Here is a 72089-nt window from a genome sequence, read left to right as displayed (position 1 = left end):
TGGCCCGCACATAGTTCTCAAACGCACCTTTTTGCTGAGTCTCGCCATACTTTTATTTTATTTATTTTTATCATTTACGGGCTACCATAGATAGTCTTGTGACAGCTTCTGCCAGCATTTGTTATCAAGCTAGCCAACTGTGAAGTACCTGGGGAAGTATGAACATTAGTCACTTGGTTGAAACATATTCTGGAGTGGACAGAACATATATGCCATCACCCAGTTCCAATAACATTTCTCTCAAAACATGTGAAAAGATAGGTTGATAACGAGCATAGGCAATTTCAGGAAAAGTGGGAGACAGAATATTTTTTTGTCGAGCACAGGGGCACCCCTACGTGTCTCATATGCACAGAGAAAGTTGTGGTGTATAAGGAATACAACGTCTGACGTCTTTACTCAAGTAGACATGCTGAGGAGTATACAAAATACCAGGGAGATGAGGCAAAGAACCCCGGGTCGCCAGTCTTAAAAAATGTCTATTGAAGCAGCAAGATTTATTCAAGAAAGCAAGGAAAGAGAATGAAGTAGCAGTTGAAACTAGACAATTTCCACACGCGGAAATCGTGAGAGGGGCTCGGGGGTCGGGGGGGCATGTCGGTTCGACGTTACCAAAGACTTCATGGTCGGAGGGGAATTGTGTGTTCTGAACCCCCATTCACTTTATATGGACAATCTGTGTGTCAAAGTTTGGCAGCTCACAGACGTCACCGTTAGTAGTAGTAATAGAAGAAGTAGTAGTATTTTTAGTTGTAGTAGTATTTTTAGTAGTTGTATCAGTAGTAGTTGCCACAGCGACGGCGCTGCACTGCCACACACACAGAATGAAACTGACACAGAGCAGCAGGAACAGGCTGAGACTGGAGCAGAACAGGTCCTGAGAAACTGTAAATTAAAGGAAAACCGTAAAAGATAGGAGAAAACTGAAATGACCGTGAGCGTCAAAAGGACCTGGGGAACATACAGATGTAGGTTTTTTTCTCGTACTGTGAAAAATGACTGAGTTAGGGCAGTTTAAAAACAGTCAACTGACCAAGAAAAGAAGGAATCTTCTACAATGGAGAGTCAATGGGAGAAAGAAGGGATGAGCCTCCAAACTAGTGCCTGTCATTTCACTTTAAAAAGAGCTAGGTCTTTAAACATGGGTTCATATGAAGCCCAGGAACCATGGCTACGTTTTTGGAAAATATCATTCGCCTGCGATGTATGGTTTTGCCGGGAAGGCGATTTATTTACAGAATTTTCAGTTGAATTTTCACTGCTCTTCCACTCTAGCGTGATGACATCACACACTCTAACTCAGGAAATTTGGACAATTTTCACTCAACCCAGGGGTTTTTGAAGACTCACCTATTGAAAACCATAAACCCCATCCTCATAACAAGTACAGTCGTGCGGAGAGGACAAAAATGCCTGCGTTTCAAAGTTTCAATGAAGTCTGTCGGTCAAAGTATGGCGAAGTAATAGTGTCTGGAAAAAAGTGGTCTTTTCTGGCTGATTTTTTCCTCTCTCCATTAGTTGTAGTCATGTGTGACCTGATTGGCTGATGCTGATCACCTGACACCTGAGCTTCAACTGTCTGTGTTCTATACTCTGTGTGTGTGTGTGTGTGTGTGTGTGTGTGTGTGTGTGTGTATGAGAGAGAATCAGTTTGAATCAGTTTATTCTATCAGTAAAAGGAGGAGAAGTAGAAGGAGAAGTAGTAATAGAAGTAGTATTTTTAGTAGTAGTGGTAGTAGTAGTTGTAGTAGTAGTAGTGGTATTTTTAGTAATACTAGTAGTAGTATTTTTAGTAGTAGTAGTAGTAGAAGTAGTTTTCATAGTAGTAGTAGTATTTGTAGTAGTAGTAGTATTTTTATTAGTAGTAGTAGTAATAGTAGTCGTATTTTTAGTAATAGTAGTAGTACTTTCAGTAGTAGTGGTTGTATTTTTAGTAGTAGTAGTAGTTATCATAGTAGTAAAAGTAATAGTAGTAGTATCAGTACTGTCTCACACACCCAGCGTTGCTATGGACTCTCCAGGGTTGCTATGGGAGGAGAAACATGTCAGACTGATTGGGTTTATTGGACACACCTGGGACACAGAGCAGAGGGGCTGTTGCCGCAGCAACGGCGCTGCACTGACACACACAGAGTGAGAGAGACACACAGAGCAGCAGGAATAGACTGAGTGAGGCACTCAGAACAGGTCCCGGAAAACTGCTAATTATGGGAAAACCGTACAAGATAGGTGAAAACCGAAATGACCGTGAGCGTCAGAAGGACCTGGGGAACACACAGATGTAGGTTTTTTTCACGTACTATGAGAAATGACTGAGTTAGAGCAGTTTAAAAACAGTCAACTGACCAAGACAAGAAGGAATCCGCTACAATGGAGAGTTAATGGAGGAAAGAAGGGATGAGCCTCCAAACTAGTGCCTGTCATTTCACTTTAAAAAGAGCTAGGTCTTCAAACATGGGTTCATATGAAGCCCAGGAACCATGGCTACGTTTTTGGAAAATATCATTTGCCTGCGATGTATCGTTTGGCCGGGAGGGCGATTTATTCAGAGAATTTTCAGTTGAATTTTCTCTGCTCTCACACTCTAGTGTGATGACATCACCCACTCTAACTCAGGAAATTTTGAGAATTTTCACTCAACCCAGGGGTTTTTGAAGACTCACCTATTGAAAACCGTAAACCCCATCCTCATACAAAGTACATTCGTGCGGAGAGGACAAAAATGCCTGCGTTTTAAAGTTTAAATGAAGTCTGTAGGTGAAAGTATGGTGAAGTAGTAGTGTCTGGAAAAAAGTGGACTTTTCTGGCTGATTTTTTCGTCTCCCCATTCATTTCTATGGGACTTTTTTCGCATGTTTTTCGCGAATAACTCTGCGAAAAATTCATGAATTTCTACCTTGAGTCATTGCACACTATTCCCGATGAAACCGCACGTTTTAATGTATAATTTGCAGGGGTCTTTCCAGCGGTTCGGGCCGCATTAACGGACAAAATTTTGTCCGGAAGATGAAGATGAAGAAAAATAAACGAGCGGAAGAACAATAGGTGCTCGTGGCTTCGCCACGAGCACCTCTCTCCCATTGCTTTGCAATGGGGGAGAGGTGCTCGTGTCGATGCCCGAGCCCCTAACTAGCTACGTGGTGAGTGAGATGAATGCTAGGGCCGGAAAGCCATTCAAAGAAGGTGAGTTCATCAAAAAGTGCATGTTACTAGCTGCGAGTAAAGTAAAGAAACCATTTTTTGTGGAATACTTAAGCTTGACCCAGAATCTACCTCCAGTGGCACCCAGATAAGATGAGTTTGAGACCCCTGATTTAAAGTGATAATAAATGCCATGTTGATTCCTATTTCACTGTCCAGACTGAGGTCACATGCAAAAAAATCTTATCTGAGGTAGAACCCAAAAAAAGTTTGTCCATAGCTTTGGAGAGGTGGGGCTACGTCCAATGGTTTCTTCAGCTTTCGAGTGCAAAACAAGGAAGCTTTCTTTTATAGATTCACATGACATTAAAGTGCAGACAGTATGGCACTAGTATCTCACAGTTTTACACTAAAGGTTATCTTCAGACTGGCATCGCTGATGTAATTTGACTCCCAATTTGACTGAACAGTAGTTTCCCTAATCTGGACATGCAAGACATTCACTGTGGTTATGCAATATAATGGTACTTTACCGATCTGACCTTCTGACTGCAGTTATGGTCTATGTAAGGCAATAACAAGGGTCATTTTTCTAATTTGCTACAATGTTTTGACTGATGGAGACATAGGGGGACTGAAACAGCCTATTTTTTTTTTAACAATGTCATATTCCTGGAAGTAATGGCCACTTACAGAGCAATAAATCCCATCTGAGTCCTGTGTGTAAGTATGCTTCTGTCTATCGAATGTATGCAGGGTTCGTACACACTTTTCAAGGTCAAATTCAAGCACTTTAAACGGTCATTTTCACCATATTGCTGGGGTGAAATACGTATCTATAGGAATACATATACTCATGATTATGTTTTTCACTTTTTAATCACAGTGATGTACATTGTATTATGCAATAAACATCTAAAATTATGTTTCATAATAGCAAAAACTTTCAAAATTAAAGGCTTAACACAAAGTTTTATCCAAAAAAGGGGAAGCCACTTGGCGTTTTTCAGACACACTTGCACCAAGACAAAGACTAAGATAAAATTGCACCTGGGGTTGACCTGAGAACAACTGGGAATTTCCTTTTTTGAAACAAAGTTTTATTTTTCAAACTGTATCACCCCTCTGTAAGTAGCTTTGGCTTGAGTTAATATTTAAAAAAAAAAAAAAAAAAAAAAAAAAAAAAAAAAAAAAAAAAAAATCACATCCCAGAGTTACAATTAAGCCCTTTCAAGCACTTAAAGGGGTCATATTTTACTAAACCCACTTATTAGTCTTTGGTACATTTATTTGTGTATTTGGACCTTAATAGTTCATAAAGTTTGAATTTGAACCCTCCAGGTGCTGTAAAGCTATCTTTATATTCATTTGGGCAAAAACTGAGTGGATTTTGACAACCAGTTTTAATTCCTGCTTAATTTGTAATGTCAATAACTAGTTATGTCACGACATTTGAACATATAAGGTCGAGACTTCTGATGAACATTTCTCCGAGTACGACATAATTATTTGTCAGCAGCAGCGGTTGTAGTAAAAACTGGAAATATATCCAACCTTTGAGCCGATTACCGAAAATGTTCAGTTGTTGGTTGTATTAACGAACACAAGTGGTTGAACGGGACAGAGCAGCACAGTCAACAACCTGGAGGGGGCAGGGTGTGAAGTGGCTCATTTGCATTTAAAGGGCAGCGCTCAAAATTACCTTTCTGGTGTCATTACTCAGAAATATTGCTGAAGATGGACCTGTGAAGTTTAATTATTGAAGAATTCCGACCCGAGCATAGCATTTACAGTTTATGTAGACCAGAGGGGAATGTTTTAAAATGCATAATTCTATTTAAAAAAAAAAAGGAAGTGTCCCTCCTTTTAATTGAAATTCAGGCACTTTTTAGACCTTGAAAACACAACGCTGAAATTCAAGCCTTTTCAAGCATTTCAAGCACCTGTATGAACCCTGTGTATGAGGGGGTTTACCTGCTGGTGCAGCATCCTCATATCTGCCACCTCTCTCTGGTCGTCCTCATGTAGCCTCCTGAGCTCCTCACAGGCCTGCTTCAAGTGGTTGTGCTCTCTGACCAGCTGGATGTTGTCCTGCCTCACAGCCTCCAGCTCATCTTTAAGCTGGGCGTGCTCGCTCACCAGGCGGCTGTGTAGCGTGCTGAGGACATACACACAACAAATGCAGTCATACCGAGAGCGCTGCCAGACGTGATTAAAATCAGCATTACAGAAGTCGTAACGAGCGAAAAGTTTACTTCGTTGCAGTATTCTGAGAACCAATAGATGCTCAATAAACATTTACTTATTCATGACTTATTTACTTAAAGTTTCTTTTTTTATTATTTAACTGTGGATGCAATGATAATGAAATTCTAGGCTAGTGTCAATGTTTATTTTGAGCATTTTATTTTGGGTGTTTTTTACTCCCCTTGCTGTGACTGAAAAATATATGAATCTGAATTCTGAAAAAATAACTGAACCATTTAAAAGTCTCTTTGAATAAGCAACACTTTTCAATTTATAAGTCCCAAAAAGGGAGAGAGGAGCCGTATTCTTACACATTTCAAGCTCGAAGATGACATATTTATAGCACCGACGGCTCATAAATCTATCAAAACATATAGATAAATCCGTTCAGTGAGACTACATATTTTCTCGAATAAACCAGGCATAGTGTGACAAAGCTCGGTGCGATGTTGAGTCAAGTTTGACCTGCAATCTTAATCCCATATCCATCCCGTTTTATTACAATAGGCAACAAAACTGTTGACAATAACATTTCTGCTGATTAATCTATTCTTCAATCAGCTTATTGTTTCAGCTCTATGAAACGATAAACTGCCTCAGTGAAAAAGTGATTAACCGGGAACTAGACTGACACGAAAAACTAAGAGGACCAATAAAATCCTCTCCGATTACCGATAGCTAATGCCAGCCTTAGTTTAATTGACATATTGATCTAAATACAGTCCATGGGCATGGGATGAATGTGATATAAATGACTTCCTGTTGACAAAGGATGGGGTTTAAAGTGCAGAGGCAGACAGGACAGTAGTAAATAAGACTTTCACTGATGTGCAAACAGGGCCCAGAAGGAGAGGCTTAAACACGGCAATAATCCTTCATCTGTCTGTTTGTGGTGGGGCCAGATGTTGGTTCCCTACACTTTGGAAACAGTATGGCATCATTAAATCACACAAATGGACCAGCCTCCCCTTCACAGCTTATTTCACCGGACAACAAATGCTCTGTTCATAGCATTATCCTCATGGCACAGATGCCGTGCCATGCACCCAGAGTTCAAATGATGATTACAGCCTGTGCTCTGGCATGAACTCTCTGAGGAGGGCATTACTTATACATTACTTATAGAACATGTAATTCAGCCTCGGGACCCGACCTCCGATCTGAAAAGACATCTCCGCATTTACTGAGCGAGAAGACAACCCAAATGGTCTATTTAAAACAATCACAAAGATGAAATTAAATTGATCAAGGGCTCCAGGGATTTTTTTCATGGCTTAACTCATCAGCTTTTGGACTGCTGTAAAGGCTTCATCCCCATTGCTGTGGCAAAACTAAAATCTGTTCTATGCAATCTGCTGTGAATATGTCAGGAGGAACTGAATAGCAGCTAAAACCCTGCAGGCTGAGTGCGAACGCATATAGCACAAATGCGGCGTCTGTTAAAAAATTTACAAAGGCCCTTTAGATGGCTTTCCACTTACTGGTAGAAGTCTGCTTTCTTCACAGCCTCCTCGCACCTCTTCAGGGTGGTGCTGTGCTGGTTCTGCAGGGACTGCAGGTCTGCCATCGCCTTCATGCACTGCAGCTTCAGACGCTCATAGTCATGACCTGCTTTTGAGTTTGGTCTATGTCACAGACAGAGGGAGAGCAGAGACAACACGGTTATGCATCAGGTCTGCAGATGCCAATAAGGTGCAATTGAGACACTACTCATACTAGGGCTGAGTGAGATGTACTGAACTGCTTGAGTTTTTCTTTCAGAATGATGTGTAAAATGTGATTGATGTTAATGCTTTCTCTGGGGACCTTCCTTGCATTACATAAACTCTACATGTTTGTGTTTTCATTTGCTCGTTTATTTCCAGTCATCAGCGACCAATGGTGATTTATTTGATCAATTTTAGAGCAAGTACCCCTTATTTCAACAGATAATTCATATGCTTTTTTGATACCGTTGTAATAGCATCCTATCTGACTGTCACAGGTAACAACACAAGTGAAGAGAAGCATCATTAACCCATAAAGACCCATACAGCTACTGGCAACCAAAATCATCTACTGATATAAAATGTTTTATAACTTCTGCTCCACTAAACCTATTAAAACATGTAAATAATTGGTGTAAAATGCAGTTTGTCATCATTTCATGGTCATCAGATATGACCCATTTGGACATTCAGAGGCTCCGTAGTGAACATGGAAACATTGTCATCTTCTACAACACTGATTCACCAGGAAAACCAATGAATTGGATCAATGACAGTGGATGGAGACACTGGGTTTATGTTCAGTTAATGATAGATTCTACTGAAAAAGTTGCTTTTTCTCAACTGTAATCTTGATGTTTAATGAACATCTACATGGTCAGTAAATTAAATATAGGAAAATACATGATTTTCACTGAAAAAACACAAAATAGAGAAGATAGTATTATAATAAGTGGTGATAAATCACTTAAAAGGTTAAATATGGAGAAAAATTCATTTGGGAACCACCATAAAAGTAGCACTGGGTCTTTATGGGTTAAAGCATATGAAGCACTTCTACTGAGCCTTATAACACTAACTGTCATGTTTTTAGTTAGAAAAATTCAAGAAGCTTCAATACTTTCATGCTTCTTGATACCAAATTTCAGTACCTAAGAAGCAAATCTCTAACGGCTTTGATGCATTTTCAATCAGCTGTATATTGAGAGTCTGGTTGAGAGCAGCTCTAACTGTAAAGTGTCATGAGATTTGATTGAATATGGTATATGAATACAGAAAATGGGTTGAGGTCGATGTCTCGATGTTGGAGATCAGTACCTGCAGTCGTCGAAGGTGCTTCCGGGTGAGGACAGAGCCAGACGCTTGCGGAGTTCGTCCCTCTCTCGGGTCACGTGTCTTAGCTGGAACAGGACGGTCTCCATCTTCTCGTTCACCATGTGGCTGTCCATGTGGGCCGGCGGTGGGGAGGAGGCTTGACCAGGAGTACCTGTGGGAGTCAGCATGTCACTGGTGGCATGGGCTGATTTTAAAGCGCAAACGTTGGGGACGAGAGGAGTATTTATGTAAAGGGCTGGTATGTGCTGATATGTGCTGCTCGTGTGGTGCTCAACAACTTGGGATCAACGCTCCCTACCTTGTCAGATCTTTCATCAAACCAATACAGAATCGGACATGGGTAACACTTGGGTGGGAGAGTATGCGTTTTATGTTATGTACTATTATTTGTATGGGTATGTACTTTATGCAAAGTATGTTATAAATGCACTTATGTACCTTTTAATCTCTCTTTTTACCATCTTAATTTTGTAAATTTTGTCTTTTTTTGTCTACCACATGGACTGGACATGGAAATTAGCTAAAGAAATACAATCTGATACAGAGCATCACTACTTTAAGTATAATGTTTTCTGTACATACCCATTAACAAATGAATAAATTAAATGAAATATAGGCTACTGGATCTGACCAGGGGCAAATTAAAGCAAAAACATGCACAAACATAAACTGTATTAGTGATGTGTGGTTCAGCACATATATAGGTCCAATTGTGGTATAATTATTTAAGATAATAGTGATTATTTTACATTGTCTACTATCACCTATATAAAACAGCGTGAAACCAACATAAACATCATATTTTATCATTTTTTCCCAACACATAACATTCTATAAATTACAGTAAAATCTCACTTTTATATGAATGCTGCCACATGAAAAATTATGTCTGTTAAATAAAATAAAGGCAAATGAGTCTAACATTTCTTCATTTAGACACTTTTTCTGTCTCTAAAAAACAGAGCTCTACAAAATATCAAATCTTTTTTAATAGGGTTGAAACCAAAGTGCAAGGAACTCAACACCAAAGTGCATCCAGCGTCAGCATCTTAAGGTGTAATACTGCTGATGGCCACTAGGTGCTGGTCAGGCTCCCATCAACCAGCATTGAACTCCCTATTAAAACAGTATTAAGTGGCAAATGATGTTCTAGAGGAGACAATCTGGTCTCATTCATTTTAGATGGACCTTCTCATTAATTGTTGAGATGGTCCTTTTGTAAAATAGTGCCCCATTAAAAAGTTTTTAAGGTAAACAGAAGGCAGGTGATTGACAGGTGATATTGACAACTCGTTCACCTGCCAAATCAGCCTTTCCAAACTTCTGTTCATTGATTCAAACCTATTTTTCCTGACAGGCAGCTCAACTGTAGCTGTGGTTAATAAGTTATGCTGACAAGCCCGTCAAATGATTTTGCTATACAAATAATTGATGAAGATGTTCCCTGTCAGTAATCTAGAGTTCAACATTAGCTCACACACCCAATGCACTGCTCCAGGTCTGTCCTTTTGTCCATATATGGTCATGACATGTTATGGTGGATTTGTCCAAGTCTATACACTGACTGTATCAGCAACCAACCATTATTATCATTGTTGATTAATCTGTGGATCATTTTCTGTATGCATGAATAATTAGAGTCCTTGTTGCACTTCACTTTATTTAAATTCCTGGGTTCTGGCTTATTTTAACACAGTCTTAACTTATCATTTATTTATCTATTGTCTCTTGTGTTATATCATTATATCATAATGTTTTGTCATGCTTTTTACAGGTTTTATATTGGCATTTTTAGTGATATCTGATGACTTTTATTTATTTTAGTTGGGTTTTTTTTTATCCATTTATTTCTAGTCTGTTTTAACCATGATCAGTGAGAGCTGGTAGTACCTGTCCATGTTTTTTGTCTGTGCTGTTTTTAATCTGTCCCCTGTATGTGTTCTGTGGTTTGCTCCAAACTACAGAACAAATCTACCTATGGGTACTAATAAAGTCACCTTGAACCTTGAGTCTAACATGGCATCATCTATCCTCGAATATCTCAAAGACAGTCATTTTACCATCTACAGCCTTTTCACATTAAACTAGTACTACCTGAAAACTTCTAGCAATTAGTAATAATCCTGGTCGCCTATACCACATTCATAAAGTAAGTATTCAGCCCCAGTTACAAGAGGCTAGTAGAAGACATAACATCTGTTTCATGCAGCATACACACACATAGGACGAGCAAAGTCTGTTTATCAACTTGAATTTACTGATATTATTCCACAGTTTTGAAGGCAAGGTTCACCACCAAAATGCTCTTTACTGTTGCTGCATGCATGTCATCTATCTCTTCATCTTCTTAGATGGACTTATGTTTACTGTCAGTGATGTGACACCAGCCTCCTAAACTTGTACCGAAAACACTTAAAATTCTCATTTATCATCACCAGCACAGTGTCAAATGTTTTCAAGGAGGAAATATGCAAAAACATACAAATAAGTTACAAATCCCACCACTAGAATAGAATAAGTAATAGGTCCCATTATCGTAGGACTGCTGTGTTTGCTGAAATAGGGTAAAGAATTAGTGATGGAATTTTTACTTTACAAATTGCACACAGCGGATTCAGATTTAATATGACAGATGAGCTCCTTAAGTTAGTATGAATAACCAGAGGTTGTCAGGTGGGACTAGTAGTGTAAATAGAGCTTTCGACCACAAAATACCTACCAAATTTCAACACATATGTGATTATGTGGTAATTCTGTGGGTATGTGAAAGTTTAAGTGTGTGCACAAATGATTGTTTACTTGCACTCTCTTTTTTATGATTGTTTTTTTACTGTAGCTAAATTATAGACCTGTTGTGAAGCATACCAAGTCTGCCTTGTGCATGAAATGCGCTTTATAAATAAAGTTGAATTGAATTTTATTATTATTTATTTAATGTTTACTTCTCAGGGACAATACATACAGCATTGCCACCAAAAGGAAAATGTGATGCACATGAGGTGTCTAGCTTCAGCTAATTTGCAGTCTCTGTCCCTGGTCAGGCTTCTGGATACAATAAAATAATACACTTTATACAATAAAAATACAATGTGTCCAAGGAATAAATGCCATAAATCAATAAATCCAGTGACTCATATCAGACAACTGAACACAATGTAAAGATTAAAACACTAATAAATTAGACTAAATGGTGTGTAGCACCATGCAATTTGTCATTTTCAGCATTTTTGTTTCCTCTTTGCAGAATTATGGAGGCTGTGCTTGCAATTACACACATCACATTCACTCTGCTTGTCATTATTCTTGTAGTTATGAGGGTTTGTTATATAACATTCATGCAGCCACATTTAAGTTCATCTGACCAGTGTGAATTAGATCAAGTGGTTAATCTTATTGTCTTGTTTGACTTTTGTATGGTCACGTTTCCCGATTTAAGCACTCAAACCAAAACAAAATTAAATAAAGATCCTCTCCCCGTGTTATTGTTTAAGCATCGTCTATTTTTCTTGAACTCTGGATTAGTTTCAAACTCTCACTTGATGTATTTACCTTATTATACTCATTAACCTCGATATGTGAGCCTGTTTTTATTGTTTAGTCCCAACAGAAATCCCCCGCTGACACAAACCAACGTTTTCCTTTCAGAGGCACAGACTGGTCAAATCCTCTCGGCCTCAGAGAATGAGTAAATGAAACAGGTCTGTGTGCGAGTGTGTGTGTTTGGTAGTCGAGCATTTCTAAATCCTTCTCACATCTGTGTAATCACTTGCATGTGCTCAGAGTCTAAACAGGGAGGGACCGAATGACTGACTTTTACTTTAATACAGCGCGGTGTTACCTCCTCAGAACAGGGTCATTGTTCCGTTTCCCCAGGAGGGTAATGTATTTCTGACTTTACTGCATGTGACACCTGAAAGACCGCCGCGAGGTCCGCACTCACCTAAGCTGCTGAGAGAGCTGCTGCTTTCCGAGTCTGACGGCATGGTGGACAAGACGCTGTAAGTGGACCCTGCGAAGGCAAACAAAACATTAAAGTCAGCTCGGAGTGTACTCGAGCATGTCTGCATTATAGTCAGATGATCGTGCCCGGCATTGTATGGCACATCAAGGCTCTGCAGCTTGGGTTACATTCACTGAGAAAAGACCAGCTGGAGGGATAATAAGGTGGGACTTTCCCCAACTTAGGATGACAGGCCTGTGGGCTGACAGCACAGTGTGGCTAATTATCAGTTGGGCAGGGAGCTTGAATACAGACTAGCCAGGGCCCCAAAGAGGCTGCCTCTTTTATCTCCTCTGACAACATCACACAGTCCCCCCTGTGAAACCCCCTCTTTTATAGCCTACAGTGATTCATAATTAACTGTACAGAGAAAAAGCCTGAGCAAAGCATTAAAAAGGGCTCGCTCATACTGGCATAGAGGGGAAAAAAAAAAAAACAACAGGAATTTAGTCATTTTAGTGAAACCGCTACAATCAGCGGATACCTCTCCTGTGTTGCTTTGATACACACTTCAACCTTAGTGAGCTTCGACATGAAAATTCACACTGCGATTACATGCCCCCCGACTGTTTTTACTCACTTTGCGACACAGATTCTTGGCTGTTTATGGTCAGTTCTGTGTGGTCCGCACAAAAACACTCATAGTCAACAGTTTGTAAGGATGATGTAGAGATGAATGGTCGAAAGGAAAGCCCCCGTGTCTAGTCAGGAGGAGGAATAGGCTATTACACATAAACAAAGGCTTTTATTCTTTGATACATGTCACAAGTGAGAGGCTGTGCCCACACTGAGGCTGAGGTTATTTCACTTTTCCATATTTTGATGCAATGTAATAAACAACTATGAAAACCTTGACCTGGAATTGATGGATTCAGCTGCATTGGTATCTTCAAATGTAAGGTGCTTTGTGTTGATTATGTTTATATGCACAGAAATCCATGCCAACAGCTTAGTGGGAATATAATCTTTTGTAGAATAAGGATAAAAAAAGTGAATATTTTGTACATGTATACACAATCAAAACTCTGAATCACCCTGATTCTGAAAGGTGAGGATGTTTCAACAGATCATTTAGGACTGGATTCATCCGAGTGTGCCTCAAATGTTAACATAAGCTGCTTTTTCCTTTTTTGGATCATTATCATATGCATATTTTGCAGTTGTAAACATCAACTGTACATAAAACTGGTAGGCAGAGGAACCACAATATCGTTTTAAAGCCTGCAGTTAGTGATTTGGTCATTGCTATGTTGGCGTTGGACCCAAAAGTGACCGTATGTGGACAAAAGCAGCTGAACTGCGGGATTCCAAAGGATAAGTGATCTAATGCTAACCGCTAGCTTACTAACTTTGGTAAATACTAAACTTTATCAGCAGTGTGTAAGATGGTCAATGTAAAGTCTTCTTAGTGAAATCTAATAACCATAACTACCAACTACTGTCAGAAATGCATGCATTTTATAAAAAAAAAAAAAAAAAAAAACTCTGCAAGTCCAACTCAGCAGGAAATCAACCTAACAAGTGACCTGTCCATCAAAGCCTGACAACAGACATTGAAACTTCTACCTGACCTGAGATCATATTAATAGAGGAAAAATGTAAAGATAGACCACCAGATCACTCATTAGAGGCCCAAATACAAACAATGAGAGTAGTTTATTTCAATGTAAATTCATGGTAGAAAAGGTTTTTTTGGAGCTAATCCTAGAGGCCGTCAGTGGTATTACAACTTTAAGATACTTGTGCATTGGCATCATTTTGAAGCTGAGGTCCTTGTCCTTTGTAATGTTGAAAATATCACCCTAAATTTCAGTTTTTTGACCCAAACTTTTCAACTGATAAACAGTAAAATCAGTATTTTCTAGTGGTCAAACAGGAGTTCATTTTTACAGAGCTTGCTCTAACATGTGTCCATATAAACTATTAGAATGGGAGTTGGATTAGCCAATGTAATCTGTGTATCATTCTTTTTTTTCCATATTCAATTGAGAATCCACAATCGGAAAATGAAAAAAATTACTCCTTATTTCATTATTATTATTATTACAAATGAAAAAATGAGTCGTTTTTCATTCTTTCAATTGTAAGCACAAATCAAAAATTGGAAACAAGTAAATGGACCAAATGTCGGGTTTCATCTTCACATTTTTGATATCTCATTTGGTATGACCCTGACTTCTTTGTGTGTTGAGCTGGACAATCGTGGGTTTGCTAGTATTCTGCCTAATGCATTCTGCAGTCATGGACAATTTCGTGATATTCAGAGGCAGCAAATGCTTTACTCTCAAGGAGGACGACATGACAACTGAAAAAAATTGGCAGGATCTTCCAGGTATTGTTGTTTTGTCTAATACAGTGTGGCCATGCTAGCCAATCTAAGTAGAAGCCACTTTGCGTAAAACACAAAGAAGTCAGTAATTTCCGGGTCATACCAAATCGGATATCAAAAATGTCAAGATGAAACCCGACATTTGGTCCATTTGCTTATTTCCAATTTTTAATATGTGCTTGCAATCGAAAGAATGAAAAACAACTCGTTTTTTGATTTGTACATGAATAATGAAAAAACAAGTAATTTTTTCGTTTTCCGATTGTGGATTCTCAATTGAATATGAAAAGAACAAATGACACAAGGATTCAACGTGTCTACAAAAAGTAAGCATGCATAAGGCATACATATACACACACACCACATCCAGAAACTGTGAGATAAATGGACAAAAAACAGACAATTTCATCACAACTATCTTTTGTTAACATTCTGTAAACCAAAAACGCAAGCACATATTGACCCTGAAGCATAAATCTAAAAAGCCATAAGTACAACAAAACACTTGAATCTGAATGTATCCCAAGAAAAAGACCACTTTAATGATGCTTGAGATGTTTAACAGACTTGATCCGGTGTGCGTATTGACTGAGCTGTAACTTGGCAGAGGGGTGAGTAGCTTACAGTTCGGTTAAATCAGCAACTTCCACTCCTGACGTAAGGTCTATGGTCGTCGACTCGGCGCGGGAGCATGACAAACGATTGTATTTACCCTTGTCCTAGAACTTTAAATCAATCCTTGCCTGGAAAAGTTCCCACAAGCTAAAGGGGACTACGAGTTTGATTAAGACTGGAAGGAGCCCAGCGAACATGGCTCACCCCTCTTTTTCCCAGCAAAGGACTGAAAGAAATAAAAAGACTGATGTGCCTCAGGAACCGTGGCATCCCATGGATCAAGCTCTCTTTGTTCTCGCTCGAGCTTAAGTTTCCCATGACTCTGTTTGAGCAGAGAGTGTCTCAATGGGCAAGGTTCACTGTGTCACTGCTCACTCACTTTTCTGCTTCGTGGAAGTCATGTGACCTGGACCTCGCTACAGACTAAGCCTAACTTCTCAAGTATCTCATGGTGGTTGATTTTTTGGCTACGGACACAGCGGATTGGTGATTTTGGCAACGTTTACCACTGACGTACCTACTTTAAGTCTCTGTTGTAAGAAAGTTTAGTCAAAACAGGAGCAAAAGACATCTGAAATGGTCACAGCTGGTCCTCCGCTTCACTGATAATCAAAAGAAACAGTCTATGAATATTTAGGTCTTGCATTTAATTTCACATCTATGATCTCAGCTTAACATTTATGTATAGCCGGCGCATTCACAGCCATGGAAATTGTGATAAAACAAACCATGAATAAACAAGACTTAAAAAAAAAACTGAAATCCAAAACTTTCAGCACATATAAACTACAGAAAAGGTGACAGAGCATCTACAGTTAAATGTAAACTCATAAAACACTACAGACAACTTGGGGTGTGTATATATGATTTAGTATTAAAGTGATTGTAAACATCACAATGAAGAAATGGTTTAAAATAATTATATATTCGCATCATCCTTATAATTTCCAGGGTTCGGACACATTTTTCAAGGTCAAACTCAAGCACTTTTAAGGGTCATTTTCACATTTTTACATCATAGCACCTTATTGCTGCAGTAAAACATCTAAGATAAAGATTAAGAAGCTTTATTGTCATCATATTGGCACAAGGCATCACATGACAAAATTCATGGTGCTCTTCAGGTCAGTGCAAATCAAGCTCAACATAAAAGAAAACCTATGCTATATCTGAAATAAGGGTAGCAAAAAACAATAAAAAGCAGCAAAGACAAAATAAAAGTGGCTAGACAATAAAAAACACACACCTATCAACACTTAACATTGAGGCAGACATGTAAGTACAGCATAAATAAGAGCTTATTGGTGGTATATAGGTGAGCCAGGTAAAGAAATAGGAGGTATTGCACGTGAGGGAGGTAGCAGCAACCTACAGGAACTTTTTAATCACAATAATGTGCACTGTATTATGCTATAAACATCTAAAATTATGTTTTATAATAGCAAAAACTTTAGAAATTAAAGGAGAAGACAAAGTTTTATCCAAAAAAAAAGGGAAGCCACTTGGCGTTCTTCAGACACACTCGCCCCGAGACAAAGATTAAGATAAAAATGTACCTGGAGTCGACCTTAGCGCCCCCGGTAATTTTCTTTTTTGACATATAGTTTTATTTTTCCAAATGTATCACCTCTCTGTAAGTAGCTTTGGCTTGTCATCAAACCTGGCAGAGTTAATATTAAAAATCAATCAATCAATCGCATCAGAGTTATAATTGCAAGCACCACTTGAACTAAAATTCATGCACTTTCCAGACCTTGATAACACAACACTGAAATTCAAGCATTTTCAAGGATTTCAAGCACCTGTCCGAACCCCGAATTTCACTCTCCTTGATGTTTTCTTGTCACTAAGTAAACCATCTTAGTGATGTCACCACCATCAACTGCACTCACATCACATGAAAACATCGTCAACAGTAGGTGTAACTGAAAATTTCCAATAACTTCCAAAAGAGTTGCAAGAACTTTCATCACATTTACAAACCTGTTCATCAGAATGAGAGTAACTACATCTACATCTACATAATATTCTTTTCCTTTGCCAATACACTGACCTGTTTACATGGTGGAGAAAAATAAATATTCTGCTAATATTCCAGGTTAAATGCAACTGTGCAAACTCCAAAAATTATGTGGGTTTTTTTCAAAGTTTTCCAAGGATGGGAGACATTCCATTTAGTGAATTCAGCCTCCTGCTTTTGTTCCTTCACACACTTTTTGGAAAATGTCAACTTTTTGAAATTGAGGCTATTATCGGTCATAATGTTTACCAGTGGTCGGTTTCGACTTCTAAACAGAAATTCTTCGGATTCATCCATCTTTATCAGAGAGCATCTTTATCTTTGCATCAGTAGATGACAAACAGTACAATACACTAATTAGACTTTTTTTTTTTTTTTTTTTACAAATATGCTGTATACATGTCCAAGAATCCACATCAAAACATAATATTTGTATACCATGTCTTCATCAAAAAACGCTCCATCTGGTAAGAAGCCTACATCACTACATGAATCCTGACTTTACTGTTAGCACAAAATCTGTCAAATGTACAATGCTGTCATATTCTGAAAATAGGGGAGTAATAATATGCCTGTAAATTGACTTAATGAGAAAGTCTAATTCAAGCTCTGCTGACAGTTTAACTTGAGAGGAAGTCACACTTACAAGAGCATAAGGACCATGCCAGAAGTCATTTGCTAGAGTGTGTACTAAATATAGACAATACACGGTAAGAGATAGGCTGCCATTGTGGAAACAACTTACAAATTTTGACTCATTAGACAGATTTCTATTGTCATATCACCCAACACAAATGCAGAATATAATAAAATATTTACATCTGTACAGTTAACCAGCACAGCTTAGGGAATAGATGATAAAACAGTTATGATTATTACTGTAACATGACTATCACAATTTAACATTTTATTTTGTTCACTACATCAGCTAAAAACACACAAAATGTTTCAGTTATGTTGGTTTACATCATTTTACCCATGCATGTTTGTAACAGGTAATGCCATGACACTTATTATTATTACCTCCGCCAAGGAGGTTATGTTTTTGCCAGGGTTTGTTTGTTTGTTTGTCTGTCTGTTTGTTTGTTTGTCTGTCCGTTAGTGTGCAACATAACTCAAAAAGTTATGGACAGATTTGGATGAAATTTTCAGGGTTTGTTGGAAATGGGATGAGGAAGAAATGATTAAATTTTGGTGGTGATCGGGGGTGGGGGGGCCCATGGGGGGGGGGCACTGATCGTTAGTGTGCAACATAACTCAAAAAGTTATGGACAGATTTGGATGAAATTTTCAGGGTTTGTTGGAAATGGGATAAGGAAGAAATGATTACATTTTGGTGGTGATCGGGGGTGGGGGGGCCCACGGGGGGGCCACTGATCAGCCTTGGCGGAGGTCTGCGCTCTCCGAGTGCTTCTAGTTCTGAATGCTCTACCCCTTCATTTCTGAAAATAGCTAGAGAATAGCTCCTAACCATAAATAATAATTACAAAACCCCCAAAACTCTGCCTTTTTCATGAAAAGAATATATTCAAAAGCAAGAACTGAATCAATCTTTCCTTGCAAATGTAAAAGTACTATATGAAACCCAACTTGAAGGGGTTATATCTTGCTAAACCCACTTTTATTAGTCTTTAGTACATTTATTTGTGTATTTGGACCCTAATAGTTCAAAAAATTTGAATTTGCAAAGCCATCTTTATATTCATTCTGGAAAACAAATCAAGTGGATTTCTACAACCCGTTTCAATTCCTGCTTAATTTGTTACGTTTTATAACTAGTTACATTACAACATTTGCACACATAAAGGTCAAGACTTCTGACAAACATTTCTCTGAGTTTGTCAGCAGCAGCGGCTGTAGTAAAAACTGAAAATATGTCCAAACTTTGAGTCAGTTTCCTAAAATGTTCAGTTGTTGGTTGTATTAACAAACAAGTGGCTGAATGGGACAGTCAACAACCTGGAGGGGGTGGGGTATGAAGTGGCTCATTTGCATTTAAAGGGCCAGCACTAAAAATGACCTTTCTCCTGTCATTACTTAAAAATAAGGTTGAAGATGGGCCTGTGGAGTTGAATTAATGAAGAATTCAGACCCAAGCATAGCATTTACAGTTTATGTAAACCACAGGGAAATGTTTTAAAATCATAATTCCATTTAAAAAAAAAAAAAAAAGCAAAATATCACTTCTTTAAAAACACCAAATCAAACCTGTTGATTTTGCAAAAATAATCAAACTGTTTCTCTTACCCCTGTACTGTTCATGGCTGTAGTTCAAAGACAACCATTGTTTAGTGGTGACACAGCACAGAAAAGAGAACACATGAGCCTGATACACACCCTTATGATGCAGTTTACTGCCGTCACGTTATTGTTCTTTACGAGAAGGTGAGAACAATCTGTAAACAATAAGTGTCTGCTGTCAACCCTGCAGCTATGGTTATATAAAACTACAGAAAAGCTGTGTTTATTAATAAGCCTGAGGAAATCTACCATTCTCCCACCGCGGTGAGACTCTTGCAGCTCTGCGAATATTCCAGCTGACTGCATTCAGTATCTTAATGTTATGGTTGAGTTCTGTTGTGGTTTGGTAATGAAAATCTCATTCATTCACAATTTTCTAACACAACCTAGTCTCCCGTGCTCTGGGATTCTCAGTATTTTGAGTGTAAGTGGATCGGGCTGCTGACAGTGCATATTATTTCAAAACGTGGACTCTAACAAGCTTCTGTGTTCCTTGGGATTGGCTCTGCTTTTGGTTGTGCGCTGGAGAAACCTGTCTGCCCAGTAGCAAAAAAGCAGCTCAGCCCATTTGCGTCCTGTGCAACTACCAACGGGGAGCTGCTGCACACTGTGCCAGCTCTGAGCATGTTCACAAACTAAGGAAAAAAAAAAAAAAAAACTCTTGCAGCAGCAGAAAAAAAAAATCAGTACACTGTTTTAAAGTCCCTGCATGATTGTGAAATGCAGCGCAAAAATGAGAAAGCTTAGAAAGATGGAAGTCCCTGTGCAGCTTCAGGTCTCTTATAAATAATGAGGACAGAATAAATGCATAATTAACACCTCCCTATTCTGCTCACAGAGTATGACACGATAGCTGAAAGCGAATGAAGCAGCTAACAATGCTAATGTGTGCCACTGTGCATACATCGCTGCACCCAGATAATTACTTTTATATACATGGCTCATATTAATCATTTATTTAGTTCACTGCTAACAAGCTACCTTTTGCACCTGTGAACACATTCAACAGTGTACCCATACATCACTTCAGACCAGATGAGAGGTTAAAGAATTATTTCATTTCTATGGCATTGGTTCTGCATGTTAAAAAAAAGTCTGAAAAAGTGTTTTAAGTAGTACTTGTTGTCCACCCACATCTCAGTTATTGTTTTTTTAATATTACTTTGGGTGAAAGGCACGAGTAAGCATTGACGACTAAACTGACATAAACTATCAGGATTATTCAACTTCTAATAATTAAAATGCCCATCCCTGGTTTGGTATAACATGATTTTCAGATGCTTTATGGCTAAAAGTCTTCTTTTTTTTTTTTCACAATTTTTATTTATTTCTAATTTTCATCAGTATAATAAAATCAAATCTCTTCAGGTTGAAGAGCAAGAGAAAAAATAAAAGAACAGAAAACAAACAAATGAAAAGAACATCCTGTTTTAGTGTCAGAATGTGTTTACACACGTTTTTCCCTGAATGTCAGACATTTTCCCCAGTTTTTTTATAAAGAAAAGCTGAATGTCCTCTTTGAAGTGTTGTGGATGATACAGAATGTTAATGTAATGTTTTCCATGATTAAAACGTAGCTTTCTTTATGAAGTCTATAGAATCTATCAATATACAACAATAACAAAATGCAGTTCTCACAGGCTGCAATGTGTGAGATTTGTTGAAATATAATAATGTTCAATAAAATAAGCACCTTTCTAGGCAAAGACTTTGACAATGAATATATTACAACAAATGAATCAATTTCAACCACTAGAATGCCTTTATATAGAGCAAAACAGGAAGATTTCTCACAGTTATTCTCATGACTGCATTATTTTACCTGTTGTGCCTTAGACTGTAACCAATGTAATCCTTTTGAAAGTACTTCTTTTGGTGAGGATTACACATGCAGGCTAAAAAATATGTTGTAAATGTATTTCAGCCAGGCCCAAACAACAAAAAAGCATACTCTATGATTAGAATATTTTCACTTCTGTAAGAGGAACTGAAGGTGAAACATTGTTCTCTTTATAAGCAGACTCCTGCCAAAAACAGTAATTTTACATCCCAGAGCATGTGAGTTGCCTAAGGAGTAAATTTCATGAGCATGAAAAGACCTTTTATGTATTTTTAGTCATGATATTATGTAAACAGACAACCTGTGGTGAAAAGGTCTACTTTTATGTCGTAAAGCTGCTTTGACAGTAGAAAAATGCAAATAAACTGAAAAAAAAATTAGACAAAAGATTTGTACCATAATGTGAAACGGTATTAGATTTTTTGCTAAAATATGAGATTTCTATTCAAAATAGGTATCTTATAGTCACAATGTCACAAACCTGTATTCCTGTCTGCTTCTCCAAATAGGGAGTGTGTCAACCACTATGTACTACAGGTAATACAGTGACTATGACCAAGTACTTCATACAACACCACTTCATAATATCTGCACTTTTAACCTGTGGAGAGTTTCAGCAGGCTGTAAATACTTAACCCATAAAGACCTAAACAGCTATCAGCAACCAAAAGTATCTACTGATGTAAAATATTTCCCATCTGTTAATCCACTAATCCTATCAATACATGTAAATAATTGAGTTAAACTACAGATCCTCAGCTTCAAATCATCATCAAATATGACCCATTTGGATGTTCAGAGGCTCTGTAGTGAACCTGGAAACACAGTCATCTTCTACAACATTGATTCACCAGTAAAACCCATGGAGCCTGATCAATGACAGTGGATGAACACATTGGGTTTATGCTCTGTTGTTGATATCTTTGTTGAAAAAGTCAATTTTTTTCAGTTTTCTCTGTTTCTGTTATAATAACCCTCAATTTTAATCTGTGGTTTGTGATTTTTGTGATTTATTCTGAACATGCAATGAAATTTAACATATATGTGAAGAAGCAAAACATAAATAATACTGCAAAAATCAACCATCAAAACAATCAGACAGAAGAACAGTTTCATTTACATGTCCGAAAAGGGGTGGGAAGAAGTGCAATTTATTTAATCCCACCCCATCTCCATAAAATATTATTTCATGAACATCTACATGATTAGCAAATTGAATACAGGAAAATATCAGATTGTCACTAAATACAGAGGATAATATTATAGTAAATGATGACAAATGAATTTGGGAACTGCCATCAAAGTAGCAGTGGGTCTTTACGGGTTAAAATTGCTGCAAATCAAAAAGCCTTTTGAGGTTTTCTTGCATATTTTTGTACCAAAGTGATGAATATGAACGTGATCGGCACGCACAAAACCACTAACTCACTTGTGAATTCCAAGGATTTACTGCCTTTTTCCATTCTATCCTATTGAGCATTAATAGCTGTCATAATGAACTTCGAGGATGTGTTCTGAATAAATGGTTGCAGGCTCCCTTTTTGTACAAGTCTCTATATTCTGTCCCACTATATCCTCTTTAAATAAATGCCTGCAGTGTGTGCATTAACACTCATTTAATTCTTCACCCATCCGTTTGACTTTGACAGTGGGTTATTGATTTACACACACTCATGCTGTCACTACATTGACTGTTTGAGTCCTTGTAGATCCATTAAATGCTTTGACAAAGGGCTGGCAGGCGGGCTGTGCTTTTTAGTGGCATGGAAAAAGAAACAAGCACTGTAGTGTGTGAGTGTAAATAAGCATCAAGTCACATGATTGTGCAGCTCTCCCTCTTTATTCCTGCCCAAAGGAAAAGTCATCATGCCCTTCATCAAGTTGTCATATGGTCAATACTCCTAATGTTAGGCTAGATCATGCAGCTCTGGGCTGAATCGAAACCTGGTTGGATCAACCCTCCTGTATCCCGTCCACCAAGGGCCTTACTAAACACCAAGTGTGCCTTTTTGGCACACATCTGGAATAATGTCAAAAAAATTTTCATACAGTTTGTTTTTAATTCTTTTACACTTCTTTCTATTTCATCAACTTGAGCTGTAAATCAATATATCAAATACTCAATAATTGTCACATTTTTTAACCCTTTAAATACCATGTTTGTAATGTAAACAAACCATTTTTTTGGATGCAAAAAACACCAAAAATTATTCTTTTTTTTTCAATATACTACATAAAAAGTGGATCACATATTATTAGATTTTTTCATCCTGGCATATGTCAATGATTAACTCCAACACTGGTTGATTTGCATTATTATTTTTGGCGCTGGGTTAAATGTTAAAAAATACTAGCATCTGTCACCAAGTGTGCGTGAAATGCACACCTATAAATCAAACCATTAAATATTTAATATTGATTTATTTTTCTGCTCTAACTTGATTTTATTTCTTCAAATCCAGGTCAGCCCTAAACATACATATCAAATGGAACAAATAGTGCGTTTTAGGCACACTTGGGAGACAGATGCTAGTCTGGTAATTTTCTTTTGTTTACAATGTGCAAATTTTAGTTGGTGGCCACAATTTGAAAGATCATGCAAAAATGAACAACTTTTGAATTCTAACCTTATTTAAATTGTGAAAAATAATATGAAGTTTGCCCCTTTTCGGGCATGTAAATGGAATTATTGTGCTTTTCTTCTGACTAAGATTGTTATGATTCTTGATATTTGTATTATTATGTATGTTTTGCAAGTGCATATATGTTAAATTTCATTGCATGTTTGGAATAAATCACTAAATCACTAAGTTTTTAAGTGTGCCTAAAAGGCGCACCCGGATACCGGAGGGTTAAAATCAAAATAAAAACAGTGTGTGTATGTGTCACATGTAATCAGTGTATAAATTTGAGGTTTTTTACCAGTTGTGTGATCCACTGGTCCGGTTCCATTCAGCAGCACAGAATGCAGGTGAGGGTGCGTCTTCTCCAAAGCCGAGCAAAACTCCGCAAAATAGTCCCTGTCTTTCCTTATGAGTATTTTCAGGAGTAGATCTACTTTCTCCGAGTTGGAGGTGCAGTTGTGTCCCAGCTCGAAGCGTTCAGCCTGGCTCAGAGTCCCACAGTGAGCCAAAACATCCACAACTCGGTCTGCATCTGTTATCGACTCCACTAAGTTCTGGTAACATTTCTCCAACAACTCTTTATGCTTAGGTTCCATCTCCGTTTTGTTTTGTTTTTTCGCTTTAGCACAAATTCAAGCCGTTCCGTTAATCCCTGCCGAAAGTCAACTTCTCTTCGGGCTACTACGGACAGACCCCGAAACGGTCCTCAGCGGCCCAGTTCGGACGGTTTTCGACCCGAATCGAAGGATACACAAGAAGCAGCCATGTTTGTTGCTCAAGGCTGTTGACTGCACTGAGATGACAACACATTTTCAGCACGAGCTCTCCTCCTGAAAACACTCCTCCGCCGCTTTAACCTCCGTCCCCGCGCGCGTTACGAACACATTTTCGCCCTTAAATCCACTTCTTCCGACATGTCTGACAAGTGTAGAAACTCTTCAGAAGTCCTTTCTGCGGGACTACAAACTCCGCCATGTCTCACCGTTCGCAGCAGCTGTAGCTCTGGACCAATCATAGTTCCGTGCTGTGGACTTTTAAGGTAACGGTGGGCGGGGCTTGCTGTGTTAGTCTCACCTGGCTTCCCGCCGATGGAATAATTTACAAACAAGCATCAGAACTAATGAGAGGAAGATAACTGTGGCTTATGGAATAGAAAATAAAAATCATAATGATAATAATAATAATAATAATAATAATAATACATCCGTGCATAACTGGCTGAGTTCCAAACCATGACATGTGTTGTTGTTGTTGTTGTTGTTGTTGTTGTTGTTGTTCTTCTTCTTCTTCTTCTTCTTCTTCTTCTATTGTGTTAGTATCTTCTTTTATTTATTGCTTCTCCCTCTTTTTATTTTTAATATATTTGTCTTTATTTATCACATTCAATAGTGGCTTAAATACTCCAGATTTAATATTATTACCAGTGAAGAACAATGACAAGTAAAATCTGATGCACTACAATAACATCAACAAAGATGTTTCTTCTTCTTCTTCTTCTTCTTCTGTTAGTATGTGCTGTTATTTGTTACTTTTTCCTCTTTCTGTTTATTTTTTTAAAATATATATTTGTCCTTATTTATCACATTCACTAGTGGCTTAAAAATTCCAGAATTAATATTATTACCAGTGAAGAATAATGACAATTAAAATCTGATGCAGCACAGTAACATCAACAAAGATGTTTCTTCTTCTTCTTCTTCTTCTTCTTCTTCTTCTTCTTCTTCTTCTTCTTCTTCGTCTTCTTCTATTGTGTTAGTATCTTTTTTTATTTGTTACTTTTCCCTCTTTTTATTTTTATTTTTAATATATTTGTCCTTATTTATCACATTCAATAGTGGCTTAAAAACTCCAGATTTAATATTATTACCAGTGAAGAATAATGACAAGTAAAATCTGATGCAGCACAGTAACATCAACACAGATGTTTCTTCTTCTTCTGTTAGTATGTTCTTTTATTTGTTACTTTTTCCTCTTTTTGTTTATTTTTTTTATATATATGTTTGTCCTTATTTATCACATTCAGTAGTGGCTTAAAAACTCCAGATTTAATATTATTACCAGTGAATAATAATGACAAGTAAAATCTGATGCAGCACAATAACATCAACAAAGATGTTATTTCTACTTGAGTGAAAGTATTTATTTGTTCTTTGATTACAAAAAATGAAAAAAGAATTCAGAACAAAAGCTGTGCATTTATGTATGTATGTATGTATGTATGTATGTATGTATGTATGTATGTATGTTTGTATGTATGTATTTATTTTTATTTTGCCATTAGCATAGGTGGGGATGTGAATTAAGGTAAAACATGGAGTAGGATTAGCAAATCCACTGATTGGGATTAGAAGTATTCAAATAATGTATAATGTGGTGGTGGGGAAAAAATGGAGGGATGGTTAGTGTAAAATGGATAATTTATAGTTGATTTCTCATAGTATTATTATTAGTAGTAGTAGTAGTAGTAGTAGTAGTAGTAGTAGTAGTAGTAGCGGTAGTAGTATTTATAGTAGATTTTTTTATAGTATTATTATTAGTAGTAGTAGTAGTAGTAGTAGAATTTATAGTAGTTTTTTTAATAGTATTATTATTAGTCGTAGCAGTAGTAGTAGTAGCAGTAGTAGTATTTATAGTAGATTTTTAATAGTATTATTATTAGTAGTAGTCGTAGCAGTAGTAGTAGTAGTAGCGGTAGTAGTATTTATAGTAGATTTTTTTATAGTATTATTATTATTAGTAGTAGTAGAATTTATAGTAGTTTTTTTTATAGTATTATTATTAGTCGTAGCAGTAGTAGTAGTAGCAGTAGTAGTATTTACAGTAGATTTTTTTAATAGTATTAGTAGTAGTAGTTTTAGTAGTAGCAGTAGTAGTAGTAGCATTCATAGTAGATTTTTTAGTATTATTGGTAGTACCTTCTTCTTCTTCTATTGTGTTAGTATCTTCTTTTATTTGTTACTTTTCCCTCTTTTTATTTTTAATATATTTGTCCTTATTTATCATATGCAACAGTAGCCTAAAAACTCCAGAATTAATATTATTACAGTGAAGAACAATGACAAGTAAAATCTGATGCAGCACAATAACATCAACAAAGATGTTGTTTCTGACTATTTTTACTTGAGTGAAAGTATTTATTTGTTCTTTAATAAAAAAAAAAAAATCAGAACAAAAGCTGTGCAGTTATTTATTTATTTATTTTCCATTAGCATAGGCTAGAATATAGAACCGCAACCAATTAATCGACTCAAAGTGATCCAAAAAAATCTTTCAACCACAATTCTCCTGAATCAAAGATTTGTTTCCATCATTTCTTTGCTGTTAAATGTTGGTTCCACTGCTGTGTTTCACATGGATGCTTATTGTGACGCACAGAGAAGCTTCAGTTCAGGAAAACTGCAATACAATAACTCCCTTCAATCAATTCGAGTTGATTAATCGAATCGGGACTTTTTACAAGTTATTTATCTCATGGGAAGGCAATTATCAACTTTTGCCTTTTTTTTTTTGTCGTGGTGCACAACATCACAAAAATTCTCGCTGTTGGGGACTTTAAATACAAATACATACAAATGAGGTACATTCAATATATTTGTAATTTGTATGTAATCGTTTGACAGTATTAGTGGTATAATACCATCAGGGGCCACTCTTCATACTCCGTGTTTATATACTACACTATATTTGTGCTGTTTAATGTACTGTTTGAAGTTTTACCTGTAATGCAATGTTTTATATATGTAGTATGAAGATATTTTTGGTTTTATTAGTACTTTAACTGGCTGTTAATAACAAGTACAGTACTTTATTTTTTGTTACTGTATGTACTTTTTTGTCATCTTCTGGACCTTCAGTATGAGACACCGCTGTTATATATTTAAATATGAAGTTGCTTTTTTTGCACTTTAATATTATATTACATGTCTTTCTTTTGGCTGAAAACAAGTTAGACCTGTCCAACATGTTGTACCTATTCTTGTCACTATAAGAAAATGTAGAATATTCAGTCTGCATATTTACCTACAATACCTCCAGCTTAAATCCATATTCATCAGCTTCTTATCAGTATGTTTTACAATAGCTGAGTGGAAACAATAAAAATGTTCCTACAGCTTTTCTTTTTTCTGTGAAATTTCCTGTTAACATTGCAGTGTTAGAGTCTGTTGAATCCAGCTAATCATGCTAATATTATCCAGTTCTGACCAGGTTTAAATGTCATTTTTAGGTTTATGTTTTGATCTGATCTATTTTTAGGACACGTGGCCTTGCTTACAGTATGTACCTCTGTTCATTTCGTCATCTCTCATCCGGTTTGTCCCCTGACACATCTGCATCGCTTTACAAGCTTTCTTCTGCTCCACATAATCCATCAGACCTCAGTCGAGGCAAACGTCACCTAAGACTGGGATATCTGGAGAACAAAAGGTCTGAAAAGCACAAAATCAGAAGTTTGGAGATGCACTTATTTGTAACTCCAGTATAGATATAATGATGTTGAACATGGAAATCTGCACGGAGCTCATTTAATGTAATTGCTGAAAGTACTCTGCATTATTGAGTGGCTTCAGTGGACTGCCTATATGCGGATTGCGACTGACTCTGATTTGGAGTAAAGCTGAAGCACACAGGGTTTGGCTTTAAAGCTTAATGCAGTACACTGTGTGCCTATACATTTGCCCACTTAAGTTTAAAACAGCTTTAACAATGTAAGTGGTTATATAACAACTCAAATAATTTCTTTTCCCCTGGAGGGAAAATCCATTTGGCGCTCAGCAAGAAGACTACTTGGAATGTTTAGGAATTATGTAAATTCCTAAAACCATCACACTGGCTGTGAATGGTCTCGATATTTAATTTGAGGTTGGTGTTTTGCTGTGAAAACATAAGCAGAAGGTACTTTTTTTCCTGAGAACCTTTTCTGTTACATGTATGCAGACACAGCTGTAGGGAACAGGTCAGATGGGTTTTATTCTCCTTTTGTGAAACAGCAGATGATGGACTTCAGGGCAGGCTGCAGCTCTGCAGGCCGGATAGCGATATCTGCTGCTACATCTCATTATGTGTTGGTTATCTAATCCTTGGGTTTGTAATTTGCTTATATGCACTCATGAAGTTTAAAGCGGGATTATGGCCCTGGCAACCAAATGTCACTTAACTGCACATTCCTCATTGGATGGCGGCAGAAAATCCACAGCAAATCAACAATCTGGTCAATACTTTTACTGATTGTCTGGAAAACTGTATTAAAATGAGAGGCGGGGATGTGAATTAAGGTAAAACGTGGACTAGGATTAGCAAATCCACTGAATGGGATTAGAAATATTCAAATCGTGTATGATGTGGTTGTGGGAAAAATGGAGGGATGGTTCGTGTAAAATGGTTAATTTATAATAGATTTTTTATAGTCTTAGCATTATTATTGTTAGTAGTAGTAGCAGTAGTAGTAGTAATAGTAGTAATAGTAGTAGTAGTAGTAGTAGAAGTAGTAGGAGTAGTATTTATAGAATATTTTTTGTTGTGTTATTATTATTAGTCACAGTAGTAGTAGTAGTAATACTATTTATAGTATAATTTTTATAGCATTACTATTATTATTATTATTGTTATTATTATTATTATTATTATTATTATTATTATTATTATTATCAGTAGTAGTAGTAGTGGTAGTAGTAGCATTTATAGTAAATTTTTTATAGAATTAGTAGTAGTAGTAGTAGTAGTATCTATAGTAGATTTTTTTTTTAGTATTATTATTATTATTAGTCACAGTAGTAGTAGTAGTAGTAGTAGTAGTGTTTATAGTAGATTTTTTGTATTATTATTATTATTATTATTATCATTATTATTATTATTATTATTATTATTATCATTATTAGTTGTAATAGTAGTAGTAGTAGTATTTATAGTAGATTTTTTTATAGTAGTAGAAGTGATAAGAGTAGTATTTATAGAATATTTTTGTATTATTATTATTATTATTATTATTATTAGTTGCAGTAGTAGTAGTAGTACTATTTATAGTATAATTTTTACAGTATTATTATTATTAGTAGTAGTGGTAGTAGTAGTAGTAGTAGTGGTTGTAGTAGCATTTATAGTAGATTTTTTTATATAATTATTAGTAGTAGTATTTCTAGTAGATTTTTTTATAGTATTATTATTAGTAGTTGTAGTAGTGTTTATTGTAGATCTTTTTTTATAGTATCATTATTAGCAGTAGCAGTAGTAGTAGTAGTATTTATAGTAGATTTTTTATAGTAGTAGTAGTAGTAGTATTTATAGTTGATCCATTATATATTTCATCTTTATTAGTACAAACTTCAAAGACAAAACCTCATAAAAATGATCTCGCAGGGCAGCCATAATACAAACACATGATAATCCTCCAGAATCATTAACAGTAAATAAAGTAGTTAAAGTGAGCTCAGTGTTAAAGAATAATGTCGCACATATATAATACATAAACAGTTGTAAAATGAAACATTTATATGAATGCAGCAGTAAAATCAATAAAATGTGACTGAACAATGACTGCTTTTCATACTCTGAGTTAATAATTAATACTTACATACTTTTACTTATGTACAGTGAATGTAGAACCTACACTTGTATTCAAGTATTTTCACAGTGTGTTAAGAGTTAATAGTAGTTTTACCTCAGGGACTAATATTTCCACCAGTGAGCATCGATTAGATAAACAATCATTTTGAGATATAAATCATAGACGTACCTGACAGATTTCAGTGTCTGTTGTATGAATCTGCTTAGTTCTTTGTTATCATAAATAGGACTAATTGGCTTGGAATTCTGGGTAAATTCAGCCTTTTTTCCAGATGTAAACACATGGCTGATTATGGCACAGTTCGGATCAGTTCAGTCCAACGGAAAACTTCTATTTTCAGGAAGAATTTTAACAGTTGCAAGATGTGTTACAGTCAAAATTCACATATTGTTTTGTATTAAGCTTTTATTTTCAGAAGCGTCATAATGATGTAACTGTGACGTGTCCTGAGCAACCTAGAAGACATGTCACAGCAACATCATTGTGAGGCTTGTGATGAAGGCAACAGGAAGTAGCTGAACGTAGTAAAGCAGGTAAACAAACAACTATCTACAGGGTGGGGAAGCAAAATTTACAATGAACACTTAGTTGTTTTTTCTCAGCAGGCACTACATCAATTGTTTTGAAACCAAACATATATTGATGTCATAATCATACCTAACACTATTATCCATACCTTTTCAGAAACTTTTGCCCATATGAGTAATCAGGAAAGCAAACGTCAAAGAGTGTGTGATTTGTTGAATGCACTCGTCGCACCAAAGGAGATTTCAAAAATAGTTGGAGTGTCCATAAAGACTGTTTATAATGGAAAGAAGAGAATGACTATGAGCAAAACTATTACGAGAAAGTCTGGAAGATACTATTAAAGAAGAACGGGAGAAGTTGTCACCCGAATATTTGAGGAACACTTGCGCAAGTTTCAGGAAGCGTGTGAAGGCAGTTATTGAGAAAGAAGGAGGACACATAGAATAAAAACATTTTCTATGATGTAAATTTTCTTGTGGCAAATAAATTCTCATGACTTTCAATAAACTAATTTGTCATACACTGTCTTTCAATCCCTGCCTCAAAACATTGTAAATTTTGCTTCCCTACCCTGTAGATTAACCAATTAACCTATCAGTGCATGTATTTGGATGGTGGGAGGAAGCCGGAGTACCCAGGGACAACCCACGCAGACACAGGGAGAACATGCAAACTCCACACAGAAAGGTCCCACCCCCTGTCAACTGGTGTTGGAATCGAACCCAGGACCTTCTTGCTGTGAGGCACAAGTGCTATCCACTGCACCACCATGTCACCCACTTTTTTTAATCAATTACTAGAAATTTCAGGTGAAGTTCCAGGCGACCCCACGTAGGGTCCCGACCTCAAGGTTGAAAAACACTATTCTAACCCTAACCCTAAACCTAAGCCTAAGTCCTGTCCCCAGTGACGTTTTCAGGCCTAAACAAGTTGAATGAACTTTGAAAGGCAGGAACAGCTGCCATGGGTAAAGACATGAAACTGACATGGTGTCCAAAGTGTTAATGCTATACCCAAGGTTATAATAGTTTTGGATTTTTCATTATAGTTTAGTTTTATTTAGTTTTGACTTTTTTTTCTCTAATTCAGTTAGTTTTAATTAGTTTTTAGAGTAGGTTTGCTGGTTTTTATTAGTTTTCGTTATTTTCTAAATGCTTCGTTTTAGTTTAGTTTTTTTATATCTTTTATCTTCTTCACTGTCATATTCATATAAATCCCAGACAGGACTCTGCTGCTTTCTCCCAACTTTAGTCTCCATGTTTCCAGGTAGAGTGGAGACCAGAAGACGACTGGAAACGACAAGTGACAAGCAGTGACGGACCGTTAAACATCATATGGTGCCAGCAGCTAAAATTGCTTGAGGGAAATAAATCGATTTTATATCAATCCGACATTGACAAAGACAAAAATGAAGGGAATTTTATTCAGAATTTTTATATGTTTTAGTTAGTTTTGTAAACACACAATACAGTTTCAGTTAGTTATCGTTTTTTTTCTTTTAATTATAGTTTTGATTTATTTCAGTTAACGAAAATGTTTTTACAATTCTAGTTTTCGTCATTTCATTAGTTTTCGTTAACGATAATAACCTTGGCTGTAACCTGGCAATTTTGTGGAAAACAAGATGGACGCCCACTGTTCCCTCCCATGACCTTTGATTGGATTTAAATCACACCGCTACTTCAAACTTGGCACATATACAGAGGCAATTGATATTCTGACATCAGCACATGCATAGACATGATGACATCAGCTGGATCGAAACCAAAATAATCTACAATACGTGTGAGGATCCAACTAATTCAGCTCTGATTAAGTATAAGATCAATGACGACCCTTTTTGCTCATTTTGTCATAATTCAGATGAAACATTAAGTCATTTGTTTTGGGAATGTGCCTTTTGTCAAATGTTTTGGTGTGATATCAATCTTTTTTTAAATAGAAAGTTGGATATTTCTTTTAACTTCAAAATTGAAGATATTTTATTTGGTTTCTTTATTACTGATTTGCCTGTTCGGAAATTGATTATTCTTAATCTCATTTCCTTATTAGCCAAATTTCATATACATACAAGCAAATTTGCCAATCAGAAACCCAGCTTTATGGTCTTTAAATCATATTTAAAATCCTACCTAGACACGGTTAACTTTTGCACTAACCCTAAAGCTGTGAAGACTAAAGCCTTATGTGACGAATTTAAGTTGTAATTTATTTATTTATTTTTATTTGATTATTTTATTTTACTTATTTATTTATTTATTTTTTTTCTCTTCTTGTTTATTCCTTTACTTTTTTTAAATTTGATTTACGTACCTATTTATGTAATTCTATTTAATTTCTTCCTGCCTCACCTTGAGCATTATGTTTTTTCTCCATGCCATGTTCTGGTCTATGTAGATCAGGGATGTCAAACTCATTTTCTTTCAGGGGCCACATTCTGCCTAATATGATCTGAAGTGGGCCGGACCAGTAAAATAATATAAATAATAGGTTAAGAATTTATAAATAATGTCAACACCAAAGTTTTCTCTATGTTTTTGAGTGAAAAAAGTCGAATTCCCTAATGAAAATGTTTACATCTACGAACCGTACTTGAACACAACATGAACAAATATGAACAACCTGAAAATTAAAAAAAATAAATAAATAAATAAGTGCAATTTTAACAATATTACACCTTAGTTTATCATTTATACATGTGCATCACAACTTAGAGATCACAGTGGATCTACAAATACACAAAATATTTAGTAACAGGCAGAATATTGGTCAAATTCCACATACTTATGTTAAGAAATTTCATATTGTTCATATTTGTTCAGGTTATTCACATTTTTTGTAAAAGGATAGGCTGTAAATATAAACTTTTTTGTGTAATTTTACTTTTTTACACAAAAAAAAAAAGACAAAAATTTGTGTTTTTCATTATTTATAGGTTGTTACGATTGTATTTTACTGGTTCTGACCCACTTCAGATTGAATTGACCTAAAATGATTTTCACATCCTTGATTGTTAATATCTTCATTATAATTTTTGCATTTCACAAATTCATCCCAGGGGCCGGATGGGACCCTTTGGCGGGCCTGATTTGGCCCCTGGGCCGCATGTTTGACACCTTTGATGTATATGGTATTATGTAAATAAAGTATGAGGACAAAAAAAAAAAAAATACAATATGTGTGAGGGGTGGGGTTTGTTGTGGCTGGCTCTACTTGTTTTACTTGTGATCACATTGGTGTATGTTTGGCCTCTGAACTAAACAGGTTCGACACCAGTGACTGTTAATATCTTTAAGTGTCATTTTTGTACTTTGCTTATTCTTCCTGCTGGCCGGATCAGAACCTCTGGAGGGCTAGTTTTGGCCCGCAGACTGCATGTTTGACACAGCTGGTCTAAGGACAACAAAGGATGAATATTTAACCCTTTCATGCATAGTGGTCACTACAGTGGACAGTTATTCTCCAGCTGTTCTCTTGTATATTCATGGGTTTTATTGTTTTAGTTCTATATCAGCCAACACTGTGGACACTTATGCACCATCCCATAATAATACGCTGACATTCAGACCATTACTGGAACTTTGCTGTTCTTGATAAACCTGATCTGGAGTAACATGTTTGAGTGTAAATCAATTATTTGTTAGAAAAAAAAGTTTTGTTTTTTTTTTTTTGTTTTTTTTTTTGCATATTATCTCCATGAAAAGAGTAATAATTAGCATTAGAATATGTTAAAATGTGAGAAAACATCAGATTTTATTTCATTGTTTTAATATCAATTTCTGATATTGGGTTTTAAACACGTTTCTTTACTTCAAAAATTAAATGCATGGACATTTTTGTAACTCTATGAAAAAAAACAACTTGATCACGTGGTTTTTTCATGCCTATGGAGGAATAAAAACACTCAAGAAAAAACTCTTAACTAAGGTTCTCATAATTAATGCATGAAAGGGTTAATGTTTGTATATTTTCACTCCTGAAATATATAGGTCAATATATATATATTGCTCCTGCTCACTCATGCATGTAAACCTGGGTCTGTAAATTTGGACGAATATCCACCAATCCCCTACGTACCGATGTCCATAAAAGAAAATTCAAAAAAAAAAAATTATCAAATGCGGAACTGGGGGTAATTTTTCAAAATGTATAGTTGTTTTTTAAAATACACCCTGTATTCATTATATAGCCTAAATGTCATCTAAAATTAACATGTATTTGCAACGTAGTATTGCAAAATATTACATGATCAAAAATAAATTAATTTTAGCAAAAAAAAAAAAAAGTCTCTGTTTTGAATGTTTGGGGTCGCCAGAAATTTGTGATGTAAAAATGGGGTCACGAGTAGGGATGTCCGATATTGGCTTTTTTGCCAAAAACCGATATGCCGATATTGTCCAACGCTTAATTTCCGATTCCGATATCTACCAATACCGCTGCCGATATATGTGGGAGATTAAACTAATTTCAGGTAACATCACATATCTCCTGTCATGGAATTAACACATCATGTCTAATTTTATTGTGATGCCCCATTGGATGCATTCTCAAATGCAACAAGGCTTTCAAAATGTAAACACTGTCTGTGCAAAGAATACATACTTCAACTTAAGTTGTGGAAAAAATGCCATAATTTTTTATTTTCTCTCCCTCCCTCCATGAGTCTATTACAGTGTGGCAACTCTACTGTACAATTTTGAAAACTGCACATTTCTTTCAGCTACAAACAATGCTTCATTTACGCGTCGGTCATTGCCGGCGAAATCAAGGCATTATTTTATCGGTTTTAATGATAGGCACAAAAACCGATAACGATATTCACCGATATCACATTTTTTTGCCAATATCGGGCCAATATTATTGGACATCCCTAGTCACGAGCCAAAAAAGGTTGTGAAGCATCGGAATAATACCTTATAAAACAGAATATGCAGATGAAAAACAGCAGTGTTTTTTGCTGTCTTTGTAATCATTCGCTCACACTTTAAATAAAGTAGTCCTCATGTTCTATTTTTAGGTGTAAGGAGGCTCCAGGAGCGTGATGAGAAGTGTGAAGGCCATGGGTTGATCAGCCGTTGACCTTAACAGCACCGCCTGCTCTGATGGCGTACACGTGTCCTATTGATCCACCGCCTGTCCACAGCCCATCTACCGTCTCTGAACACACTCAAACCCTATGTGCGTGCATGTGTGTAGAAATGGGATGACTCCCCAAAATGGCTGCAGCACGTCCACATGTTAATAATTAAAGCCACTTTGTCTAGAAATCAGGATCAGGAAAGTGCTCTGTTTTGTCTCTAAAAGTAAAAGCGAGCCAGATGGGAGCCCCACGCCTTTCCCAAACCACTCCTAGATTTCCTTTTGACCCATATATTTCAGGAGTGAAAATACACAAACATTAAATATTCATCCGTCGTTGTCCTTAGACCGGCAGAGTCAAACATGCGGTCCGCGGGCCAACACTAGCACGCCAAAGGTGACAAAGTGAAAAAATTACACTGAAGATATCAACAGTCAAGTGTTGAACCTGTCTAGGTCAGGGGCCACATAGACACAAATGTGATCACAAGTAAAACAAGTGGTGCCAGGTGCAACAAGCCCCGCCCCTCACACGTATTTGTAGTTTATTTTGGCTTCGATCCAGCTGATGTCATCATGTCTATGCATGTGCTGATGTCACATATCAACTGCTTCTATATATGTGCCAAGTTTGAAGTAAACTGAAACATAATAGATGTTTTATAGACATGTGAAATTGGGCCTATTATAAGTAAATGGGAGAAAAAAAACATTTTAAAAAATTCATAAAAAATTTGAACTTTGACCTACTTTTCCCAAAATGTAATGACATCTAGTCTGGGTCACTGGCAATTTATAAACCAAATTTGGTATGAATTAAACCAATAGTTTTGCTGCTAGAGTGTTAATTAAAAAACAGAAACAAACTGAACCACAAGCAATACCCCTTGCTTCCCCTTCAGGGGGGGCAGGGTAATAATAAAGATTATAACATAACATGTAGATAATCACTCCTTTTCTTCTTGGTTTAATGTGAAAAAAATATTACACTATGCCTATAAATAATGACAACTTCACATTTATCTCTTTGTTTTAGTGCAAAAAACCCATTAAATTATGAAAACATTTACAATAATAAACTATTCTTCAACAATAAAATGTGAATAACCTAAATATGAACAACCTGAAATGTATACAGAAAATCAGTAAGAATATCAGTATTTTATTATTTCTTATCAGTATTTTATTAGTATTTTACTAATTCAGATTCAAAAAATTTTTAATCTCAATCTGATGATAAATTGAGGCATAATATCGTAAAATAAAATATTGTAAAAACACTTATTTGGTGCCTTTTTTTTTTATTAGGTTATTATTATTTATAGGTTGTTATGTTATTATTTTACTGGTCCTTATTATTATTTACAGGTTATGTTATTATTTTACTGGTCCTTATTAGTATTTATAGGTTATGTTATTTTACTGGTCATTATTATTATTTATAGGTTATGTTATTATTTTACTGGTCCTTATTAGTATTTATAGGTTATGTTATTATTTTACTGGTCCTTATTATTATTTATAGGTTATGTTATTATTTCACTGGTCATTATTATTATTTATAGGTTATGTTATTATTTTACTGGTCCTTATTAGTATTTATAGGTTATGTTATTATTTTACTGGTCCTTATTATTATTTATAGGTTATGTTATTATTTTACTGGTCATTATTATTATTTATAGGTTATGTTATTATTTCACTGGTCATTATTATTATTTATAGGTTATGTTATTATTTTACTGGTCATTATTATTATTTATAGGTTATGTTATTATTTTACTGGTCATTATTATTATTTATAGGTTATGTTATTATTTTACTGGTCATTATTATTATTTATAGGTTATGTTATTATTTTACTGGTCCTTATTATTATTTATAGGTTATGTTATTATTTTACTGGTCCTTATTAGTATTTACAGGTTATGTTATTATTTTACTGGTCCTTATTATTATTTATAGGTTATGTTATTATTTTACTGGTCCTTAATATTATTTATAGGTTATGTTATTATTTTACTAGTCATTATTATTATTTATAGGTTATGTTATTATTTTACTGGTCCCTATTATTATTTATAGGCTATTATTTTACTGGTCATTATTATTTATAGGTTATTATTTTACTGGTCCTTATTAGTATTTATAGGTTATGTTATTATTTTACTGGTCCTTATTATTATTTATAGGTTATTATTTTACTGGTCCTTATTAGCATTTATAGATTATGTTATTATTTTACTGGTCCTTATTAGTATTTATAGGTTATGGTATTATTTTACTGGTCCTTATTATTATTTATAGGTTATGTTATTATTTCACTGGTCATTATTATTATTTATAGGTTATGTTATTATTTTACTGGTCCTTATTATTATTTATAGGTTATTATTTTACTGGTCCTTATTAGCATTTATAGATTATGTTATTATTTTACTGGTCCTTATTAGTATTTATAGGTTATGGTATTATTTTACTGGTCCTTATTATTATTTATAGGTTATGTTATTATTTCACTGGTCATTATTATTATTTATAGGTTATGTTATTATTTTACTGGTCATTATTATTATTTATAGGTTATTATTTTACTGGTCCTTATTAGTATTTATAGATTATGCTATTATTTTACTGGTCCTTATTAGTATTTATAGATTATTATGTTATGTCTTTCAGTGGTCCGGCCCACTTGAAACCAAACTTGGCTGACTGTGACTCCTGAAGAACATGACTTTGACCCCTGCCTTAGACTTTCCAGTAACCGTTAAAGGAGAAAGTTGCAGAAGTGGAGTCATTCGTTTTCCCATTACATTTCCTCTGAGGCTGCACTTGGAAGCAAACAGAAAGACAACTTCAGGACGTTTCTATCTTCTATATGGACACTATTTATAGCCTGTTCATGCTGTGTCACTGGAGCTGAAAAGCAAACCTGACCCCCCCCCCCCCCCCTCCTCTGAGACTACAGAGCGCAGAAACATCACTTATGTAAGTCACATTACTCACACCTTTTAGCAGAACGTGCTTGTGATGCTCTGAAGAGAAAGAGGGCGTGGGGTGGGGGTGGGGGGGTGGGGTTGAGTTGTTTGTAACACAGACCAAGGTGGAGAAAATGAGACCAGCTTTGAAATGCAAATTGTTTATTGTGTGCCAACTCGCAGCAGGAAATCCACAGCGAGTGTTTCATGCAAACACATGATCCCATTTCAAAGAGACAATACGGGTAAGCCAAAATGTTTGTTTGGTTTTTTTTTATTATTCAAATGACTGCTAGCTTTTGTTTTTTTGTTGTTTTTTTTTTTTTAAGTCTCCACAGATTTACCGGATGGAAAATGTTAGAAAACTAAATTCAAATTCACTCACTATAGTGTTACAGGACAAGTGCAAGGCAGAGTTAGTGCATAGATACTCAGTCAGCAGATGAAATAAGCACATGGATGCAAGAAGTAGATACTTCATGTGAACAGAAGAGCCCTCTGCTGGCAGTAAACACCAACCAGTAAAGGACTGTATGTTAATATGTAAACAAAAGAGTCAAATCCAAACAGTGGAATGAGAATTACACTTATGCAGCTTTTAAAGATGAGCGTTAAAAGCTTGCAAAAAAAATTTAACACTGGTTGTCAATAGTTGGTCTGATTTAACCCATAAAGACCTGGTGCTACTTTATTGGCAGTTCACAATGAATTTTTCACTTTATTTAACCTGTCTGAAGTGATTTATCACCATTTATTATAATATTATCTGTTGTATTTTGTGTTTTTTGAGTGAAAATCAGCTATTTTTTACTTCCTGTGTGTCACTAGACTGCAACAAACATGGACTGGACTTGCATTGTTGTATGAAGTTTGAATGTACATGTACTGTAAACATGTGGGGGATTCACCTTGTGCACTTTGTAAATAAGCTTTTGCACTGGCTGAACACTGGGGTGTGATGGGATGAACGACATCTTGTCTTTTTATGGCAATGACAATAAACTGAAACTGAACTGAAACTATTTCCTATATTCAATTCACAGATCATGCAGATGGTCACAAAAGCTCAGATTAACCCTTTCATGCATGAATTATGAGAACCTAAATCAAGTTTTGTTTGGTTTTTTCTTCCTGTTTTTCTTCCTCTTTAGGCAAGAAAAAAAAAAAGAAAAATTTTAATGAACCTATTTTTCATGGAGTTACAAAAATGTCCACTCAGCTGGACACCATTCATTCAATTTTAGAAGCAAAGAAACATGTATTTACTGAAATACTGTGTGAAAACTATGAAATAAAAACATGTTTAATGCTGCTAATCGTATGTTTTCTCACATTTTAACGTACCTGCATGGAGATAGTATGCAAAAAAACAACCTTTTTGTTTAAAAAATACAAAACAGTTAATTACAGTCTAATAACAATTAGCAGTTTTTTTAAAACTCAAACATGTCACTGCAGATTAGGTTTATCTAGAACAGCAAATTTACAGTAATGGTATGAATTACAGTGTATGGGATGATGCATAAGTGCCCACTGTGTTGGCCGATATGGAAATAAAACAACAAAAACTATAAATATGCAAGAGACCAGCTTTGATATAGCTGTCCACTGTAGTGATCATTATGCATGAAAGGGTTAAAGTTGACTGTTATATCAGAATCAGAGAAAACTGAAGAAAAAATTACATTTTCAACTAAATATATCACTAACTGAACATAAACCAAGTGCCTCCATCCACTGTTACTGATCCAACTCAATGGGTTTTACTGGTGAATCAATGTTTTATAAGTTGACGGTGTTTCCACATTCACTACAGAGCCTCTGAACGTCCAAATAGGTCTAATCTGATGACCATGAAAAGAGGAAAAACTGCATTTTACACTAATTATTTACATGAACTGACAGAATTAGTGGATTGACAGGTACTAAACAGTTTATATCAGTAGATGATTGTGGTTGCCAGTAGCTTTTTGGGTCTTTATGGGTTAAAAAAAAAGGCACCATGATTTGTCTTCAAGCTTTGGGTTTTCAGCATTTACCACAAGGCAACATTGCGTTAAAGATAATTTTACATTCAGAAGCAAGTGATTTATGAAGAAGAAATGTTCCGAAGGAAACGAAAAGCTGAATTGCATAGACTGGCAAGCAAGAGGCATAAAGAGTAGGTGATATGATAGTGTTGCAGTTTTCTGATTTCTGGTTTGTTAAATCGGTCAATTGGGTCAATACATTCTCTACCGATTACACTGTGGTGGTTTTAGGAAAATTTAGATTTTTGTCATTTTTATTGAAGTCCACTGATTTGTCATTTATTTCACTTGCTGAATTCACTAAAAAATACATTCTAGTCCAGTTATTTTATCCTTTAACAATGTCAGAAGTGATTCAATTCATTTGTATCACAATATGTTTAAGTGGTTGTAAAACTACACATACAGTACCACAGGATTCTATTCATATCACCTGTTTGTTAGTCCGTTAGTTGATACTAACACTTAAAGCTGCTCATTTCTTGATTACTTTACATTGAAATGACTGTATATACCAAATACACTGTGATTATACTTTGACACTTCAAAAAGACAAATGACACAATTAGTATGTATGAATTAAAGCCTCACCACATGGTCCTGTATAGATTTACTTGTACACAGTTGTAATGCTTGGTAATACAACATGCTAAATGTTTCATATGTGTAGATATACATGTATATAGTTGCCTTCAGGGACATCCATGTTAGATTGTCAGGTTTAATGATTCATGTGAATAAGGTGAAAGTGACAATATTTTTTTTTTCTTAAACTGTCCGGTCAATAGATGTTTTTCCATTGAGCCTCAAATATTATTTGCACATAAAAATGTACCTAATGGAAAAAACTCTAATTTTTCGCTAAAAAGTTTTTTCAGGCAAGGCGCAAATAGTATATCATGCAAAACTGCAATGGAAAGACCTTTTTCCGCAACTAGAGTCACATGAATTAAAAAAAAAACAGATGTTGACGGACGTTACAACAAGCGAAGAAAAAGAGTTTTAAAAGAAACATGTCGCGGTATGTGTGGACACACCAGGAAACCGAATCGTTTTTTAATTTAGTACGGGATAGAGGGGTAATATATAATAATGATGAATATATCTGTAAATCAACACAATATTTACGCTTGTCACCATGTTTATGGCATGACTTCTCGTGCCATCTCGCAATAATATATTAACAAATTATCGCATTTGTGATTTAATGGAAAAATCGACATTACGCACTTGTTTTTTCGACATTTGGTAAATATGGGTAAAGTTTTGCGGAGATGTCCAATGGAAAAGCGACTAATGAGGACTTAAAAATGTCATAAATGCCCTCTATTTCTGTTGATATCTTTTGGCAGGATGTTTGTTCAACGACAGAAACCTTTTATTCTATAGAAGATTTTATTCACCATGCCTCGCAGAGAAAAAAGTATTTGAAGGCCGAACTATAAAATAACCTGATTTTGTGATTACATGAAATGTTTGACCACTGCACTTGTAGTTTGATTCCCTTGAGGGTTGGGCACTTTGTGTACATGACAAACAAATAAAAGGATCTATCAATGTACTTCTGTTCTTCTTTTTTTCTGTCTTAATTTTATCTTCATTAATCCTCCTTCTGGGGATTTCTTTAACCACTTCAGACATATAGTTCAGCATTTTTACGTAAATTCTGTGTAAAATTAGTACATGTGGCGGGATTTAGCATTAGCTCTAAGATTTAGCATATCCACTCTATTTATAAATCTTTATATAAAATATATTTACTATTTGGCAGCTGTCTACTTCAACACATAGTGTACAAAATTAACTGCATGCATCATATGTGGCTTATAGAACTAGAACAATGTTTCAGTGTGGACACTTTAGTCGTCCTTTACGGTGAAGCCGTTTTCCGTCGATTAGTCGCTTCCTCCGCAGAGCTTCAGCAGCAGCTTCTTGTAGTCGCCAGAGGTATCGCCCTGAAGAAGAAATCAGAAAACAAAAACATGAATCTCAAAAATCACCATCATGTTAGCTTCATAACACATTTTAGCAAAAAAAAAAAAAAAAAATGTAGGCAATTATGCTATGAGGCTAACGATGTGTTTGTGTCTATGCTGTGATAATACGACTGTGTGGACTTACTGAGATGTGAGTGTACAGTGATTTGCCGTAGGTCCTCAGATACTCCTGTCTGATGTCCAACATGTCTATCTCAGAGCGGGACACCATGATGCGGATCAGGGTTCTGTCCTTGGTCCCTGCTCCCTGTTAACACATCGTATGGGACACTTCATTGTTCTGCTGCAGTAACCTACTCTCCAGATGAACACCCAGGTCTTACAGGAACTCTTAAGTACTCTTTTTGTGTTTAAAATGTCACTTGGTTTCTGTAATTACCATTTTTGTTACATCAGTGGTTCTCAAACTTTTTACAGTGGCATACCCCCTGAAATATACTTTTTTAGCCAAGTACCCCCAACTCTCGCTTCAGCATTTTTGACTGAAAAAAAAATTGGCAAAATTTGTTTCAGTGCCAGACGTGTCTGTTTATATTTCCAAAACTTTGTAAACAAACAACGTATTTTTAACCGGGTGCTTCTATGAAACTGGGTTTATTTTGGTACCTGGCACTTTCCCAGCTATTTTAGACCCAATAATAAAAGAGAAATTTAGACATATTTCCCCCCAGGATATACCTAATGATGACCTCAGATAAATGCAAAAAAAATTATACTTTTGCTCTCAGCCATCCCAAAATTAATGAATTTTTAATAAAATATTGGGGCCAAAAATAGAACCAAAACTGGGACATGAAAAGCTACCTAAGTGTCAGTGCATTTGATCTGGAAAACATGGCTGTAAATGGTCTTACATACTGCTATAAATAAAGACACTGTGTTAAATTTAATGATCCTAGTGGTTTTTCTAATCCACACATGCAGGTTTTTCACGAATCTCAGTCTCATTCCAGGTTTCATGTGTAACCCATTGTGTCCACTGGTGTTACATGCAGAACCTGCTCATTTAAACACACATAAATCGCAAGTGATTCTACAACAGCGGTCATTTTTGTGAAACACTCTGCCTTGCATAAGTGGTTTGATTCCCAAAATATACCTGTGACAGAATAAAAAGGTATTCGAAAAAATTGTAGCGCGTAATTTTCGTGTCCTTCATATTGTGTTACATGCAGATTCTTGTATTAAAACAATCTAAAAATGTGTTTTATCTGAAAAATAGTTTCTCTTTTATCTCACTGAATATTTATTTTTAAAATAGACCCAAAGTGCTTCCAAACTTGCTTCGTAACAGTCTACATCTGGTTTGAATTTTTAGCCCCCATGTCCTGTTTTTAGGGACCAGTTTCATAGAAGCACCCAACTGTAATACATAAAAAAAATAACACATGCACACACATTTCAAAATGATCAATAATCTGAACAAATAAAGTCAATTTTAAATATTGTCAAAAATAATCACATTTTTTCACCAAATCAAGCAGTTTTAGTTCCGATCAATGGAACACATTTTAAAACCTGGTGTAAACTCTGCTGATGTAAACCCTCACAACTCTCACTGTAAACATGCCAACCTCCTTCACATCACGTGGATACTACATTAGCCAAATTCTGGCTTATGCAAATGACTAATGAACAAATGAAAATTAAAAAAAATGGCCGTACCTGCATGGCTTTGTGCAGCCTTTCTGCAAAGTAGCCAGGAGTGTTCTTGATGCATTTCACTGGAAAAAACAGAGCAAATATTGATATTAGTCACTGAAATGCAAAGTTTAACCCAGGATAGAATCTAACACGGTGCTGACACGTTTTCTAGTGATCAGATAAGATATAAAAACACAGCCTTAACATCTACACTTGTGCAGAATTCACTCTTTGTAGTTGTACAGTTGATGCTTTTATCCTGAAAATGTGAGTAACTAATGTGGATTCTGCATTAAACATGTGGGAAAAACTGATTTTAAACTAACGCCACCACAGACACCTTTGATATTTCACACCGTAACACCAAGGACAGCAAACAGACTTGAAGTACTGCATGATAACATGATTTTGTATTACTACATCTACTGAGAGAGCTGCAGATTCAATAGCAGTTCAGACATTTTTCATTATTTAACAGCCTGACAGTATTGGGCCACCTTTAGTGTGATAAATTATTAAGGATATATTAAAGGCATTCAAGCCGACAGCAGACTATCTGACTTATTTAATAACATATTCAAGGCATCGGCAAAATATTTCCAGTTTTTCCTGGAAGGCTTTGTGAAAGAAACATCTTGAGGAGTAACTCTGATGTACAGATGATGTGTTTTAGGGCCTCGAATCCAGTTCACTGAGGGTTTGGAAATAAAGTACGTACCCACAGCAACCATGCCAGACTCCAGGTTGCCAGACATTTCCCTGCAGATGCTCTTCTCAATGTCTCTACCAGTCATCTGCTGGTACTCCTGGAACACTGTGAAAGACCATTCACACATGAAAACTGAGCCAAAAAGGCCAAACAGAGCAGATGAAGGAATTAAACTGCAACTACAACTATTGTTGGAACACAATAGTTTGTTTCTTTTTTTTTTTATGACAAACCTGCACGAAGGTGAGGCTTGCTACGAGCACACAATATGGCATTAAACTGGGACTCATCTGTTCCCACTTTATTTTCCCCAGCAGCATACAATTTCTGTTGTGCACAAACAAAATTAAAAAAAAAAAAATCAGAATCACCTTTATTTGCTGAGTATCTTCAAAAGAATACAAGGAATTTTACACTGTTTTTTTTAAAGCTATGCTCTGTACAACATAGTGAACAAGCACTGAAAAAAACACAACTAAAACAGAATTTAAATAAAGTAAAAAAAAAAAAAACAACAACTTTTGTACAAAAAAAGTGTATAAACATTTAAGTTATGTTGTTAAATCAGAAACAAAACAAAATACGCTAATAGCTTCCTTATGATATAACCCATCCAATCTGAGTTTAACTGGTACCTGAGCGTCCTGTTTGGCCAAAGACACGTCAACAGTTTCCCTCTCGTCACGGTTGCCCTGGAAACCATAACATATTTTGCTTTCACACATTGGCAGAGCATATTTTCAGAGTAAACTCAAGTTATGGCCTCTAGTCTCAGAACCTGTGCACAGAAACCAGGTGTGTGCGTGTGATTTCATCGTGCACAGAACGGTGCACGATGAGCAGTTCTGGTTCCTGGAACAGTAGGCTGTGAAAAACGCTCACTCTTGCTTGCTACTGCTCAAAACACGCTCGCTCGTCAAGTTGAAGTCAGGACAGATGCTTCCTCTCCCTCAACACTCACTATCGCCGGCCTGTCTCTGACCTCTGACCTCATTCTTGGCAGGAGCAACTTCAACAGGAAAAACAAAGCTTCGGGCCAAGTTACTCAGATTCTATGGAGTCATTTGTAAGCTTAGTGCATTCAGATTATTAGTATTTTACACCGTTTTACTGAAAAAGTTCTGAATATGTTGCTGATATAAGGTTTAGAATTTCAGTGCTAATACTTGATATCAAACAAGGCTTACGGTGTTGGGGGCTGACATCAAGGGTATATCCCCAAAATCCACCCAATCCTCTGCTATATAATAAAGCAAATAAACAACACAATATACAAAAGACACTAAATTAATTTTGGATTATTGATATGAACCAAATTTGAGCTTGATTGGCCTACTATATCTATTAATAATGCCCAAAAAAACAGATGTTTCAACAGAAGCGCCCCCATTTGGACAAGCGATACACCCAAAATCAACAGGGTTCTTCCCCTAGGGTTCACCTATGATGGTGCTAAAGGGGGATAGTTATTACGTTCACATGAAGGAAATCTGGCCTGAATTATGTCAGACAAGATATTAGATATTTGTTGGATGATCAATATGAACCAAGTTTGATTTGCCTACTATTTCCTTGACAATGTCAAAAAACAAACAGATTTTTCAACAGAAGCTCCCCCAACCATGTGGGAAAAAACACACCACCTTATTTACAAAATATGACATCATGTAAATTCAAGGTAGTGGCATGAAGAAAGATCATTGTTAGACAATTGATATGAACTTAATTTGAGCTACATCGACCTGATAGTGGCAGAATAATGGTCGAAGAAACACAAAACTCCACCTAGTGAATGAAAATGATGCCATATGAACTCTGGATGGTAGTGAAAAAATGGACATTTGTAAGACGATCAATTTGAAACCAAATTTTATCTCAATTGATCTATTATTGCTTGATTTATGTCCAAAAAACTGATTTTCAACTAAAGCACCCCCATCTGAATGACTTATAATACTCAGAGAAGCTGAAATCGATAGGGTTCTTGCACTAGGGGTCCCCTGTGTTGGATATCAAGGGTGAAGAAATCCAACCAAATCTGTCCTAGTTAACGCAGCGGTCAGGGTAAAACTATTATATCCTCAAAACTCGATTTTGGGGATATAATAATGTAACAACAAGACCTACACAGTTTTTTTTTTTTTTTAAATGGGTAATGCGTCCTGAAATACAAGAGCAGCTGCAAAAACATAACAGAAGTAATTTTTTCAGATCTTAGCATGGCCTGTGGAAGATGAGGTTATGTGTGTCAATCAAACCAAACACTCATTCAAAGATCATGGTTAGTATTAAACTGAGCGCTCAAAGCATTGATATTTGAAAGCTAACATGCCTGTTTTTAATGTGCACAGGTTTGAGGCTTAACAGAATGCCACAGTGGTCGTCTGCTATGTACAATATGCAGTGTTTACCTGACAGAGAGAAACCAGGAGTCTGCGGAAGTGACCAGAGGTGTCACTGTTGATGGCGTCCTCCAGGGTTTTCCCGTACTCTGAAAGGAGGGGGTGGAGCATTTTAGGAAAATAGAATCATTTGAATGGCAGTGTTTGTTAGCTATGAGTCTGGACAACCCTTGAACTGGTACACAGACCTATTTCCTCCTACACTGTTTCTGTTTTTTAGTGATTGTTTTTACATATTTCTTCTAAACAGAATGAAAATTACACCATTTTTGAAACTCATCCCTTTTGGACCATGGAAAAGAAAAATGTCTTCCATTCCAATTAAGATTTTGTATCTTAAAACCAAAAAAAAAAACAAAAAACAAGAGATATTTTTAATGTTAACTTCAATTTAAGTCAAACAAAATGACTTTAAATCAAGTTAAAAACCTGAAAATGTTAGAAAAAGTGCAGCTTCAGTGTCAAACAGGCAATGTCTTACTACAAATAGCCAGTCGTCTTCAATTTGAGACATGCATGTAAATGTGGTAAAAACGTTCAGAAATGATAATTTAATAACAAAAGTAAAAACAATTCTGAGTCATGGTCAGGTCTGTATTAAAAAACGTGGAGGGTTTTAGGGTTTTCCTTTCCTTATAGTTTAATGTAACAACATTTAAGATTAAGACTTAAGATGGTATAAGAAAAAGATGTTTCCTGTCCTTCACAAGCACAAACATGGCTCCAAATTGTGTAATATTAAGAGTGTGCAGTGAATGTAAAGATGACACTCACCAGATTTGTAGATTCTGTTGATTTCATGAATGTCTGCATTGTTGCGTGATGAAAGGATCTCAATGAGACAGGCCTCATCTGTCCCTGCACCCTGGAAAAAAAAACATACAGAGATGTTCATAAGACACACCTACGTCACTGACTAAATACAAACAACAATCATTGGTCAAAAGCCTCCAGTCGAGTCACAACTTGTCTGGTCTTAAATTGCATTTAAAGCCTCATTTTCCCTTAAATCCTCGTTCCATGATGAGTCACACAATGTGGTTTGGACAAACAACAAAACCAAAATTAAAGCATTTGCTGAGTCGCGGAACAACTCGAGTCTCGGACCTTTATGGCCTCTCGGAGTTCAGCTGCATCAAACTGCGCGGGGCTCATCAACATGGCAAGAACCAGATTCTCAAAGTTTCCAGTGAGCTCAGACTTCAAATCGCGGATTAAATCCTGAGAGGAAAAGCAGACGACAATAGTGATGTAAGACCCGTTAGAAGGAGCATCAATCATATCTTACAGTTTCTAAAGAAGGCAGTACCTTTCCATAGGTGGTTTTATAAGCTGCGACCATTGGAACCCTCTGCTTGTTGGTACGATTTCCAAGAAGTTCGATTATGGCATTCTCATCAGTGCCTGTAACGAAAAAATATAGACAAAGTAGGTTGAGAAGAAAATCATGACTCATAAAACCATGTTTGTATTAGTTCACAAGTTTTACACAGGGTTCATACCGAATTTAACATCTTAGTACAAATAGTTAGATGATTATTATGTAAATACTTGGCTTTAATCCAAGTCTTAACATGTTGTGGTCCATTTTGGCCTCATGTCAAGATGAGCTAAAAACTCACTAGAAGCCAGTGCTTTTGACCCTTGATGTGGCGTTCACTTTCTGCCTCCCCCATGTTGGAGATATTTGACAGAAAGTGTGCGTTAAACCCTGTTTTACCATTTGGAATTCCTTCGCTAACCAGGATTTTTTTTTTCCTTCCAAACTTTGTTTATTTGGAGTTTTGCAGAAATTGAGCAATACAAACATTGTATCATATGTAACAAACAATTAAAAATGATTTGTTGCACAATTTCCTTTTGTTTCACAGAGCAGTTAAACCAGTGTTCTTGTCATGTACATGTTTTTTTCCAGGGTGCAGGGACTGATGAGGCCTGTCTCATTGAGATCCTTTCATCACGCACCAATGCAGACATTCATTCATTCATTGTGGTCGGTTTCAGATGCTGCAGCTCTTTCATAATACATAGTTTGAGTTATTGTTTGTTCAGTATTAATATGCAGCCTTGTAAATCCAAGCTGGACTGACTGTACATATCCTGACCAAGGAAAATCAAATTCTCACTTTGTGTAGTAATCTAACCCTGGCTTTACTGCCTCCGTCCAGAATAATACACATTATATAGACTAAATGTCATCTAAAATTAACGTTTATTTGCAACATAGTATAACAAACTATTACATGATCAAAAACAAATTAATTTCAGCAAAAAAATGTCTCCGTTTTGAATGTCTGGGGTTGCCAGAAATTTGGGATATTAAAATGGGGTCATGAGCCAAAAAAGGCTGGGAGCCACTGGGTTAAACCAACATTCTCCATTAACACATAAGGGGCTTAAAAAGTTTCCATTTAACCCATAAAGACCCAGTGCTACTTCTGTGGCAGTTCTCAAATGGATTTTTTCCTCCATTTAACCAGTCTTAAATTATTTATCACCATTTATAGTAATATTATCCTTTGTATTTTGCATTTTTTCAATAAAACTCTGGTATTTTTCTATATTTAATTCACTGATCATGTAGAGGTTCATAAAAGCTCAGAGTAAAGTTGATTGTCATAATATCAGAATCAGAGAAAAATTAAGAAAGCGTGACTTTTTCGACAAAATATATCATTAACTGAGCATAAACCCAGTGTGTCCATCCACTGTCACTAATCCGACTCCATGGGTTTTACTGGTGAATCAATGTTGTAGAAGATGACAGTGTTTCCACGTTCACTATGGAGCCTCTGAACGTCCAAATGGGTCATATCTGATGACCACGAAAAGATGACAAAATGTATTTCACACCAATTACTTCCATGTATTGATAGAATTATTGGATCAACAGGTTTTAAACATTTTAGATCAGTAGATGGTTTGAGTTGCCAGTGGCTGTTTGGATCTTTATGGGTTACGGCTCTGTTTAAAATCAAACTTCATACTTGTCGTTAATGCATATGAACCCTGTTATTAGACTCTGCACTCACCAAAACCCTTCATGGCTTTCCGAAGAACCTCCACATCCCTCAGTGGATCGGCCCCTGGAAAGTCCTTCATGGAGCCCCTGTAGCCTTTCTAAAAAAAAAAAAAAAACATCACTAGTTAAATATTAAAACTTATTTGAAGTGATTCAAAGGAGGTGTGAACTTTAACAGTGGTGATCTTACAGGAAAGGCCGGTGCCTGAGGGTGGGACGGAGCGCCACCTCCATGTGCAGGCATTGAGGGGCTAGTTGCAGGGCCTGCTGGGTAATTCGGCATGGGCTGGCCTGGTGCAGGGCCCCCTGGGTAACCCTGCGGAGCTCCTCCCGGCTGCAAACAGAAGGCAGCTGTCAGTGCTAAGTATAGGTTAACAAACTCAGAACTGAAGGTGGGGGTGGTGGTGTAGATAAAGTGATTTAAGTAAATAAGAGATTTAGTTTTCGAGTCCACGTGTTATTAATGACACTGCAGGGGTGAGAGGTCAGATAAGATTTAATTACCGCTCCGTATCCGCCTGGTGCTGCACCCCAGCCTCCACCTGTACAGACAAATATTGACACAACATTCAGAATATAATCAATTTACATGTCAAATCATTTTTTTTCCAGCTGTGTTCTGTTTTTGTTCAGTAACAGACAAAGAAGAGTACAGCATCAACTCAAAGGAGTCGTATCATCTGCTAAATCTTCAACAAATACAGACAAACTACAAAACAGATGTTATCTTCCAATTTTCATTCAATGTGTTTTTACAGAGGATATGCATTAATTTGCAGATTAACAAATCTGGAGGCCCTGTGGGAGAAGCTGGACTAAAATAAGTAAAACTATTAAATAAAGTAACACTATTTATAAAGCACTTTTTAAATCACATGATTACAAACTGCTGCACAGGCATAAAAGATAAAACAAAATAATAATAGACCAACCAGGGAGGAATTATAGCAAACATACATGAAATAAACAGGGTTTGTACACATTTTTCCAGGTCAAATTCAAGCACTTTTTAAGCATTTTTAAGGGTCAGTTTCTAAATTTTCCAGCACAGCACCTTATCGCTGGGGTTAAATACATATCTACGGGAATACATGTACTCATGATTTTTTTTCCACTTTTTATCACGTTGATGTACATTATGCCAAAAGGATCTAAAATTATGTTTCATAATAGTAAAAAGTTTAGAAATTACAGGAGAACTCAAAGTTTAATCCAAAAAAAGGGAGGTGTTCTTCAGACACACTCACACCGAGTCAAAGATTAAGATAAAAATGAACCTGGAGTTGACCTGAGAACACCTGGAAACTTTTTTTTTTGACATAAAATTTTATTTTTCAAAATGTATCATCTCTAAGTAGCTTTGGCTTGCCATCTAACCTGGCAGAGTTAACATAAACAATAAATAAATAAATCACAGAGTTAGAATTGCAAGCACTTAAACTAAAATTCAAGCAGTTTTTAGACCTTGAAAACACAACACTTATATTCAAGCATTTTTAAGGACTTCAAGCACCTGTATGAACCCTGAATAAACTTTCCCCCATACATCAGCAGACCCACCTGATGGAGGCATGGCAGGGTAACCTCCAGCTCCAGGCGGTGCTGGGTAGCCTCCTGCCTGAGGAGGGAAGCCTCCGGCTGGGGCAGGGTAGCCCCCGGCCTGAGGGTAGCCCCCTGCTGCTGGGGGGTAACTGCCTGCTGCTGGAGGGTAACCACCGGACTGGGGTGGGAATCCGCCTGCCTGTGGGGGGTATCCACCAGCCTGTGGGGGGTAGCCTCCAGCCTGTGGGGGGTAGCCGCCTCCTGCTGGAGGGTAGCCGCCTCCTTGAGGTGGTGGATAAGCGCCAGGTTGAGGTGGGTAACCCCCCGTCTGAGGAGGGTACCCACCAGATTGAGGCGGGTATCCTGGGTAACTCATCTTCAGAACCTGCAAGTGGCATAAAAATATCATCTGTTACAGGGTGTGTCATTTTAAAACTGACTTATTGTGTTTTATGTATATTTTTTTGGTGTGGATGTACGGCTGGGATTCCTATGTTGTGTCACTTTAGCTGCTGCTGTTTTGGCCAGGACAGGATTTTTAATTTCAATGAGCTTTTTTCCTAGTTAAATAAAAATGTCGGCCTGTCAGGACTCTAGAGGCTTGAACATTAATCTTTGTCCTTCTCTATTGTCATATTATGTGATCGGAGACCTACTGCTGTTTCTGGACTTGTGAGTCCTTTGTTCAAGTCCAGTAAAACCCATTTAGATCAAACACCGCTTTGATGTCTATGCAAAGTGTTTAATCCTCTTACAACCAAACTGACCAGAATCTGCTTTTGAATTTTAGACCTACAATGTTTTATTTAACGAAAGAACATATACAGAGACATATGGTAACAAAACTATTCCACTGATCTGCAGGAAACACACCAATATGTGCAGCAGTGTTGCAGGAGAGGCAGCAAAGATGACTCAAGTTAGTATTTATGGTAGAAAACATGTTGAGGAAGTCCGGCAGTTAGGCCTGTCATAATTACTCTGTGACCATCTGATTATTATTATTTGAGCTGACCACAGTCATTTTACATAACTGTTAGAAGTGGATGAAAAGGTCATTCTCACTACAGGGTTCCTACAAGTTAAATTTAAGACTTTTTAAACTAGTTTGAACAGAATTTAATGCCCATTTCACAGCCATACTGCCAAAAATTTGCGACTCCTAGAATTTAGGAAAAAATGTTGATTTCCAAGGCCTTGAATCCCACCACTCCGAGTCATTTCTCACCAGGGGAGGCAAAGTTAGCGATAATTGGTTCCTAACTTCAATATAAATTGTTGGGTTGGAACGGGTGGAACTGAGTTGAATAACGTTAGTTTCTTTGCCGTTTGGACATTTAACAGACACACTTAAACACAACACAGCAAACAAGTAAATTTAAAGATTCATAAAGTACGCACTACATTAAAAAGTTTCTGTATTACCATCTGTGGAGTAAATTTGTGGAACAAATTGTGTGTGGAGATAAAACAAATATCAAACATAATTCAGTTTAAAAAAAAAAAAACATATATACAATTGATTCTTGAGAGGTACAGTATTTAATAATGACAATGAGTGCTGTTTGTTTATGGATAATGATAAATACACTGTAATCATTGAAGAAAATTGTTGAATTGTTGAGTCTGTTTATATGACCTTACTGCCATGAACATATTGTTATGTCTAATTCAAACACTGCATTATGTATTTGTTGTGGCTGAATGATAAAATTAGGACAAATGTATTGCTTGATTGTTGTATTAAGTTAGTGATAAAGATGTAAAAGCACTTCCGTGGGGTAGGATAAAATTAGTTTATACTTCTTCCTACTCCTTTTTGACCATGCAAAATTCAGACTTGCACGTACTTGAAGATAGATTCTGTTCATTTAAATGTTATTTGGTTTTTGTCTTAATTTGCTTTGTTTTGTTTTGTTTCTTTGCATGTTCGAAATAAATAAATAAATAAAATAAAATAAGATAAAAAAAATAAGTTTATGGCAGCATAACACCTACCATAACAAATTTAATACCTTTTCAAGACTTTTTAAGGGTATTAAATGCAGATTTGTAAATTCCAGACTTAAGACTTTTTAAGACCCCATGGGAACCCTGCACTATTTCTCTGTCATCTTCAATCATGTGAAGTTGGACTAGAGTTCTTTTAGAAAACACCATCTCATCGTGCACTGTTTTGCAGATATGGTTGTTGTGTGGAAAATTAGTGTTTCTCTGGAGGTGATTATTTCTAATATTCAAGCTATCATATTTCAGGGTGCACGGATTGCCATTTATATCGTGAGTTATCACATGGAAATAGAACAGGTCACATAGCTCTGTGGGCATGTTTAGGGTTTAAACCACATTAAAAGGAAAGCATCTATCTATCTATCTATCTATAAAAACATTATCTATCTATAGGTATAGATCAATATACATGGTTTTTTTTTTTTTAAACTTAAAAATGTAAGTTATGTTTTATCAACCAAACTGTAATGCATTTTTTATTTCGATGAGAAAAATGTGTTACATCACTGTGTCAAAAACACAAAATACTGATGTATAAAAAAATCAGGTGATGAGAAAAGGGGCAAAAGACAGTTGCAAAAAAGCTATAATCAATGTTCTCAAAGTAAGTGCTGCAAAAATACAACAGCCAGAAACAAGCTCAAGGCACTCTGATACAGAAATAAAAACCCATATTCTCCCACAGGGACACCATCACATCCGCCTTTCAACTAAAGAGAGTCACGGCCAAGTTTTATCTGTTCTAATATTCACTGTTCTTCCTGAGGTGTATGGGTATTACTGAACTAGTCTATGGTTATACTACCACAGTGGTATAAAATGAAAAAAAGATTCATCACAATTATCCGTATGACCATTAAATACCTGATGGTTTCATGATCATGGGATATAATCTTTAAAATCACAGAAGTCACAAACTTCTCCTGATTTTACCACAGAAAACATGAGCTGATATTTCATTCCTGGTGCATTGTGTTTCCTAAAACATAAGAGTTGTTTGTGTTTGTCAGTGAGGATGGTAATACGTTTAGGCTGCAGACAGAGAAACATTAGGAAACAATAGACAGCTTTCTGCCCCAGGGGTAGATGCTGTCATAGATCCAGGAATGGCTGAGGTGGAGTCAATGCATTGAGGCCAGTGGATGCCAAAAAAGTGTAATGGTGTACTTTTGTATAATGTACAGTGTAGAGCTGCGTATAATGCTAATTTTTTTATATACATATATATCCTTAACTACAATTATCTTACACATTTAGTACTTTTTATCCCCACCTAACTAGTCTTTTTAGTATTTGCTGTACATTGTTTGTTCTATGAAACACACTGTGAAACATAATCTTATCCCATGTATGTACAGTACTACACACAAGACTTAGTCCACATTCAGCTTCATTGTTTTAATTGGATTGAAATGTGCATACTTATTTATTTCTCATTCTCTTTTCTTCCAACACAACAAGAAAAAACAGGTATTATGTGCACAGCCTAAACAGACACACAAAAAACTGAATAAAATGGGTGGTAAATGTTCAAGTCACTACTTAGCATGACCAGTGTTTCCTGTGGATTTGATCTGTTGGTGTTGTGGTGTGCAATGGGGGTGGGGGGGCATGTGCGTAAGTGGTGTGTATGGCTGCATAAGTAGGTCGCGTCGGTTTCCATCCTACTTATAATACTATGGGGGTATGGGGCAGTGAAGTCTGTGTCCCACCGCAAAAGTCAAAGTGAAACTTGATGGTATTTTATCTTTTCCATACCTCCTGAAGCTTCACAAAAAAAAAAAATTAAAAAAAAAAAAAAAAAAAAAAAATTATAGAAGTCTAATGCGACGGTGATGATTTTTCTTTGTATGAAATGTTTGAAACGCCGAGTGTGACCTCTGACCCCATGACAAGAACACAAACAGTTATAAACATGTGACATATGTTGAACGAAACCTTGTATAAAACAATCAGAAAATTAATGCAATACATCTGATATTGTCTGAACAAAAGGGTTAAAGACATGTTAAGTGCAATGGGGGGTGTCACTAAATATGACTACATTGGTTTATAGAAGCTGTTTTTAGCCTGAAACTTCGGTTTTTACTGCTGTACATACGTCACATATATCCTGTTTGGATCTTAATACAGAGACTGGAACTTTATAAACCAACAAACCTAATGTTGGACTGAGACTTTTGCACTGTACTATACAAGACACACATATGAGAGAATAACAATAAAAGCAGGATTCACTTGATTTCACTTTGTTGAAAAGAATAGAAAACATCATATGACTGAGTCTGCAGGGCTTTAGATTACCTTAATTTGGGCACATCAGATGCTGGAATCGGCGGAGGGGGTGGGTGCGGGATTAGATTTTTCAACAGTAATTCCTGTTTTCTCAGACTATTTCAGATATATTCAAGAGTATGAAGGCATGGATTCCACAAGTCTAATTTCCAGAAATATTGATCAGCATATGGCCAGCTGATTTTAATTCCAAAATCACAGGACTGCATGCAGGCAGATAATTCATATGTCATATATTTCACTGCGTTTGTTATGTGAGCGGCCTGAACTTATAGGTCGCCCACGAGGCATGGTTGTTGAGAGAAAACCTTTGGCGTACAACGTACGAGTCAATCTCCAAGCTCTCATCACCTCTCATTGGCCGAAACGGGTGATTTAGACCAATCAAACGGCGCAAATATGTCATACCTGCTGCCAGACAATAGTCTGGTCTTGTCTGTCTTTTATGTTTTGTGTGTCACTTCCTGTTTTATTTTGTTAAGTTTTCCCTCATGTGTCTTGTCTGTCGTCTTTACTTCCTGTTCCCCGCTCATCCTGACCTCTGTCCTGATTACCTGTCTCCGCCCTAATTTGCTTCACCTGTGTCTAGTTGTCTTCCCTCCCTTTTGTGTATTTAAACCCTGTCTTTTCCCCTTGTCAGTCGCCAGTTTGTAACTCCAGTAGTTCAGACCAGCGTACTTGACCTCGTTTGTTTGCCTGTTTTGGATTCCTCGGTTTTTCGTCTTCTGCCTGATCCCTGTCGGTTTTTGTCTGCCTCATCTGATCTGGTTTTGACCTTCTCGCCCTGACTACCGGTACGTGAGTTTGCCTAGTCCTTATGTCCTGTGCTCGATTGTTAGCCTGCCTGTGTATGACCTGTTTCCGTCCCTGACCTCCCTTTGCTTTTCCCCAGTCGGGGAAAAGACTCCTAACACCGCTCGGGGAGACAGGCTGCTGCCCTCGATCCGGAGGACGAATCTGAGGAGAAAATCCCCAACCATTATCCTCAAGATTCTGTCACTCATTATATTTTTTCACCTGTGTGTGAACAATAAACCTTTTGGAACTAACTTTTGTTGTCGGAGTTCTGCATTTGGATTCTGTGTTTGTGCTAACGTTATCACAAAATATGACTTCTGCGGGAAGCATGAATACTTGTGCTTTCCTGTTTGGTACATATGTGTTGTTGTCAATGTTTTCTCTGTCGTTATGAACAAGCCTTGTATATTATAACCGATGTGTTTTACGGGAGGAAAAAAGCAGGGGCGAGTCAATACTTTCGTTTACACTCTGCTCTGGCCTTTTTTTATTTTTAATTTGGGGACACTAATTTGGGGACATTTAATTTGGGCACACCGTTAGTCGGCCCAGCCAAGGTGTAATCTAAAGGCCTGGTCTGTTGCATTAATTGTACAAACGTGATATCATGATGAATATACACGCCACTTTTAATCGGTGTGTTATCAGTATGTATAAGCTTACTGTGTGTATATTCATGCCTCGTCAAATACCACGCACTGATGGTTAGGCTTCAGGTTATGTGAACTGGAGATTTTGGCGTTAATTGACACGTGATCAAATGGCATTGAATAACACACAAAAGGTCAAAAATGCATAAGTATAGTACACCAAATGTCATAAGAACTGATGCGATTTCATGATATCAGTCTCAATTGTACTCTGGTTTGTAGTTTTGCATTCCAAAAACCTTTATTAAAAACCTAAAGACACCATATATTTGGTGGCCATAAAACAGCAACCTTGTCAGTAGCTCAAAAATGTCTAAAAATTTTTCTCTGTAATGTCAGACTGGTATGGAAGGTGGCTGTGAGGGTCCATTTCTAAAAAAACAAAAAACAAAATGCTATTTCCCAAAATAGTACGTCCTTTGAAACGTTCCGGTGTCTTATGAGGAAAGTTTTTTTTTGTTTTTTAAAAACTGCATCTTCAATTAAGACAAAAATGCAGAACATCTGGCAAAAACATTCTGAAATATATACAGGGTGGGGAAGCAAAATTTAAAATGAACATTTAGTTGTTTTTTCGCAGCAGGCACTACGTCAATTGTTTTGAAACCAAACATATATTGATGTCATTATCATACCTAACACTATTATCCATACCTTTTCAGAAACTTTTGCCCATATGAGTAATCAGGAAAGCAAACGTCAAAGAGTGTGTGATTTGCTGAATGCACTCGTCACACCAAAGGAGATTTCAAAAATAGTTGGAGTGTCCATAAAGACTGTTTATAATGGAAAGAAGAGAATGACTATGAGCAAAACTATTACGAGAAAGTCTGGAAGATACTATTAAAGAAGAATGGGAGAAGTTGTCACCCGAATATTTGAGGAACACTTGCGCAAGTTCCAGGAAGCGTGTGAAGGCAGTTATTGAGAAAGAAGGAGGACACATAGAATAAAAACATTTTCTATTATGTCAATTTTCTTGTGGCAAATAAATTCTCATGACTTTCAATAAACTAATTGGTCATACACTGTCTTTCAATCCCTGCCTCAAAGTATTGTAAATTTTGCTTCCCCACCCTGTATATATAAAAAAGGTCGAAGTATTGCAGAAAAAGTAGATGTATAGGTAAAAACCAAATGCAGGTGTAATGGAAACATATTTAGCAGATAATCACGTGTATGCGAGGGTGTCGCAGTAATGACACTGTAGCCTAATGTTCACTGAATCAGTAGTAACAGAAATTACATTTTCATGCAAAACATCAAGAAACTGAACCATATAAGAAAAACTGTCGAAACAGACGTTAGTCAAAGGTTTTGATAAACCACGGCAGGGTTTAAGCTTTATGATCCACACCAACGGTTCATTTCAGGGGACAAAAGTAACAGCTAGCTTCAGATTTTTGACAAATATAGGCGACCTCTTACGTCTATAACCTCCATAATGAACAGTTCAGGTGGTGTAATCCTACAGGAAATGCTACATTTTACAGACAAAGCCTTACACTATGATGAATAATCATAATGAAAAACCAGCTGATTTTCACAGTAATGGATGGAAATGGCCCTTAGAGTTAACGTGGTTAGAGTTACATCTCCTATAAACAGAATGGAAATTTAGGAAACTCTCCATTTCCCTTTAACAGCCACAGAAAAAAAGAATTAAGCATGTCTGTCTTCCTCTTTCTTGTTGTGTAGGAAACTGTCTTAACAAAAGTCCTCAAATGTTTTATTAAGCAATATTTTTCACAGTATTCATTCAGTCAATGGGTTCTTATCTGGAGATTACATAACTGTGAGGTATGGATGATGTTATTACAGGTGCCTGAATGTCTGTCAGCTGCCATGAGTGATAATCCCACAGAATGTTTACATGCACACATAAGTGGGCTGGTATTGGGTAAAGCCCTGTCACAATGCGTCATTCAGGGAGATCCTACAAATGCAACTGTTTTTATGGCGTAAAAATTGTACAAAAGCACTTCTGTCCTGTGACGAACCCTTGGAGTTTGTGCTTTTATGATCTGCTAATGACAAATAACATGATAAGAAGCTGGAAAAATGACTGTGTGCAAAAGGTGACGGCTCCTTGAAGGACGTTTCTGATTGTTGACGCACCCATTCTGAATGACTTTCCAGTTTCCTACTTTAGACCACGGTGAGGCTTTTGGGTGTAACTGGAAATATCAGCGTTTCCATTTTAAGGACCATTTCCAAGGATATAAGCAGTTATGTCTATAGTCATTTGTACCTGACAGTTTGGGTTTTAGTGATTTTGCAGACTTTTATTCATCACTATAAAAACAGTCACTATAGGTTTTTTGTTTTAATTTTTTTGCTCTTTAAACCAAAAAGGCAACAAAGTACATCTCAATCATTATTTACTCCTTCTGTTGTATGAAAAACTACAAATTAGACTGGACTCAGCTTTCCATGTGTTGCAACTCATGATTTTTGGTGTTAAATAGGGTAGTGATCTGGAGTGAACTGTATAGCTTTAGTTCTAATTTGGGAAGTAAATGGAACAAGCTAAGCTAAACATGTTTCTGCTATATGCGCTGACATCTGTGAAAACTTGATGTGATGCGATAATGATCCTCAGAGTGTCAGATGTGGAAAGGAAAGCTAGTACAGAAATGCAAAAATAAGTAAGAGTGAAAAAGTACTATCAGAGTTCAGTAGTATCAAAGTTAAACAGGACAGATCTTTTAAAAACATGTCATATCATACTAGTGTCAGTCATTTAGCCATACTTTGAATACTACTGAGTATATTCCCAGTTCTCTAACACCATACACTTATTTTCAATCATACAACTATTGCACAAAAGTTGGAATCATTTTGTATTTTCACGCATTCTTCTTTTTATTCCTATTTACACACATCATGAATCAGTTTCAATGATTACATACTGAGACCCAGTTACGCTTTATCGATCAAGAATAAATCACATTAAATCATTTCAGGAGAAGAGGTAAAAACAATTTATTAAAACTTTACTTTTACAACACAATAGAATAGCTCTTGCGTTTTTTAATTTCTTATGTAAATTTGTATGTAGTTTTCTTTTATATTTTTGCATTATCTTTGCTTCATGTACAATTTATTTTCCTTGCAAATTTATCCATCTTGACCTTCAAAGATCTAAATAATCACCAGCGACCAAAACTATCTACTGATCTAAAACGTTTAATAACTTTTGATCTACTCATCCTCTAAATATATGTAAATTATTCGGGTCAAATATAGTTTTTCAGCTTTAATCATCATTAGATACGACCCATTTGGATGTACAGAGGCTCTGTAGTGAACATGGAAACAACACTGATTCACCAGTAAAACCCATGTAGTTTCACAAATAATACTGGTTGTAGATGCTTAATTTTACATTTAGTTAACGATATATTTAATGCTAAAAGTCACTTTTTATTTAGTTTCTTCTGTTTTCTATTGTAAGTTTTGAATTTACTTTGACTTTTTATTAAACTCTAGAATCAGAATCAGTTTTATTGGCCAAGTATGTGAACAATACAAGGAATTTGACATCTTTTTCTTTTTCTTAGCACACAACGTACAATTTCAACATAAACCCAAACACACTGAAATGTAGACCTAATATAAACATTTGTCTAGAGAAAGGAAAACAATGGGTTGAGAATAGTTAAGATAAATATGAATAACTGGATAGATGTGTACAGAGAACCGGTCTATTAAAATATGTTATATTTACAGTGAGGATTTACATTGTCATATGTACAGAGTGCAAATTAGAGTTTTACACACTGAGTAGATGTGTACAGGTCTGTTAAAAACCATATGTTTATGTATATATTATTTACAGTGGATCTATATTGTCAATATGTACAGACTGCAAATTAGTCAGAGTCATCTACATGAATTAAATTAATTAAATATAGGAACATTCCCTACCTGTCACTGAAAATGCTAATTACTTACAGCAGTATTTAAAAAATGGTGATAAATCATTTTGGTATAGTTAAATACAAAGGAAAATTCATTTGGAAGAGGCTACAAAAATAATTCTAGGCCTGTAAGTGTTAAATCATGTGTATAAGTACAATCAGCAAAGTATTATCAAAGTGAAAGTAATACAGGACAGACCTTTTTTATTAATATTATTACAGAATATTATAATAATATTACTCATTGGTTAGTCTTTGTTTGCTACTGAGTATATTAGCAGACCTCTTGTACTAGATCATACACACTGTTGCCCATAAAGTCAGAAAAATGTTTGGGTTTTTTTGCCTCTTCTCATGAAATAATTGTGAAATTGTAATTTATTCTTGATAGATGAGGTGTAACTGGGACTCAGTATGTTGTCACTGCACCTGGTCAAAGGTGATTACAGATGTATAGAAACAGAAATAAAAAGAGAAATGAGTCTGAAAACAAAATTATTCCAACTTTATGGGCAAGAGTGTATGTTAAATCCCACTCGTATATTTTACCAAGTAGCATGTAGAGTAACAGTATATGTTTATGGAGCAAAAGAAAAACATTTCCCTCTGAAATATATTGGGGTGAAGTATAAAGAAGCATAAATGCGATATATATTAAGTACAAATCAGTAATCTGGACTACACACTGTATGCAAACCTGAATGCATGTCACAGTCTACTATGATAAAAGCGAAATCAGAATTTAATAGATGGCCCATTTCTCCAAAAGTAAAAGAAACTCACTTCAAAATCATCCACAATATTTACCTAGTTGCAGAATTTCTCAAAAAAAGTTTTAAATTTGAAGTAGACGCTTATTCTCTCTGTGACAAGTCTGAGGAAACATTAGAATATTTGTTCGTTGTATGTCCAGTTACTCTAGAATTTTGGTTTGACATCAAGAATTGGTTGTCTCTCAAAAATGATGATCTACCGTTACTTGATACTGTTGATATTCTTTATTTTAGGGATAATTTGAATTCATCTGTATCTGATCTTATCAGTATAATCATTATTTTGTGTAAATATCATATTCATTGCAGTAAATGTACAAAATTATTCCTCCTTCTCCTTTAGTTGGTTCACAAATGAATTCAAACTGTTCTTTTCATCACTTCAAAAAACTCTCATAAATCAGTTAAAAATTACATGGTGAAATTAAGCAATATTTGTTATTTTGATTTCAATAGTCTTGTTCCACTGATTTGTTTTATTTTATTTTATACTTGTTTTACAGCTCCCATTTTATTTGTTTTATTTAATTTTTTTTTCTTTACATGTTCCTTGTATACTTTGACTTTATCTCCTGTCATTATTAAAATGTCCTCTATAAGAGTTGGTATATTGCATTGGTTGTTCTAAAGTTCCAATAAAATAAATAATGGATGCAACTAACTTTTACATGGAGCACCTGAATGCAACACAACTGCCAGTTATGACTGTCTGAGCATCACAGGCCTTGAATTTCCCAACGGGCCACACAGTTTATCTGATATAAAACTTCTGTGTTACTAAATAGAACTTACCTTATGTATAAAACATGCTGTATTTATATTTTCCCCCGTATATCCCTTGTTGTTCTTGTATTTCTGTCCTTGCATAACACATTCGTTTGAAGTTCTAGCATTTGACGCTAGCATCCAATTAGAAAACTAGCGATGTTAGCATAAAAATATCAACATAAAACCGCTTTTAAAACATTGAATTGTTATATTATGTCGTTGTTGTACCGTTACACATCTCTGCTCCCACTCCCTTCTGCTGTTAGAACAGGCCAGGCTAATTTACTGCAGTGTCGAATAAGCTAAAACGCACCACAAGAGGGTTTTTTGTTTTTTTCTATCGAAGTAAAAGTAAAATTGTTGCTAGCTTTGCGCGGCGGAAGCGATTTTTAGCCACATTTTCGGTAAAAACAGAGGAGAATCGTGACTTACTTGAGAGGTACGGAGTTCAGAACCAGGAAGAGCCGAGCAGAGAGCGGCAGGGTTGGGTTAGTTTGGTTTAGTGTGGACTGGAGCGGAGGTGGGTGGGTCCACGGAATTGTTTCCGTCCGGCTGCAGCTTTGCAACCTTTGGTCCGTCATGATTGTTACACAGACAGACACAGACAGATACACAGACAGACAGAGGCGTGATGTTGACTCACACTGTCACAACACTAAGCATTTACACACACTGTGGTGTTGGGACAAGGTATGTATGCGCACTCACAACTGTTTCCCCTGGCCTGGAGTGTCATTTTGACTTTCTATCCCCATGGAAAGTCAGAATTGTGAAATAAAAACTTGAAATGATTAGATGAAAAGTTATAATTATTAGATAAAAAGTCATAATTATGATGAAAAAGTCGAAATTATGAGATAAAAAGTCGATTATTAGATAAAAAGTCATAATTATGAGGTAAAAAGTCATAATTATGAGATAAAAAGTCGAAATTATGAGATTCAAAGTTGAAATTATGAGATAAAAAGCAATAATTATGAGCTAAAAGTAATAATTATTAGATAAAAAGTCAAAATTATGAGATAAATAGTAATAATTGTAAGATAGAGTTATAATTATGAGATAGAGTCATAATTATGAGATGAAAGAGTCAAAATTATGAGATAAAAAGTCAGAATTATGAGGTAAAAAGTCACAATTATGAGATAAAAAAGTCGTAACTATAAGATAAAAAGTCAAAATTATGAGATAGAAAGTCACAATCATGAGATAAAAAGACATCATTAGGAAATAAAAAGTCAAAATTATGAGGAAAAATAGTAATAATTATAAGATAAAAAGTTATAATTATGAGATAGAGTCATAATTATGAGATAAAAAGGCATAATTATGAAATAAAAGGTCATAATTATGAGATGGATTCATAATTAAAAGAGGAAAAAGTCATTATTATGAGGGGGGAAAAGTCAGAATTATGATATTTAAAAAGTCGTAAATATGAGCTAAAAGTCACAATTATGAGATAAAAACAGTCATAATTATGAGATAGTCATAATTATGAAATTAAAAGTCATAACTTGAAGATAAAAAGTCAAAATTATGAGATAAACAGTCATAATTCAGAGATTTTAAAAAAGTCATAATTATGATAAGAGGTTGAAATTATGAGATTAAAAGTCACATTTATGAGGTAAAAAGTCAAAATTATGAGATAAAAAGTCATAACTATAAGATAAAAAGTCAAAATTATGAGATAGAAATTCACAATCATGAGATAAAAAGACATAATTATGAAATAGAAAGTCAAACTTATTAGCGGACCGGAGGTGGGTCCTCGGCATTGTTTCCGTCCAGCTGCAGCTTTGCAACCTTCGATCGGTCATGATTGTTACCGTCCACACACACACACACACACACACACACACACAGACAGGGGCCTAATGTTGACTCACACTGACACAACACTAAGCATTTACACACGCTGTGGTGTTGGGACAAGGTATGTATGCGCACTCACAACTGTTTCCCCTGGCCTGGAGTGTCATTTTAACTTTTTATCCCCATGGAAAGTCATAATTATGTTATAAAAAGTTGAAATTATTAGATGAAAGTTATAATTATGAGGAAAAAGTTGAAATTATGAGATAAAAAGTCATAATCATGGGAAAACGTTGAAGTTATTAGATAAAAAGTCATAATTATGAGGAAAAAATGAAATTATGAGATAAAAAGTCATAATTCTGAGATAAAAGTTGAAATTCTGAGATAAAATATAATTATGGGAAAAGGCTGAAATTATGAGATGAAAAGTCATAATTATGAGGAAAAAGTTGAAATTATGAGATAAAAAGTCATAATTATGGGATATAAAGTCATAATCATGAGATAAAAGTCAAAATTCTGAGATAAAAAGTCATAATATTGAGATAAAGATGAAATTATGAGATTAAAAGTCATACTTAAGAGATAAAGTTGAAATTATGAGATTAAAAGTCATTATGAGATTAAAAAAAAAAAAAAGTCAAAATTATGAGATTCAAAGTTGAAATTATGAGATAAAATCATAATTATGGGATAAAAAGTGGAAATTATTAGATAAAAAGTCAAAATTATGAGATAAAAAGCAATAATTGAGCTAAAAGTAATAATTATGATAAAAAGTTGAAATTATGAGATAAAAAGTAATAATTATTAGATAAAAAGTTGAAATTATGAGATAAAAAGTCATGAATATGAGATAAAAGGTCATAATTATGAGATAAAGTCATAATTATAGGAGGAAAAAGTCATAATTATGAGATAAAAATTCATAATTATTAGATAAAAGTTGAAATTATGAGATAAAAAGTTGAAATGATGCGTCAGAAGTTATAATTCTGAGATAAAAGGCTGAAATTATGAGATAAAAAGTTGTAATTAGCAGATAAAAAGTTGAAATTATTAGATAAAAGATGAAAAATTATGAGATAAAAAAGTAGAAATTATGAGGGAAAAAAAGTCATAATTATGTGATACATCGAAATTATGAGATCATCTCATATGAGCCATCATCATGAGATAAAAAGTCATAATTATGAGATAAAAAGTCAAAACAATTCTGAGTGGGGACATATATATATATATATATATATATATATATACTTTTACATATACATATTATTTATATTATTTTTTTTAATAACCTCTGCTGTTTATATTGACCTTCTGAGTCACTACCAGTATCTGAACACTAGATGGCAGCAGTCTACTATTATGTTCAATATGTGCAGTGTGGCGCATCCCTCCCCACATCCACATCCACCGCATCTTCCTGTTGCACAATCTTTTATCTCAACTTTTTATTGGCCTCAAACAAGACTGAATTAAACAGTTGCAAAAAAGCATTTGTTACTTTTATTTAGATTATTATGTCACTAAACTATAGACTGTCAAAGCTAGGAAACACTTCACTCTTACATACAGCAAGTGTCTGCAATATAATCAGTAAATATTAAAGGGTTTTTATTTATTTATTTATTTAAGTTTCATTTATTTCGAATATGCAACAAAACAAAGGAATCTTACTTAGTCCCGAGAAATAACACAGATAGTAAGAAATCATGGGGAAAAAAAAAAACTTATACATGTACATGAAAGTAAAGTATGACCTAATTTGCACATTCGAAAAGGAGTGGGGGGGGGGAGTATAACTTAAAGTTTTACAAAGTAGTTTTTTAAAAAATTGACCCTAATGATGGCAAAAGCAAGAAAACCGAGTCAGCATCCCTGTATTTACATGGGTGTACTTTTTATACAGCAGTGCTCATAAATGTGCATAGCCCTATTAAATAAACCAATAAAATGAAATAAAATAAAATAAATCTGTCATGTTTTTATCCACTGTATGTGCATCAGTGTGCTGACATGAATGATTTATAAGCAGATAGTTATTTTTTTTTTTGTTCAACTTTATTGAAAATCTATAGGTATACAGAATTATACATTTGGAACAAACATCCAGATGTGAAAAGGAAAAAGCATCTAAACAAACAAATGAATGCAAATATTTACAGACACAAAGAAGAATAGACAAATAACAATAATAAAAACTTAAAATATACACATCTAAAAATAAATAAACAAACACATAAGAGAGTAAGTTGGGTCCATGAAAGCAGACCCACAGTGGGCTCGGACCTCCTCTCCTCTGTGACGCAGCTGCAGTACTTCCAGCTGGCACACAGACTTTTTTTGCGCTTCATGCTTCCAGTGAACGCGCACCCCAAGTGTCAGCAGTCCCGGTACTTGGAGTCCCCCCTGTAGGACTCCCTCCCCCCCTTACCCATCTGAACACTACAGGACCCTTCCCACCAGTCCGGATCTGCAGGGGGATGACTGAAAGCAGCTGGGTGATTCCTCCAACCGGCGCTTCTGACGGTTCTGATCCAAGGGGCGCAGAGTCTTCAGCCCCTCCATCACCCTAACCCCCTCATCCTCCCCCTTTACCCCCCCAAACTATCATGATGTCCGCTATAGAGCCTGGTACCCCTGTGTACCAGCCTGCACAGCTGCTCAACTGGGTCTACATGTCTCTGCAGGACGCTCCGAGCAGCGCTTTTGATGCGTTCAGGGCCGAATCGGACACTTCTTCTCAAGAGCTCAACAACTCCAAGCGCAACGCAGCAGATCTGAGCTCCAACTATCTCAACAACTTCTTCCATCTGAGGAGTGAGGTAAACTTCCAGTGATGTGATGCTACCATTTCTGTTCAACTACTACTGCATGTGTCTGTGTCCTATAGTGCCATATTTGAGTGCAGGTTATTTTGGTTGCCCATACAGTAAACCTCACCTGCATGCCTTCATTGGGCAGCACTGTGGTGAGTGGCTAGTATATGAATATGTGTTTTGTATGCTGGTATAGTGCCTGTGTGTGCTCAGACTGTTCTGGTGTCAGTGTGCAGCTGCAGCAGGAGGCAGGTTGAGAAAGACCTCTCACAAGCTTTTCAAAATGTGAGAGTTCACCCCAGCCGGCCTCTGCTCGGTTTAGAGGAGTATGCAGTGTGGTGGGACAAGTATTCACATCCCAGTACTTAAGTACAAGTACTAGTACTGCACTGTCAGAGTACTCCACTAGGTTCAGCATTAGGAACTTATGAGTAAAACTGCAGAAAAAAAAGGTCCTTGTCAGTGTTTTACTACTATATATGATGTTTTTGGATACATTTATTTATTTATTTTACCTTTATTTAACCAGGAAGTCCCGTTGAGATTAGAAATCTCTTTTGCAAGGGAGACCTGGCCAAGGTATTTGACTGCTGTGTTGTATTATACTCACTTTTACTACTTTAGTACAGTCGTGCATCATGTTCTATAAGATCGTCATGTCTGTAAAGTTGCCATTCTATCTAAAAAGTCAAGTTTTCATAAAAAAATAAGCCTGTTTTCAGCTTTGGGATCATGCATTAAGAGTTTATTTAAGGAGGACGACTTGAAATTTAACCAATAACTAGAAAATTCACTCCCAAACATTGAAAAATCACCTAATTTGGGGAGATTCACTGGATAGGAAGGGGTGAAGAAATTGTAAAAGTAAACTAAGTTTGTCAGAAAAAGTACAATATTTGCTTCTGAGATGTAGTGGAACATTAGTATAAAGTTACATAAAATGGAATATTCACTATTTGCAATGAACTTAAAAGAACACAACTTTGCAGCAAAAAGTGAACTGTGCAGAAAAAAGTTCCTTGTCAGTGTTTTACTATTATATATGATGTTTTTGGATACATTTTACTGCTGTGTTGCATTATACTCACTTTTACTACTTTATTACAGTCATGCATCATATTCTATAAGATCATCATGTCTGCAAAGTTGCCATCCTATCTAAAAAGTCAGCTTTTCATAAAAAACAAGCCTGTTTTCAGCTTTGAGATGATGCATTTTGAGTTTATTGAAGGAGGACGACTTGAAATTTAACCAATAATAGAAAATTCACTCCCAAACATTGAAAAATCACCTAATTTGGGGAGTTTCACTGAATAAGAAGGGGTTGAAAATTTGTAAAAGTAACTAAATCTGTCAGAAAAATAATTAATAATAAACAATAAAGAAGCTTCACTCTTCATTTTATCACAAACATTGAAAAATCAACACATTTAAGGAATTTCACTGGATAGGAAGGGGTCGAAATGTAACTAAATCTGTCAAAAAAAAAGTACAATATTTGCTTCTGAGATAGTGAAACCTTTGTATAAAGTTACATAAAATGGAAATAGTCACTATTTGCAATGAACTTTAAAGAACAAAACTTTGAAGCAAAAAGTGAACTGTGCAGAGAAGTGGTCCTTGTCAGTGTTTACTGTTATATATGATGTCTTCAAATACATTTTACTGCTGTGTTGCATTATACTCACTTTTACTAGTTTATTACAGTCGTGCATCATATTCTATAAGATCATCATGTAAATTCAATTCATTTGGGGAGTTTCACTGGATAGGAAAGGGTTGAAAATTTGGAAAAGTAACTAAATCTTTCAGAAAAAGTACAATATTTGCTTCTGAAATAGTGAAACCTTTGTATAAAGTTACATAAAATGAAAATATTTACTATTTGCAATGAACTTAAAAGAACACAACTTTGCAGCAAAAAGTGAACTGTGCAGAAAAAAGTTCCTTGTCTGTGTTTTACTATTATATATGATGTTTTTGGATACATTTTACTGCTGTGTTGCATTATACTCACTTTTACTACTTTATTACAGTTGTGCATCATATTCTATAAGATCATCATGTCTGCAAAGTTGCCATCCTATCTAAAAAGTCAACTTTTCATAAAAAACAAGCCTGTTTTCAGCTTTGAGATGATGCATTTTGAGTTTATTTAAGGAGGACGACTTGAAATTTAACCAATAATAGAAAATTCACTCCCAAACATTGAAAATCACCTCATTTAGGGAGTTTCACTGGATAAGAAGGGGTTGAAAATTTGTAAAAGTAACTAAATCTGTCAGAAAAATAATAAATAATAAACAATAATAGAAACTTCACTCTTCATTTTATCACAAACATTGAAAAATCAACTCATTTAAGGAGTTTCACTGGATAGGAAGGGCTTGAAAATGTAACTAAATCTGTCAAAAAAAAGTACAATATTGGCTTCTGAAATAGTGAAACCTTTGTATAAAGTTACATAAAATGAAAATATTTACTATTGCAATGAACTTTAAAGAACACAACTTTGCAGCAAAAAGTGAACTGTGCAGAAAAAGTTCCTTGTCTGTGTTTTACTGTTATATATGATGTTTTTGGATACATTTTACTGCTGTGTTGCATTATACTCAGTTTTACTACTTATTACAGTTGTGCATCATATTCTATAAGATCATCATGTCTGCAAAGTTGCCATCCTATCTAAAAGTCAAGTTTTCAGCTTCGGGATCATGTATTTTGAGTTTATTTAAGGAGGACGACTTGAAATTTAACCAATAATAGAAAATTCACGTCCCAAACATTGAAAATCACCTCATTCGGGGAGTTCACTGGATAAGAAGGGGTTGAAAATTTGTAAAAGTAACTAAATCTGTCAGAAAAATAATAAATAATAAAACAATATAGAAACTGTCACTCTTCATTTTATCACAAACACTGAAAAATCAACTCTATGTAAGGAGTTTCACTGGATAGGAAGGGCTTGAAAATGTAACTAAATCTGTCCAAAAAAAAGTACAATATTGCTTCGGGGATAGTGAAGCATCAGTTATAAAGCTACATAAAATGGAAATATTCACTCTTTGCGATGAACTATATGAGTAAAAACTTTGCAGCAAAAAGTGAAAGTAGGTCAATGTGCAGAAAAGTGGTCCTTGTCTGTGTTTACTATGATATATGAGGTTTTTGGATATATTTTTCTGCTGTGTTGCATTATACTCACTTTTACTACTTTATTACAGTTGTGCATCATATTCTATAAGATCTTCATGTCTCCAAAGTTGCCATCCTATCTAAAAAGTCATGTTTTCATTAAAAAAAAGCCTGTTTCAGCTTTGGGAGCATGCATTTAGAGTTTATTTAAGGAGGACGACTTGAAATTTAACCAATAATAGAAAATTCACTCTTCAGTTTATCCCAAACACTGAAAAATTGACTCATTTGGGGAGTTTCACTGGATAGAAAGGGTAATAGAAATTTGTAAAAGTAACTAAATCTGTCAGAAAAAGTACAATATTTGCTTCGGGGATAGTGAAGCATTAGTATAAGTTTACATAAAATGGAAATATTCACTGTTTGCAAAGAAGTTACATGAGTAAAAACTTTGCAGCAAAAGTGAAAGTAGTCAGTGTGCAGAAAAAGTTCCATTCTATCTAAAAGTCAAGTTTTCATAAAGAAACAAGCCTGTTTTCAGCTATGGGATCATGTATTTAGAGTTTATTTAAGGAGGACGACTTGAAATTTAACCAACAATAGAAACTTCACTCCCAAACATTGAAAAATCAAGTCATTTGGGCAGTTTCAACTGGATAGGAGGGGGTTGAAAATTGTAAAAGTAATTAAATCTGTCAGAAAAGTACAATATTTGCTTC

The 72089-nt window shown here is 35.7% G+C and overlaps 2 protein-coding genes across 4 annotated transcripts in view; both read right to left on the bottom strand.

The window, feature by feature from the left end:
- Positions 1-24895, bottom strand: part of LOC115410372 (disks large homolog 5-like) — a 75380-nt gene extending 50485 nt beyond the window's left edge. The window contains exons 1-5 of one of the 3 annotated variants that reach the window (XM_030121993.1): positions 24178-24895; positions 12151-12219; positions 8193-8361; positions 6870-7013; positions 5116-5299 (exon numbers count right to left, since the gene is read on the bottom strand). In XM_030121993.1, coding sequence (XP_029977853.1) covers positions 5116-5299; positions 6870-7013; positions 8193-8361; positions 12151-12219; positions 24178-24475 — 864 coding nt within the window. In that variant the 5' untranslated portion in view covers positions 24476-24895. The remainder of the gene's footprint in view (positions 1-5115; positions 5300-6869; positions 7014-8192; positions 8362-12150; positions 12220-24177) is intronic. The other 2 variants (XM_030121995.1, XM_030121996.1) reach the window with 2 other exon arrangements.
- Positions 24896-42383: 17488 nt separating this feature from the next.
- On the bottom strand, positions 42384-64124 carry LOC115410216 (annexin A4-like). The gene is made up of 15 exons (XM_030121755.1): positions 64022-64124; positions 52391-52757; positions 51335-51372; positions 51021-51164; positions 50841-50928; positions 49118-49212; positions 48916-49029; positions 48583-48673; positions 47818-47897; positions 46042-46098; positions 45640-45733; positions 45416-45511; positions 44719-44777; positions 43178-43300; positions 42384-43011 (listed from the first exon to the last, which is right to left on the bottom strand). The coding sequence occupies exons 2-15, from the start codon at positions 52746-52748 to the stop codon at positions 42952-42954; spliced, it is 1497 nt and encodes a 498-aa protein (XP_029977615.1). The 5' UTR covers positions 52749-52757; positions 64022-64124; the 3' UTR covers positions 42384-42951.
- Between the last annotated feature and the right edge of the window lie 7965 nt (positions 64125-72089).

The sequence above is a fragment of the Sphaeramia orbicularis genome, chromosome 19, assembly GCF_902148855.1.
Source record: "Sphaeramia orbicularis chromosome 19, fSphaOr1.1, whole genome shotgun sequence".
Classification (NCBI taxonomy): Eukaryota; Metazoa; Chordata; class Actinopteri; order Kurtiformes; family Apogonidae; genus Sphaeramia; species Sphaeramia orbicularis.
The sequence above is the reverse complement of the archived record's forward strand: the minus strand, read 5'-3'. Positions and strand labels throughout refer to the sequence as shown.

Bases quoted from the DNA above. Each gene is read 5' to 3' on its own strand.
- LOC115410216 (XM_030121755.1), bottom strand. From the start codon at position 52,748: ATGAGTTACCCAGGATACCCGCCTCAATCTGGTGGGTACCCTCCTCAG. The intron at 46,099-47,817 runs GTAAACACTGCA...TATGGTTTCCAG, and splicing joins TCCTGGTTTCTCTCTGTCAG to GGCAACCGTGACGAGAGGGA. The intron at 44,778-45,415 runs GTACGTACTTTA...TGTTTTTTCCAG, and splicing joins GTCTGGCATGGTTGCTGTGG to TGAAATGCATCAAGAACACT.